Below are 72,089 nucleotides of genomic sequence, written 5' to 3'. Positions count from 1 at the left end.
TTATATTCATCATTTACTTTGTCACCAGATCGACAAATAATACAGTTTACGTGGATTTGCTGCAACAGATTAAACTTTTACCACAAAGATCTGTCACAGGACTCTGAGGTCGAGTATCTGTGTGTCTGCAGGGCTGCAAACAGTGGAATTATTGTCACATGATTACTGGTATACAGACATCAGGTTAAGGCTCTATATTTAGGAGATCCTATGGGATATATCACAGGCATGCTGTACATCAGGGTGTAGCGTCATGTAATGTATGTACAATATGTATTTATGGTGGACATGCCGTTACATGATCTGTTCCTGCTCCAAAGACTAATAACAGCAATCACGTTTTCAGTCTCCGAGGAGGGAACGCGGTTCTGTTTACAGCTTCGCTAGCTTGTTGCGCTACATGTAGCATAAGACGCTTGAATTTAAAGTGAAGCTCTGTGAGAAATTTAAAGTTTTTAAAGTTGTGATATGCAGCACAACAAGGTGGCGAAGCTATAAACAGAACAGTGTTCCTGCACATGCTCAGTAGCGTCTGCCGTACACAGAACTACTCTCTGGAGACTGAAAACATGATGCTGTTATTAGTCTTTGGAGCCGTTTCTAAACAAACTAACGTGACCAAACTCTTCATGATGAAGGAACATGTCACCCAGTGCAGCGGTGTGACTCACTGACGTGTTTTTAATATTTTTTCGACAACTTGTTAGTAGATCAGTTCATTGTTGGTTTGTCTACTACATGACATTTGTTGACAAGAAGAAAAACATAGAAAGTCACCAGTCTTATGCTTTAAAACTCAAACTGGTCTTCACAAAGACAGACGTACAGTATAAGAACACAGAGACAGAATTTACCCCCATGATCTTGCTCCTCTGCTCTACATCCTCCCACATGGAGTGGACGATGTAACGGCACATGTACTTCCCTTCTCTGCCCTCCTGACGCATCCGCACCAAACACATCCTAACAGAGGAAAAAGACAATTAAAAGACAATATGACCCATTACAGGCGCAAAAAACAGCCACTGTGTGTGTGTGTGTGTGTGTGTGTGTGTGTAACTCACCATACATGCAGCTGTGCTACCAAGAACCAGGAGTTGAGTGTGTCGGGGAGGGTGCATTCTGAAATAAAACCACAGCGTTAACGAGCGTTAATACACCTGTTCTTACACACCTGACGTTTACATCACTGTCTCCTATAAAAACACTCTGATATGAAGCAGCTTCAACCTTTGTCTTAACTAATTCATTTGTTTTTATTTTTTACTTTTAAAACTCAGCTACAACCATTATCACGTCTTTGTAATAGTTGTAATTAGTACTTTTATGTTGCGCTCCTGCACTAACTCTGGAGAGTTCACACTAGTAAACACACACACACATATATATATATATATACATATATATACATATATTCTAGTGCTGTAACTGTGCTCCTCTACTGTCCAGTGTGATCGACTCTCCAGCTGACAGATCTGTTAGCAGCCGAGCAGAAGAGACTCTCTGTGCTGTGCTATTTTATAGCTGAACTAATGTCAGGACACACAGTTTTTATTTCTCTGACTGAGTATAAATCTGATGTCTTCACATCACAGATGATGAACAACGGCGTTAAAACTCGAGTCTTACAGGTAAAACATGAGGCTCGTGTTATATGAGGTCAGTATGAGGCAGCTGGATCGTACTGGAACCAGAAGCTGTGAATATATTATATATTGTAATTGCAGGTAAAGTGTTTTGAAGAAAAAAACATCAGTGTGTGTAAAAATGAGAAATATTTATAGGTAAGAAAAAGCTTGAATCACAAGCACATGCTCGCCAGGTTGATGAATCAGACCGACTCTGAAAATCCTGATTCTGGTTCACTAGAGTCCTGATATGACAGTTACAGCCATATGTTATGAACCAGGATCAGGCTCCTTTTACTAAATTCAGATTTCAGAGTTAAAGTGAAAAGAAACCAACGAATGTCAAACACGACTTTATAAAGTGAGTACAAGCGATGGGACAACGTGCAGGATTTCAGACCCAGCAGACTCGGACCAGGTCTGGACCCGTCAGGAGACAGAGTGAACACACATGAGCTGTGGTAGCAGCTTTAACAGGTGTGTGTGTGTGTGTGTGGATGTGAGTAATATGAGTGAGGAGAGTGTGTGTTTGTGTTTGTCTCTGTGTGCCAGGTAGTAAAGTGTCAAATAAATGTGTCAGACAGGCAGTGACAGCGACGCGGAGGACTACCAACGCCACGACGGTCAGCGTTCAGAGCAGAACTACTGCTGAAGTGTGTGTGTGTGTGTGTGTGTGTGTGTGTGTGTGTGTCATTTTGAACCAGTGATTTTCCAGCTTTTCTCTCTGTGTGTTTATATAAAGTATTTTTTTTTTTTTAAAGATGCAGCAACATTCATCATACTTTGAAAGATGTTATCATCTACTGGATGTAAATCTGCTCTGCTGGCAGTAAATGCTGCTCATCAGCGTTCATGATGAACACTTTCAGAACTTCCTCCAGATTATTTATTGATCTCTTTAACGTCTCCAAACTGCAAGAAAAAAAAAAACAGCTGCTGATACAGCTGTTAATCTAATCAGATCCTTTCAAAATAAACTCATCTGCAGTTAAGAGAAAAGTTAAAATCCAAAGATTCCTTAAGGTGTTTTATATATAAAATAGCATCATAAATAAATAAAACATCTTTAAAAGGGGCATTCCACTAATTTTACACACTAAGTTCTATTTACTCATCGTTGTTAGTTCTACTGTTGTATAATTTCTTCTGTGGTTTTTTTTTTTTTTGTAGCGTTTGAAAGATGTGGGAATTTACCAGGAAAGATGCTTTTAGTTGCATGATGGGAAATGTAGGATGCAGCGTTATTGGAGCTGGACTCATACTAGGCAGGAAAAAACATTTTTTTTAAAACTCTTATTTTTAAAACTCTTGCAAACCAGGAAGTACAAAACTAAACTGCAGAAGGACGACTAGTTTATTCTCATCACAGCCTGAACTACCCAAACTCTTTCTTTCCAAAACCTTTTGGAAAAGGGCGGCACTTTCCAAAAATACTTGGCAGGTGATTGGATGAACCGTCTGTTTATCACCGTCTTACTTCTTACAGGCAGCTGGACTCACAAGATCACCTGAGAATCCTCACAGGAAGCTGATTGGTCCGAACCACCTGTGACTCAAACCAATAACCTGAAGCCCGACAAGACGGATTCTCACGTGATCTCGTAATGTCGTGAATCCAGCTGGTGTTTAACATCATGACACGTTTCTACAGAAACGTTTTGGGCTGATGAGAGACATTTTTAGAACCAGATGACACAACTGAACATCACAGACGACCACTAACGAACCACAACTGTTTATCGTCATCTTACTGTAGCTGTAGGTGAGAACAGGCCTTAATACTGACAGCGTTAAACTTACTTTCAAAGAACTCGTCGTAATTGATTCTCTCTACGCAGCACGTGTACATGCGCAAGGCGGCAATCTTGATTTTCTGTGGAGACAAAAAACAAAAAAAACTTGTTAAAACATTTTATTTATACACTGAAAATTAATTGCAGTGTTTAAATTTAAGACATTTTTAAGAGAAACTGATACCAGCAGCTGTATTTCCACGCAGGCTAATCTGTCCTTTTACATTAAAACATCCGCACACATAACCTGAACTTTCCTACAAGGCGTCATTTACTTCTAACTGTCTTTCTTCAACCGACTGATGTCATTACGCAGATTATTTCCAGGATCTGAGGACTTTTCTGAGCTGCTGTTTCGGGGGTCTGTAAGGTATCCCCCGGTTCACTATAGAGGAAATAAAAATCCTGAAGGCGACACAAAAGCTCTGAGCAGAAACAGGACATGAGGTCAGAGACGTGTAACCGCCGCTCGTACCCAACGTTTGCCAAGCCGGCCGTTTAGCCCGACACTTTCCTAGATGACAACAACATTCCTGTGCACATTCGCCACATCTGTAAGTCTTTATCCCCAAAAAAAACCCTCCCGCATAACCAAACCATGTAAATGTTTATGCTTTAATGTGTCAGAGCAGGGCTGTGCTGCAACATCATGGATACAAAGCTGCAGTGATTAGTCAATTAATTGATTGACAAGCTGGTTTCAGCTTCTCAAATGTGGTTATTTCATTATTTTCTTTGTCATACAACAGATTATCTTTGGAGCCAGACTTCTATCTGACTCTGGGAAACTATAACAGGCATTTTACACAATTTTCAAACAAGCTAAACTCAATTTATGGTGCAGCAGCTTCGTAAAAAACAAAATAACATGAATGTAGCTTCTGTCCAACATCCACAGTCTGGGAATAAAAGTCCTGTGTTGAGATAAATCCATAAACTTTCATTAAAAATCTGAAACATGTGATACTGTAAAGCTTGTAGGAAACCAGAAGGAGAGACGTTGGGTGGCGGCTCACCATCTGTAGGCAGAGCGCTCCGTCTTTAGCGTTCCCTGCTCGCTAAGAATGTGATCTGATGAGGATTTAATAGAGATTTATGGAAGTCGAACAGATTTCCCGGAGCAGAGACTTGAGGCTTTTTTACTTTCCGTTTCTCTAAGTGTCAGTTTGTTGTCGGGAGAATTTGATAAAAGACACAGAACAGAAAAAGAAAGTCTTTGCTGTCTGTTGAAACTGGGCTGAACGTCACTGTAAAGTTGATTTTTTTTATTGCATTTGATGATATTTTCAACATTCAACCCACTTTTACAGGATCTCATGGACAGATTTCTTGGCAAAAGTGCACAAAAAGTGAAATCCTTTTTATATTCGTTACAATAAATGCAGTAATGGCGGCTTGTTTGATTCATCTGTGTACATTTAAACAGCAGTGAGAGTTTTCAGGGTGTGTTCCAGTGTTCACACGCTGGGAGGAATATTCCTGGCTGACAGCCCATAATTTAAAAGACACTGCTGGGACACACAGAGAGACAGAGACAGAGGAGTCATGTAACTGTCCTCTACACAAAGAAAAAGTCCAACAGCAGCAGTCGTGTTTATTAAACTTGAACGGTAGTAAACAACCACCGTGTGTTGTTGGAGTGTTAAATTACGTTTATTTCTGGTCATCACCTACAAAACCTTTCACCAACTGCCCCCCCGCCCCCCCATATCTCACTGATCTCCTGTACCCCGACCAACCCTGTCGGTCCCTCTGCTGGCCTCTCCACCCCCCCCCCCCCCAAGTCCAACATTCACAGTTTCGGGGACAGATGCTGCGTCTCAAATCACACACTTCTGTACTTACATGTAACATTTTGAGTGCATCAGTGCGTTCACACTGAGAAATATGGGAAATGCAGTGTGAGTACCCGGATGCTGCACTCATAACGGTCAAAAAGTTGAGTGTGGAACTATGGACGCTTCTCGCCCTCGATGGTCGCCATCTTGGCTACGTAGCGGAAGGGGAGGGACCGCTTTTCAAGCAGGGAATGGCGGCCGAGTACGTTGTAACCATGGTGAACATCGCCACATTATACAAATATATAACTCCCAGTTCTCGCAGATTTACCACAAACAGAGCACATAAAACATTGCACTGTATTGCGAACATCTTTTGGCCAAAATAATCACAAAAAACTCTTAAATAAATATCTGCACCTGAAACCTGGACTGTACCAACCTCCTGCAACAGGACGGGGGGGTTTGGAGAGAGAGAGCCTGTCGTTTGTGTATTTTGCAGTTCATTTTTTAAGTCTCATTTAGAGTTACTGTGGTTAGATTTTGCTTAATTAATATTAAAGTTATAGGCAAACTGTCTATGTGTTTATTTGTCGTTAATTGAGTTATTGTCTTCTGGTTTGGTCGGCTGGTATAAACTGAATGTTCCCTTCATCTGTCATTAGTGACGTCAGTCTGTTGACATCAGTTCAGTTTGTTGATTGCTTTGTTCTTTTTGCATTTTTTGGGTAAATAAAAAAAAATCAACCTTTTGAAACCACAAAAACCTGCGTCCTCCTGTCCCTTACTGTTCTGTCCCTAACGGGGAGCTTTTCCTTTTCCAAACTGAAGGATTGAGGACGTCACATGTTCTTCTCTCCATCACTCACCCATTTGTTGTATTTGAGAGGTCCTGTGAAGCCCATGGCCTCGATGAGCTTTGTGAAGGCCCCGACTTCTTCCTCTGTGTGCTGCGGCGTCTCCTTCACGTTACGGAGCTGACGGACGGGACGACAAACAGAAAAAAAACAGCGAAGAAGAGAGAGCGTGAGATGTAACCACGGCAACTAAATGTCAGCGTGAGACAGAAGAAAGGAGGGAAGACAGATGGAGGTGTAACATTCTCTGTGTATAAACTGTATAACCTTCATTAAATCAACAGCACACACACACCTGGAGAACATGGCCTTTACTGGCCGCCTGCAGCTGTTGACTAAATTAATATACTGACCTATTCTGAGCTGCATGTTGTCTTCATGCCTCGACGGTTTTATTACTGTTACCGTGACCCCAGTTACCCCAGTTACCCCCCCATCTCATAGTTCTGCTTCAAAATGACAATAAAAAGGTTTCGATCAAAGTTTGTTCCATCTGTGTTTGTCAGATCTGCTCAATATTCAGTAAAGTGACACTGTTCATTCAGTTTATTAGAGATAGATTAGTCAATTTATCAATTAATCAACAGAAAATAATCAGCAACTAGTATTATAAACCAAGTACATTTACTCAAGTACTGTACTTAAGTACAACTTTGAGGTACTTGTACTTTACTTGAGTATTTCCATGTGATGCTACTTTCTACATTTCAGAGGGAAATATTGTACTTTCTACTCCACTACATTTATTTGACAGCTTTAGTTACTTTTCAGATGAAGATTTGACACAATGGATAATATAACAAGCTTTTAAAATACAACACATTGTTAAAGATGAAACCAGTGGTTTCCAACCTTTTTGGCTTTTGACGTCTTACAAAAAGCAGTGTGTAGTCGGGGTCACATTTCACATGTCTATGAGTTGTTAACAGCTCCACCAAATAGTGATTTTTCCCTCTAAACTTCTCACATGCTTTCATTTCAATAAATGTTCAAATGATCCAATATTTCAGCAAAAATCAAAGATTAGAGAAAAAGTACAAAAACTGAAAACAGATTTGTGTATCAGAACTTTGTTTTTTCTTCTTTCCTCTCCCATTAATCATCTCACCACCCCTCAGATTTATCTGCTGACCCTTTGGAGGGGCCCGACCCCTAGGTTGGGAACCACTGGACTAAACTAGCTAACTGTATATAAAGTAGTGTAAACTAGCTCCACCTCCAGCAGCTACAACAGTAACATGCTGCTCTAACACTGATGCTTCACTATTAATAATGTCCATCAACTAATCGTTGCAACTCTTTGTACTTTATTAAATATATCTAACATATCAGGTGCAGTAGCTGATTATCTGCTAAACAAGAATTCTTGTTTTTAATCCTTTATGTACATTAAGCTGACATTCATTAATTAAATGCAGGAGTTGTATTTTTCCATTGTGATATTACTACTATAATACTTCTTGCACCACTGACGACACCTGAATGAGCGTTTCCATCATGGTGTGCGTGTCTGGTTACCTGTGTGGTGACGTGCAGCGTCCGACATGGTGTTAGACAAGGAGACGACTCTGTGGCCAGTTGGCAAGCTGCTAAAGCTCTGACGAAACAGGCTTCTTGGTCTAAAACCTGCAAGAGACACACAGAGAGAGACAAGAAGGACAAAGAGAAAGAACGAGATAATTAAATATATAATGTAACATGAAGGCTGTTGACACTGAAATGACATGATGAATAAGTAGATATGTGTAGACAGAAGCACAGCGGTTCTACTGTTATCATAGTTATTTCATACTATCAAACTTGATAGTTGGATCACTGTTAAAATCAATTCAATGCTATCAACCAGAGATCTAGAATTACTGATCAATACTCTCATTTTTTCTTCTACAACTACTCTTTTCATCTGTCTAAGCCAAGCAGACGTGTCCCGCCAGACAGCTGACCAAAACCAACCGTAGATCCTCACATCGCACCAACCCTCACATCCCTTCATGGCTCCCCATAAAGTATAAAATAGATTTGAAGATGCTGCTTGTCACTAACGAGGCCTTACATGGTCTTTCCCTTCATACATTTCCAGAATTTTGCGTCCTCTAGGCCACCTTTAAAAGGTGCTTTATCGATAAAATCTTACTAATTGATATACAGATTATTTTCTCACCACCTTTGTATTTTAACCTCTAGTGTCTGATTGACAAAGCATCACTACTTGAAAGACCTCAAATCCTGCCTCTTCCTGTTCCTCCTCTCCTGAAAGCTTTCTAAGGAAGCTGAATCAAAATGTATTTATTATTTATAGTTATTATTCTAAGTACATATTCTTAAGAATTCATCCGATTTAATTCTACTTTATATTTCTATTAAACTGCAATTGAGAGAGAAATAATTTTCTTTTTAGCGCCACTAAATTAACTTGACAGCACTGGTTACTAGTTCTGTTAGTGGGCATGTAGGCCACCAATCACACGAGAGCTCCCGGCTAATTAACAACACGGTTTAGCGCTGCAACCGGTGATAACTAATCGATTAATCTGTCAGTTATTTTCTCGACAAACTGATTAGTTTTTTGGTCGATAAAACATCCAAAAATGTTGATCACTCATCCCAAACCCCGAGGTGACGTCCTCAACCAACATTATGACTCTCTGTATGACCTAATTTAATCATATTGATATGTTTGATAAATTCACAATGTCCATCTGCAGCTCAAAGTGATTTCATTAACCAAGTGTTGGAAAAATGGAGCTGAGAGCAGCTGCAGGTGACAACAAGCTGCTACGGAAACAAGTAAAAAGTTTATCTGAAGCTAATATGAAGCTTCAGCGTCCAAATGAGTCAAATCAAGTAGATATCTTTCAACGTTACAGTCTTTTTAGTGTCAAAGTTCCTCTTTTTGTTACTATACTTCCACCTGCAGCTCAACAGGGAAACACTGTCCGAGGAAACACAAAGAGGGAATTTGATGCTAAACAGACTGTAAATGTGTCAGATATCCACTTGATATGACTAACTCAGACTGCTGAAGCTGAATATAAGCTTCACACAGACTTTTAAATGACTGTGTGGACACACTGTGGATTTTGGCCTCCATCACTTCCATTGAAAACACATTTGAAGGATCTTTTCATATCCAGTATGAACAGGAGGAATGATTACAGCGAGGAAAACCTCTTTCACTGCTCATAGAGACACCTGACTGCTGGTTTAAGCCACACTTGAGAAATGGTGAATCCGTCCTTTAAGGTTTGACACACATATGAGTTTATAAAATGTTTTATTAAAGATCAAATAAGAGTCTGTTTACAGAATCAGACTGTAGTTGTGTCTCGTCGTCAGTTGTTAGATGTTCAAGGAGACGTTGTCCCTCTAAACTTCCAGATGATTTAGTTTAAATAACATTTAGGAGCCCAGAAAGGGAAACAAATCTTCAATATTTCACTAAAAGAGTAAAGATTAGAGATTTTTTATTTCCTGTTGTTATTTAATGAACCTGCACGTTCAAGTTCACCTACAGAAACCAGCTGACAACCTGCACAGGTAATAATCTTATTACACTAACCGCTCGGTGACACACACACACACACACACACACACACACACACACACACACACACACACACACACACACACACACACACACACACACACTAATAATCGATGTATCGATCCTTCACGTCTCATATTGACCTGACTCATCACCTCCGGCCTCTGAGTGTCCAGCTCAGCTGTTCATGACCTGCTCATCTTATTTACCTGTTCTCCGTCTGTGACGCGGCGGGTTATATTAAACCCTATTAGCCCGCTGAGCTAACGTTAGCCGCAGGTATTTATTTACCTGTCCGCGCGCGGTTCTGGACGCGTTGATGACGCTTCTGACGGTGGACTGCAGCGGCCGCCGGTACATGACTCCACGATCTCCCCGAACTGCAGCTGCACTGCGGCTCCAACAATAATAAACCTGCCGGTTTGGTAACAGTCCTGTTCCTCCTCCTCTGCAATGTCAACGGAATCTGCCCGCCTCCTAATCCTGTCCGGTCAGAAACAAGGATTCAGAGAAGAAACGGTCCGCTTTCAGTCCCTCCAGGATTTCACGGCGGTTTTTTTGTGATTTTTGAAAATGTTTGATTTTACAGCGGCTTTTATTAAAAACTGTGATACAATTTGCGATGTTTTATGTACTGTTTTTGCGTTAAAATTACTGGAATTGGGAAATATTACAAGCAAAGAAAAATAATGTAATTTTTTGAAAAACTACCAATTAATCACTTCCTTCAATAAAAAGCATTCTACTTATCACAGAAACAAGTGTACTCCAGTGATAGTTCTTTAATATATTTACTGGACATGAGGACCATGGGCTCAGTTATATAAAAAAGAAAATACTGTACCTGAGCTCCATTTATACAACACGTCTTTATTGAATAAACTTTCAGCTCAACATTAACACCAAATAAAATCAGTCAACATTGCCGTTGAATTAAACCACACATTACCTGCATAAAAGTATAGTTTCATTTCCAAAGTGTCCATTTTCATGTTGGAGGTAGATTATGTTAATCTTTGCTGTCTCAACAACATCAGCTTGTATTCTTCTAACTGAATCAAACCTCATTTGGGAACATTTGGGATTGTTTTGCTTGATTTATGGCATCATTTTTGTTGGCAGGTGAGATTTGTCCATCCTCCACCTGAATCCTTGTGAATGCTACAGTGACATAAGTTATCACGTCACCAAATGCACCAACTGTTTATTGATTCTGTTGATTTGGTCATTTACTGCAGAAAACTTGCGACAATTTGGCAAAATTGTGAACTCTCGCAGATATTTTGAAGATTTCTCGAATTTGAGTTAATTATTGTGATTGCAATTTCCTGGAGGGACTGATTATTACTATTATTACTCCTGGGTATTTCAATTGTGTTTTATTTATTTCATTTTGTGTATTTATTATTACTAACCCTAACCCAAGGTATTTACCAAGGTATTCAAATAATTTAAAACCAAGAACTACACTAACTGAGCACTTTATTAGGAACACTTGAGCAATCTGATGCAATCCAGTACAACAGCTCTGCATTAAATTCTACATTTACAAGGTTTATACATTTTCTGTTTTTGTTGATGTTGTCAGAAAGGTGATAATTCTACTTTATGTTTATTATTGAGGTGGTAGTTGGTGGTGGTGAACTGGAATGTGTTATTGTATTGAAAAGTGTTCCTAATATTTTGTCCACTGCATTAACATACATGAGGGGGTAAAATATTAGGAACACTTATCAATATAATTCACTCTAGTACACCACCACCTACTACCACCTCAATATAAATTGCACAGGTGTTCCTAATAAAGTGCTCGGTGCTTGTAAGTACAACATAATTATTATAGTTTTGTATCTGTCATTTATAGAAAAAATACCCTTTTTAAAAAATTGTATTTTTATAGTGTTTGGTAATTTTACAGCACAGATCATACACACAACCCACTTGCTGACCCTGCACAATAACAACAATATAAACACACTACTACTACTACTACTACTACTACTACTACTACTACTACTACTACTAATAATAATAATAATAATAATAATGGGAAAAAAGAAGGAGGACGGAGGAGGACAGAAAAGCTGCGACCTCCCAGCAGGGTCTTAAATTATGAGCTGCCAGCCAGAAATATTCCTCCCAGCATGTGAACACTGGAACACACCCTGAAAACTCTCACTGCTGTTAAATACATACAGATGAATCTGGGCTGCAGGAGGAGGTAAACAGGCCGCCATTACTGTTTCAGCATGTAAAAGGATCTCACTTTTTGAGCGCTTTTGCCAAGAAATGTGTCCATGAGATCCTGTGAACTTCTGACGGAGTAAACTGTCCCCTTAAGTATGATATTCACTCTCCTTTTAGCTCTGCTTTGGTCTCCACCAACTCCTGAGAAAAATATCTTGGTGTTTAGCTGCTGGATGCTCCACTCTCTTCGTCAGATAGTCGCTAACACTTTCTGTTTGTCATTCGGTGCCGGGCAGGTAGCGAACAATGAGGTTTATCAGAGCTTTTTCACTGAAAACAGCTGCACACATCGGTTGAAATGTGGCTCAGACTCAGCGCTGCAGTTAATGTTTAAAATCTAAAGCAGAAAGTGAACTAAAGGAGGCTGCAGAGTTGGCTTCTTCACTACAAATGACCTCTTCCACATGATTTAATACATTGTTGATACATAAAATACTGATTAATGAAGCTTTATTTAGTTTAAAGTGGAACAAAAAAGAAAAACGTTGTAACTTCTCCTCCCTTCTTTGTATTTTAAAACTATCGAATGAGGAGTCATCCTGAAGATTAACATTACAAAGCTTCAGTTACGGCACCCAAACATTCCTCCGCCAGTGCCCGGCAGGATGCAGATACTCCAGGGCCGCAGAGTAAGCAGAGCCATGCATGGCTGCCTCCACAGATTGTTCAAAGCCATCCAACTATTCAACTGCTTCCTGCTAAAGCCCCAGGCCAACAGTCACTGTATGTGATATATTTATGCATGAAAGATTTGAAGATTGTGTGTTAGTCCCATCCTCACGAAAGACAGAATTGCAACAATATGGGGACATATTTTCATTATCTGTGGTTGTGTCCGTTCATTAAAAGATACTGGAAGCATATAAGAAAGGAACTCTGCCATTTTCCATGTGGAGATTAAAATACAGCCAGGACTGTTTTTGCTCAGACTTCACTCCTGGGCAACACACACTGATAACAAAAGCTTCTTCTGTTAGCGAGACGGTGCATTTTGTTCCAGTGGATTAAAGAAAAGTCCCCAACTGTATTGCAGTCATACAAAGAATTATATAAGGAATGTTTCACTGCTGCTTTAAAGAGGACATATTCTGCACATTTCCAGGTGTATATTTATATTCTGGGGAAGGGTTAGGGTTAGGGGATATCTGGGGAATATCTTTTCATGATTTACAGTTAAAAACTCCTTATTTATCTTATACTGGTCCCTCAGTTCAGCCTCTGTCTGAAACAGGCCGTTTTAGCTCCTCTCTCTTTAGGGCCCCACTCCCGACAAATTGAATTTTCAACTTGCGTCATTAGCGTGAGTTTACCCACTCGACTTTTTGTGTTTATTCACCCAAAACAGCAAAAACACCAACAGTACATTAGCTGTAAGCTACCTAGCGATGGACTGACATCAGTTCAGCCTCCGACTCACCAGAAACTCTAATTTTCTCTATTATTCCCCTCCAGTCTCTCTCCTTTTTCTCATCTCGTCCATGAACATTTATGCAGCAGGGGCCAGTTTCAACAAATCTGCAACACGCCATCATTTCCTCTCGCATTATTTTTTAACACATTTAACTAAACAAAACAAACACTATACTTGTGACACATGAGCGGGCGTACGAGAGGACTGTAGGAAATTTATCTGCAATTTGAGAGTGACAATTATTTGTGAAACGGGACCAACTGTAGCACCATTTGCAGACATGTGAATATCTTGCGCAAATTGAAACATTTTCAGGTTGCAGATGCAGACGCGTCTTTCCTTTGACTCTGTATTTAATCATAACACATCAGTAGTTGTTGAGATATTTTAGTTTAGACTAAAGTGGTGGACTGATTGACCAACATTGCAATCCATAGATCCATACCGCTAACATGGCTAAAAACAGACCTCACAAATAATTTTTTCTTTGTTTTCTGCAGCTGTGGAAACACTTAAAGACTGTAAATCCACCCATCTGTCTAAAAAAATACAGCATTCTGCATGAGCAAATTCTATCTTTTCACATTGACATACAGTATAATAGCATTTCAGACATTGGATAATCAAAACAAGGTGTAAACACACACACACACACACACACACACACACACACTCACACACTTTACATCTTAAAGCAGTAACAGCAGTGGCAGGCTGCTTGTTGAAGAGGGGATGTTATTTTGGTTTAACAGAACAGGTGAGGTAATGTTTTAGTTGCCTCTGCATCACATTCAAACTCTCTGTTTTTAATGTGTCTCATTTGGAAAGTGTGTGTGTGTGTAAAGTTGACAGGTCCCCCCCCCCCCCCTTCAGTTTCTCTTATGTCACGGTCAGGAAGGTCACAATCATTAACGCTAACATACTGGTGTCACTTTCAACACACACGACAGGCGAGTATTACGGCATGCTTAGAGAATGAACCCTCGTGTTACATTGTCTAAATATTGTTTACGGGCAGTACGTGAATTTGTAGTTGTAGAAGAAGAAAAGACAAATGTGCAGCAACATTCGGGGAGCAGTTAATATATTCTGAGTTACTCTAATTCCTTTACTTTCCCTCATTTTCAAATTATGTCAAAATGAACTTTCCTGGCACGCATGACAGAAGACCCAGTTCAGGCAGCAGTAAACGTTCCTGTTATTATTTTTGTGTGTTTTTTTTTTTTTTTTAATTTTTGCCTGTGTAGCCCTTTGATTCCAGAGTAACAGCTTGTGGACACGATCAATCACTTTCTGATTTATGGAAACGAATAAATGACGATGTGTGTGTGAGAGGGAGAAGAGAATAAAGACAGAAAGGGCGTGAAAGGGAAAACTGAAAGGTCAAGTGGAGTTCTCCCTCAAACGTCTGAGTCCAAGGAAATGAAATCAGCGGCTTTAGATTGATGCCGAACGCTAACAGTTACAATAATACCTCAGCGGTGAGTTATGAGACGCGACTGAGTGGGGTAACGTCAGGTCTAGCCGCTGCTATTTCCTCGGCAGTCAGTCAGATGCTGTACTCCCTGCAGTGACCTCACCTGACACACGCACACACACACACATACACACACTAACACACACTATTTCCCATCTATGACCTTCATCCAGCAGTGAATAACACTCCCAGGAAGCTAAAGCCCCAGCAGTCTGCCTCTGTTTCAGTCTTCACATGTGCCAACTAGATTAAATCTCAGTAGTTTATTTATTTAACCTGCCAAACTTAAAATTCTAAGAGAACCCCAAACTCCTGGTTTGTTCATGGCATTAAAAGATACAGAAAATTAGAAGATTGTTAGCAAATATCAGGAACTATCACATGACACAGTGTGGTAGGATCAGGTACTATAACACCTGTGTGTCACATGGGCTTGCAGAGTGAATTACACCTCAGATATACCATTGTTGGTATCACGGGACTTAAAGGATATTTCTGACGGTCAGTCTCAAGAGAGTAGTTTCGTGTTCGGGCCCTAAAAATCATTGTATAAGAAATAAAACACTTACATGAGGCAGAATTTGTTGTTATTAATATCACCAGATATCATCAGACTTCTGACAGATACATGATACACTGAATAAGAATATAAAACCATAATAATGTAAAAGTTTGAGAAAATACAGCTGATGTGATCTCAAAGCAGTGCGATGGATCATATTCATCATATTTATCATCTGTTCCTTTAATAAGCTCCACAGGATATCAAGCTTACAGGATATCATCTGACACAAAGGAGAAAACAGGTTCTAACTGGTCAGCGTCGCTGGAAGGAGGCAGACAGACGGTAAGATTTACCTTCATTACAAAGCTGTGATTTAAACTGAGAGACGACAATTACAGCAGGAAGCACTGAAGACCTGAAGTAGTGAAAAAGTTCAACTTCAACCTGCTCCTGACTGGAAAAACATGAGACAAAGTGCAGGAAACACAACTGACTTCCTGTTTCAATGTCTTGCCTGCTGTGTTTTTCTTTTACATGAAACACACTCTGTGTTACATGTGAAGCAACAGCATTTATTAAAAGAGGTCTGACAAAGCTTCACCTCTCAGCTGAGTCACCTGAGACAAAGCAGGAAACAGTTTATTCTTCGTCTCTAAAGAGACACACAGACTGAAAAACAGACGATCAGATTCACCGTCAGACCAAACTAACAACTTCCTCTGAGTGAGTACAGCTACAGGAGAGAAAAGTGGAAAACTAGAACTCTGCTGCTTCAACCTGCTGACTCTCCACACACTGAATGTGAGTTTGACTAAAAACTGGAGTCAAAGTGAAAGTAAATGTCAGTGAAGTTAGTAGAGGAGGGAGGGGAGCCATGACTGACTGTACTAACTGTCTGTTGTGTTTTCAGCTTCACTCGGAGACAAAATGGCTTCCAGATCAGAGGAGGATCTCTGCTGTCCGGTCTGTCAGGACATCTTTAGAGATCCTGTTGTTCTGTCATGTAGCCACAGCTTCTGTAAAGACTGTCTGAAGAGCTGGTGGAGAGAGAAACCAACACATGAGTGTCCAGTTTGTAAGAGAAGATCTTCAAAGTCAGAACCACCTCGTAACCTGGTGTTAAAGAACCTGTGTGAGTCCTTCTTACAGGACAGAGATCAGGGAGCGTCAGAGGCTCTCTGCAGTCTGCACTCTGAGAAACTCAAACTCTTCTGTCTGGACCATCAGCAGCCAGTGTGTGTCGTCTGCAGAGATTCAGAACAACACACCAACCACAGATTCAGACCCATCAATGAAGCTGCACGACAACACAAGAAGGAACTTGAGGAAACTCTGAAGCTCTTAAAGAAGAAGTTAAAGGTTCTTGAACAAGTTAAAGTGAAGTTTGATCAACCAGCCGAACACATTAAGGTCCAGGCCGGACACACAGAGAGGCAGATTAAGGAGCAGTTTAAGAAGCTTCACCAGTTTCTAGAAGAGGAAGAGGAGGCCAGGATGGCTGCTCTGAGGGAGGAAGAGGAGCAGAAGAGTCAGATGATGAAGGAGAAGATGGAGGCTCTGAGCAGAGATATAGCAGCTCTTTCACACACAGTCAGAGCCACAGAGGAGGAGCTGAGAGCTGAAGACGTCTCATTCCTGCACAACTACAAGGCTGCAGTGGAAAGAGTCCAGCGCTGCCCCCTGCTGGATGATCCACAGCTGCTCTCAGGAGCTCTGATAGACCAGGCCAAACACCTGGGCAACCTGACCTTCAACATCTGGAACAAGATGAAGGAGATGGTCTCATACACTCCTGTCATTCTGGATCCAAACACTGTTTATCCAGAACTCATCCTGTCTGAAGATCTGACCAGTGTGAGACTAGGAGAGAAACAACAGCAGCTTCCTGCTAATCCAGAGAGGTTTGATCACTTCTGCTGTGTTCTGGGCTCTGAGGGCTTTAACTCAGGGACTCACAGCTGGGATGTCGAGGTTGGAAACAGTTCAAACTGGTCACTGGGTGTGTTATCAGAGTCTGTCCAGAGGAAGGGAATCATACTGTCTGGATTATGGACAATACGGTTCGATGAAGGTGAATACTCAGCATGGTCACCACCAGGTCTCCGCACTGATCTCCCAGTAAAGAAGAAGCTCCAGAGGATCAGAGTGAATCTGGACTGGACCAGAAGAAATCTGTTGTTCTCTGATCCTGATACTAACACACACATGCACACCTTCAAACACACTTTCACTGACAGACTGTTTCCATTCATTAGCACTGGGGATAAACTCCCACTGAAGATTTCTCCACTGAAGGTCTCTGTGACAGTGGAACAGAGCAGTTACAGACAAAAAGTATGGTTCTTATAATTATTGTCATTTATTTCTTAAAGGGAAAAGTCGCTGAATTTAACCCCTGAAGCTTCTGTCCTCCTGCTGTCTCATTATTCCAAAATATGTTCATGTTGTTTCACTTGTTGCTGTTTTTGTCAAACATAAAATGATTCAACTTATTTTCTGATCTTTATATTTGGTCTCTTCAGCCTTTAGTTTTTTATTGATACTGTTTTCAATTACTGCATGTTGAACTTTATTTTAAATTTCAGTTCAGATTATAAAGTTTACAAACATTAAATGTAATTCATTGTTTAATTCAATATACTGTATGCAAAACTCAATATGACATAATTCAAAATATCTGCACAACTTTTCATTTGATGTGATGAAATCAAAATAATTCTGTCTGTAAAAGCGTATTAATTCAGTTTACATCAGTTGAATTCTGTCATTTAATCAGAGGAGGAGTTTTATTTAAGGTGGATGTGAGGTTTAAGGTGGACATGTGAGTTTGGGTTCATGTTGGTGATTTAAGAGCTGAAATTTTCTCTGCTGTTTCTCTCTGAATGAGAAAACCTGCTAAATGTAGAAAATGTAAATGATTCCTGATGTTTGCTGGATGTTCATGTAACCTGTAACCTGCTATGATTCCTTTGAAAATACTGGAAAAAATTGTTGCTGAGCAGCTTCTCCAAGTTGTGGAAAGAAAAATTATCTTTGATAAATTTCAATCTGGTTTTCGTCAAAACCATAGTACTGAAACTGCTCTGTTACGAGTCATGAATGACATCCTCATGCAGGCTGATAAGGGGGAACTCTCCATCTTGGTCTTACCTGACTTGAGCTCTGCCTTTGACACCATTGATCACTCCATCCTCATTAATCGACTAAATACATGTGTTGGTATCTCAGGGAAAGCTCTAGAATGGTTTATGTCATATTTGTCAAATAGAAGTTTTTCTGTCTCCATGGGTAACTATGTATCCTCATCCACTCCGCTGCTGTATGGGGTGCCCCAGGGGTCAATACTCGGTCCAATTCTTTTCTCTTTGTATATTCTGCCCTTGGGCCAGATAATCAGTCGCTTTGGTTGTATATCCTATCATTGCTATGCAGATGACACTCAGCTATATTTTTCTGTAAAACCAGATGATTTTAGCAACCTAAACACTCTCCACAGCTGTTTAGCTGCGATAAAGGACTGGATGTCTGTCAACTTTCTTCAGTTAAATTCTGACAAAACTGAGCTTCTCATTTTTGGCCCTGAAAATACTGCTAAAGGCATCATTCAGCATATTGGCCCACTTGCCCCCTATGTCAAAACTAACGCCAGGAATCTTGATGTTATATTTGACCCGAAACTAAAATTTGAACACCATGTCAATAAAATGGTTCAATCCTACTTTTTTCAACTTAGGAACATTGTAAAAAATTAGACCATTACTGTCAGCCTCTGACCTAGAGCATGTCATTCATGCCTTCATTTTTTCCCTTCTCGATTACTCTAACTCCCTTTTCACTTGCCTTAGCCTTTGCCTTAGCTGACCTGTCACATCTTCAGCTTGTACAAAATGCAGCAGCGAGGCTATTAACCAGGACCGGCCACAGATCCCACATCACTCCTGTTTTAGCCTCACTGCATTGGCTGCCAGTGAAGTTCAGGATTGATTTCAAGATTCTCTTAATCACTTATAAGGCCTTACACGGTTTAGCTCCTGCATATATATCTGAGCTACTAAGCCCGTATATTACCATGCAGTCACGTGCCAAACTAAAAACCAAAGGCGACTGTGCTTTTGTGCCCTGTCACCCAGACTTTGGACTTTCAGCTGAATCTGTTGACTGTTTCAGAAAACACCTAAAAACCTACTTTTTTAGAATGGCTTTCTCATAACATTTCATAAATTCAAGTGTGTGCTCTGGGTGATGACTGTACGTCTGCTGTGTTCGTATGTGTGAGATGTCTGTATGTTCTTGAATGTGTCTTTCATGGTTTTTGTGTCCTTTTTTCTTTGTGTCCCAATGTCACTGTAAAAGCAGTTTGTAACCTGTGTTAAAAAAGGTGATATGTAAAAAAAGTTTTACTTACTTACTTACTTACTTACTTACTTTTCAAGTGAAAAACTTTGTGTGGAAACCAATAAAAAGCGGGAAATGTGTTCAGATTTATTGTCATCATGTTTTAGTTCTGACCTCCATTTTATCAAACGTAACAATACACACAGACTCTACAGGATCCATCATGTTTTTTAACTATTTGTCTCTTTTCTCTCAGTTTCTGTTAGTAAATTGTCTCCACAGGTAGCCTTCAAATCACACAAATCTCCTGCTGTCTATATGTTGTTAACTTATTAAAATAACCATATCTGTAATCATGGATCAAGTTTCTCCCTGACCTCTCTGGTTTCACTGCAGACATACAGAGCTACTGTTGCCGTGTACATAAAATCAATGGATCAATCAATAAAAACAAAGCAGTTTTCTACCTGTAAACTCCTCATACAGCTGACTGTAAAAAACTATTCATGTCCAGTATTTTGTGTTTAGTTCCTGTCTGAATCTATTTGTTAACATTAATTAGCTCAGTGCCTGGTTAGCTATGGAGGCGTCCCAACCGAGGACACAGGTTTGGTTTCAGAAGTCAGACTTTCTTCACCTAGAAAGTGCAGAAGATGTACAGGACTTTTTTCAGCCTTCAGTCATGTCTGCAGTTGTCCTCACAGGCAGACACACACACACACTCTAACACACACTATTTCCCATCTATGACCTTCATCCAGCAGTGAATAACACTCCCAGGAAGCTAAAGCCCCAGCAGTCTGCCTCTGTTTCAGTCTTCACATGTGCCAACTAGATTAAATCTCAGTAGTTTATTTATTTAACCTGCCAAACTTAAAATTCTAAGAGAACCCCAAACTCCTGGTTTGTTCATGGCATTAAAAGATACAGAAAATTAGAAGATTGTTAGCAAATATCAGGAACTATCACGTAGCACAGTGTGGTAGGATCAGGTACTATAACACCTGTGTGTCACATGGCCTTGCAGAGTGAATTACACCTCAGATATACCATTGTTGGTATCACGGGACTTAAAGGATATTTCTGACGATTTTCTATATTTTTCTTTATGTTTGGATCCAGACCAACAATGAACTGATCTACCAACAAGTATTGTGTGTGTATCAAAGCCTGATATATCTTATTCCTCTGTTGTTGTCCAGAAACTATTAAAAACACATCAGTGAGTCACACCGCTGCACTGGGTGACATGTTCCGTCATTATGAAGTTTGGTCATGTTAGTTTGTTTAGAAACGGCTCCAAAGACTAATAACAGCATCATGTTTTCAGTCTCAGGGGAGTAGTTTCGTGTTCGGGCACTAAAAATCATTGTATAAGAAATAAAACACTTACATGAGGCAGAATTTGTTGTTATTAATATCACCAGATATCATCAGACTTCTGACAGATACGTGATACACTGAATAAGAATATAAAACCATAATAATGTAAAAGTTTGAGAAAATACAGCTGATGTGATCTCAAAGCAGTGCGATGGATCATATTCATCATATTTATCATCTGTTCCTTTAATAAGCTCCACAGGATATCAAGCTTACAGGATATCATCTGACACAAAGGAGAAAACAGGTTCTAACTGGTCAGCGTCGCTGGAAGGAGGCAGACAGACGGTAAGATTTACCTTCATTACAAAGCTGTGATTTAAACTGAGAGACGACAATTACAGCAGGAAGCACTGAAGACCTGAAGTAGTGAAAAAGTTCAACTTCAACCTGCTCCTGACTGGAAAAACATGAGACAAAGTGCAGGAAACACAACTGACTTCCTGTTTCAATGTCTTGCCTGCTGTGTTTTTCTTTTACATGAAACACACTCTGTGTTACATGTGAAGCAACAGCATTTATTAAAAGAGGTCTGACAAAGCTTCACCTCTCAGCTGAGTCACCTGAGACAAAGCAGGAAACAGTTTATTCTTCGTCTCTAAAGAGACACACAGACTGAAAAACAGACGATCAGATTCACCTTCAGACCAAACTAACAACTTCCTCTGAGTGAGTACAGCTACAGGAGAGAAAAGTGGAAAACTAGAACTCTGCTGCTTCAACCTGCTGACTCTCCACACACTGAATGTGAGTTTGACTAAAAACTGGAGTCAAAGTGAAAGTAAATGTCAGTGAAGTTAGTAGAGGAGGGAGGGGAGCCATGACTGACTGTACTAACTGTCTGCTGTGTTTTCAGCTTCACTCGGAGACAAAATGGCTTCCAGATCAGAGGAGGATCTCTGCTGTTCGGTCTGTCATGACATCTTTAGAGATCCTGTTGTTCTGTCATGTAGCCACAGCTTCTGTAAAGACTGTCTGAAGAGCTGGTGGAGAGAGAAACCAACACATGAGTGTCCAATTTGTAAGAGAAGATCTTCAAAGTCAGAACCACCTCGTAACCTGGTGTTAAAGAACCTGTGTGAGTCCTTCTTACAGGATGGAGATCAGAGAGCTTCAGAGGCTCTCTGCAGTCTGCACTCTGAGAAACTCAAACTCTTCTGTCTGGACCATCAGCAGCCAGTGTGTCTCGTCTGCAGAGATTCAGAACAACACACCAACCACAGATTCAGACCCATCGATGAAGCTGCACGACAACACAAGAAGAAACTTGAAGAAACTCTGAAGCCCTTAAAGAAGAAGTTAAAGGTTTGTGAACAAGTTAAAGTGAAGTTTGATCAAACAGCAGAACACATTAAGGTCCAGGCCCGACACACAGAGAGGCAGATTAAGGAGCAGTTTAAGAAGCTTCACCAGTTTCTAAAAGAGGAAGAGGAGGTCAGGATGGCTGCCCTGAGGGAGGAAGAGGAGCAGAAGAGTCAGATGATGAAGGAGAAGATGGAGGCTCTGAGCAGAGAGATAGCAGCTCTTTCACACACAGTCAGAGCCACAGAGGAGGAGCTGAGAGCTGAAGACGTCTCATTCCTGCACAACTACAAGGCTGCAGTGGAAAGAGTCCAGCGCTGCCCCCTGCTGGATGATCCACAGCTGCTCTCAGGAGCTCTGATAGACCAGGCCAAACACCTGGGCAACCTGTCCTTCAACATCTGGAACAAGATGAAGGAGATGGTCTCATACACTCCTGTCATTCTGGATCCAAACACTGTTTATCCAGAACTCATCCTGTCTGAAGATCTGACCAGTGTGAGACTAGGAGAGAAACAACAGCAGCTTCCTGATAATCCAGAGAGGTTTGATCACTTCTGCTGTGTTCTGGGCTCTGAGGGCTTTAACTCAGGGACTCACAGCTGGGATGTCGAGGTTGGAAACAGTTCAAACTGGTCACTGGGTGTGTTATCAGAGTCTGTCCAGAGGAAGGGAATCATACTGTCTGGATTATGGACAATACGGTTCGATGAAGGTGAATACTCAGCATGGTCACCACCAGGTCTCCGCACTGATCTCCCAGTAAAGAAGAAGCTCCAGAGGATCAGAGTGAATCTGGACTGGAACAGAAGAAATCTGTTGTTCTCTGATCCTGATACTAACACACACATACACACCTTCAAACACACTTTCACTGACAGACTGTTTCCATTCATTAGCACTGGGGATAAACTCCCACTGAAGATTTCCCCACTGAAGCTCTCTGTGACAGTAGAACAGAGCAGTAACAGACAAAGTGTATGGTTCTTATAATTATTGTCATTTATTTCTTAAAGGGAAAAGTCGCTGAATTTAACCTCTGAAGCTTCTGTCCTCCTGCTGTCTCATTATTCCAAAATATGTTCATGTTATTTCACTTGTTGCTATTTTTGTCAAACATAAAATGATTCAACTTATTTTCTGATCTTTATATTTGGTCTCTTCAGCCTTTAGTTTTTTATTGATACTGTGTCATTTTAAATGGTTTTTAATGTTTTCTGATGTTGACTTTGTGTGGAGCCATGAAGACAAGCATCCAAGAATAAATTACTGCATGTTGAACTTTATTTTAAATTCTAGTTCAAATTATAAAATTTACACATATTAAATGTAATGCAATTTATTGTTCAATTAAATATACTGTATGTAAAACTGTACATGAAATAATTCAAAATATTTCTACAATTTTTCATCTGATGTGATGAAGTCAAAATAATTCTGTCTGTAAAAAAGTGTTTTTATTTAGTTTTCATCAGTTGAATTTTGTCATTTAATCAGAGGTGGAGTTTTATTTAAGGTGGACATGTGAGTTTTAAGGTGGACATGTGAGTTTGGGTTCATTTTGGTGATTTAAGAGCTGAAATTTTCTCTGCTGTTTCTCTCTGAAAAAGAAAACCTGCTAAATGTAGAAAATGTAAATGATTCCTGATGTTTGCTGGATGTTCATGCAACCTGTAACCTGCTGTGATTCTTTTCAATTGGAAAACTTTTTGTGGAAACCAATAAGAAGTGGGAAATTTGCTAAGATATATTGTCATCGTGTTTTAGTTCTGACCTCCATTTTATCAAACGTAACAATACATTTGTCTCTTTTCTCTCAGTTTCTGTTAGTAAATTGTCTCCACAGGTAGCCTTCAAATCACACAAATCTCTATCTATATCTATATGTGGTTAACTTATTAAAATAACCATATCTGTAATCATGGATCAAGTTTCTCCCTGACCTCTCTGGTTTCACTGCAGACATACGGAGCTACTGTTGCCGTGTACATAAAATCAATGGATCAATCAATAAAAACAAAGCAGTTTTCTACCTGTAAACTCCTAATACAGTTGACTATAAAAAACTATTCTTGTCCAGTATTTTGTGTTTAGTTCCTGTCTGAATCTATTTGTTAACATTAATTAGCTCAGTGCCTGGTTAGCTATGGAGGCGTCCCAACCGAGGACACAGGTTTGGTTTCAGAAGTCAGACTTTCTTCACCTAGAAAGTGCAGAAGATGTACGGGACTTTTTTCAGCCATGAGTCGTGTCTGCAGTTGTCCTCACAGGCAGACACACACACACACACACACACACACACACACAAACACACACACACACACACACTATTTCCCATCTATGACCTTCATACAGCAGTGAACAACACTCCCAGTAATATCATGTTACTGAAGAAAATCACAGTAACCATTATGTTACTATAGAAAATCACTGTAAGCATTATACTACTGTAGAAAATCACAGTAAGCATTATGTTACTGTAGAAAATCACAGTAACCATTATGATACTGTAGAAAATCACTGTAAGCATTATGATACTGTAGAAAATCACAGTAACCATTACATTACTATTGAAAAATCACAGTAATATCATGTTACTGTAGAAAATCACAGTAACCATTGTGTTACTATAGAAGATCACGGTAAGCATTATACTACTGTAGAAAATCACAGTAAGCATTATGTTACTGTAGAAAATCACTGTAAGCATTATGTTACTGTAGAAAATCACAGTAATATCATGTTACTGTAGAAAATCACAGTAAGCATTATGACACTGTAGAAAATCACAGTAACCATATGTTACTGTAAAAAAACAGTAACTATTACATTACTATAGAAAATCACAGTAAGCATTATGATACTGTAGAAAATCACAGTCACTATTATACTACAGTAAAAAATCACAGTAACCAAAAGTAACTATCATAGTACTGTATAAAATCACAGTAACCATCATGTTACTGTAGGAAATCACAGTAAGAATTATGATACTGTAGAAAATCACAGTAACTATTATAGCACTGTACAAAATCACAGTAACTATCATAGTACTGTATAAAATCACAGTAACTATGTTACTGTAAAACATCACAGTCACCATTATACTACTGTAGAAAATCACAGTAAGCATCATGTTACTGTAGAAAATGACAGTAACCATCATGTTACTGTAGGAAATCACAGTAAGAATTATGATACTGTAGAAAATCACAGTAACTATCATAGTACTGTTGAAAATGACAGTAACCATCATGTTACTGTAGGAAATCACAGTAAGAATTATGATACTGTAGAAAATCTCAGTAACTATCATAGTACTGTTGAAAATCTCAGTAACCATCATGTTACTGTAGAAAATCACAGTAACTATGTCACTGTAAAAAATCACAGTCACCATTATACTACTGTAGAAAATCACAGTAACCATTATGTTACTGTAGAAAATCACAGAAAGCATTATGTTACTGTAGAAAATTACTGTAAGCATTATGATACTGTAGAAAATCACTGTTACTATTATACTACAGTAGAAAATCACAGTAGCCATACCTTACTTTAAAAAAATCACAGTAACCATTGTGTTACTGTAGAAAATCACAGTAACTATCATAGTACAGTAAAAAATCACAGTAACCATACCTTACTGTAGAAAATCACAGTAACCATTGTTTTACTGTAGAAAATCACAGTAACTATCATAGTACAGTAAAAAATCACAGTAACCATACCTTACTGTAGAAAATCACAGTAACCATTGTGTTACTGTAGAAAATCACAGAAAGCATTATGATACTGTAGAAAATCACAGTAACCATCATGTTACTGTAGAAAATCACAGTAAGCATTATGATACTATAGAAAATCACTGTAAGCATTATACTACTGTAGAAAATCACAGTAAGCATTATGTTACTGTAGAAAATCACAGTAACCATTATGATACTGTAGAAAATCACTGTAAGCATTATGATACTGTAGAAAATCACAGTAACCATTACATTACTATTGAAAAATTACAGTAATATCATGTTACTGTAGAAAATCACAGTAACCATTGTGTTACTATAGAAGATCACGGTAAGCATTATACTACTGTAGAAAATCACAGTAAGCATTATGTTACTGTAGAAAATCACCGTAAGCATTATGTTACTGTAGAAAATCACAGTAATATCATGTTACTGTAGAAAATCACAGTAAGCATTATGACACTGTAGAAAATCACAGTAACCATATGTTACTGTAAAAAAACAGTAACTATTACGTTACTATAGAAAATCACAGTAAGCATTATGATACTGTAGAAAATCACAGTCACTATTATACTACAGTAAAAAATCACAGTAACCAAAAGTAACTATCATAGTACTGTATAAAATCACAGTAACCATCATGTTACTGTAGGAAATCACAGTAAGAATTATGATACTGTAGAAAATCACAGTAACTATTATAGCACTGTACAAAATCACAGTAACTATCATAGTACTGTATAAAATCACAGTAACTATGTTACTGTAAAAAATCACAGTCACCATTATACTACTGTAGAAAATCACAGTAAGCATCATGTTACTGTAGGAAATCACAGTAAGAATTATGATACTGTAGAAAATCACAGTAACTATCATAGTACTGTTGAAAATCTCAGTAACCATCATGTTACTGTAGAAAATCACAGTAACTATGTTACTGTAAAAAATCACAGTCACCATTATACTACTGTAGAAAATCACAATAACCATTATGTTACTGTAGAAAATCACAGAAAGCATTATGTTACTGTAGAAAATTACTGTAAGCATTATGATACTGTAGAAAATCACTGTTACTATTATACTACAGTAGAAAATCACAGTAACCATACCTTACTGTAAAAAAATCACAGTAACCATTGTGTTACTGTAGAAAATCACAGTAACTATCATAGTACAGTAAAAAATCACAGTAACCATACCTTACTGTAAAAAATCACAGTAACCATTGTGTTACTGTAGAAAATCACAGAAAGCATTATGATACTGTAGAAAATCACAGTAACCATCATGTTACTGTAGAAAATCACAGTAAGCATTATGATACTGTAGAAAATCACAGTAACTTTCATAGTACTGTAGAAAATCACAGTAACCACACGTTGCTGTAAAAAATCACAGTCACCATTATACTACTGTAGAAAATCACAGTCACCATTATACTACTGTAGAAAATCACAGTAACCATCATGTTACTGTAGAAAATCACAGAAAGCATTATGATACTGTAGAAAATCACAGCAACCATCATATTACTGTAGAAAATCACAGTAACCATTATGACACTGTAGAAAATCACAGTAACCATCATGTTACTGTAGAAAATCACAGTAAGCATTATGATACTGTAGAAAATTACTGTAAGCATTATGATACTGTAGAAAATCACTGTTACTATTATACTACAGTAGAAAATCACAGTAACCATTATGTTACTGTAGAAAATCACAGTAACTATCATAGTACAGTAAAAAATCACAGTAACCATGCCTTACTGTAAAAAATCACAGTAACCATTATGTCACTGTAGAAAATCACAGTAACCATCATATTACTGTAGAAAATCACAGTAAGAATTATGATACTGTAGAAAATCACAGTAACTATCATAGTACTGTTGAAAATCTCAGTAACCATCATGTTATTGTAGAAAATCACAGTAAGAATTATGATATTGTAGAAAATCACAATAACCATTATGTTGCTGTAGAAATTCACAGTAACTATTATGTTACTGTAGAAAATCACAGTAACCATCATGTTACTGTAGAAAATCACAGTAAGAATTATGATACTGTAGAAAGTCACAATAACCATTATGTTGCTGTAGAAATTCACAGTAACCATTATGTTACTGTGGAAAATCACAGTAATATTCATATTACTGCAGACACCATTATGTTACTAATAATTACTTATTTAAGGTCGCAGCTTTCCCTTTTGTAAAGAAAATCACTAATTTGAAGGTTATTTTGTAATACCTTCAAATAAAATCCTCAAATTCATGGTGCAGATTAAATAATTTAAACATAAGTTTGAAATAATTATTCTTTTCATATGAATTGAAATACTTCAAGATGAGACCTTGTTTGTTGATGCTTCTGCAGGCTCTTACTTTCAGTTTTTAAATTTGTCTCAATGTTTATCAGGTCATGACAGGCTGTCAGTGAAGTCATGAGATGATTGGTTGAGCCAAAGAAAAACATCATGTGAATAGTGTCACTGAGTCAATCTGGGCGCTGAAGGAATTTACTTCACTGCAGCCGGTTTGGGATTTAACAGCTCTTTGGATTACTACATTATCTTTTTTTACTTTAAAGGATTTTTTTTTTAAGAGTACTCATGTTCTTGTCCGTTTTTGTTCAGCGTAAGATTGTCATACGGTATCATAGATGGATAATGTGGACTTTCTGACCTCCTACAGCTTGTTAACTTCACCAACTAACATTTAATTGCAGAGTACTCTGAAATAAAGGACGCAACAAACTTGGAACATTCATAAATGCCGCTTCATGTCACAAATATAACTTGTCATCATGCCTTAATGTTAAAGATGTTAGCTTTATGTATTTTGCCTTCATAGCACATGTGAGAGCACTGTAATGTGTGTTAAGCCTGTGTCACTCCCTGGCTAACTCAACACTGTTAGACTAGTTCAACTGTGAAAACATCACCCTCTGTTTTTCATCCCTGTAACTTAATAGTTAATTATTTTAACATTAGGTCTGATAGAGAAGGCAAAATGGTCTGCTGTGTGTGAATTTACTGTGTTCCAAGATGTATATGTATTTATGTATGTTTGTGTGTGTGTGTGTGTGCATATGTATGTATATGTAAAGGACTATTAATTAAAAAGCAAACACCCTGAGTAAAAATAATGTTTTCCAAAGTGATGCACGGCTCTTAATCCTGATGCCTTTCTTCATCTTATTTCTACTCCTCACAGCTGATGACCACTCCTGCTGATGCCAGAGACCAGTCTCTCCATCATCCCAGGTCTCACTGTGCAAGGTAAGATTTAAAATCCACAGACAAAGCCAAATTAGTAAGCGCTTGTGGCAGCTGTGCTTGTTATACTATGTGCCTGTTTTTAGATATTTTATATTTATATTTTATATTTATTTTGGCTTAACCACAAGCATCTCAGCAGTCATCTGCTTAGATCTGTTCTCATGTACTAAATGATATTGTCTCTGTTGTATAAGCTTCTTAGTTTTCACAGAGAAAACAGTAAAAAACAGTAAAAACTTTATGGTAATAGAACTGTTGTTAATTCAGTGCTTGATTATTATTCATCAGGAGAACCTGAACCTGAGATCCCGTGTATGACTAAATGGATGCTGCTGATGAAGACCTGACTTCACCACCACCTTGGCTACCATCTTCACATCTTGCTAAAGGTTCACAGTTGAATATCAGGAGGAAACAATGACATTGCTGGAGCCCGTTCAAAAGCCCGTGCCCGTGCATTTTCCCTGTGATTGTTAATCTTGCTGTTAAGATGTATTTAAATGTTTGTTACAATAGGTAATTAAAATCTTGTTAGGTGTAGCCTATTCTACAAAAGCTTACTTTGAGAGTCTTAAAAACATGTATTTTGATCATAGGTTGGCTATTACACTGACAGTAATGGTAAAACATTTTTGTTTTTTGTCATCTACAGTAGCTGTCATCCAATTTGCTGAAGAACACGAAGCAGCAGTGGAGGATCAAAGTGAAATCACCCAGCGGTTCCTGACCTGCATCCAAAGCCTATTGGCCTAGTGGACTTGTGATGTAAAGTGGACTGAGGTGGGCTGTTGGACTCTTTACAGACAAGTACGCATCCACAAACATAATTTTAAAGACTCTATGGACACCTGAATACCTGGTGACATCTCCCACAGTTGAATATCCATGTTTAGATTACCTGAGAGTGTTTTGTTTCAAGGAAATAACAGTGTCTATTGTCAGTGTCTATATCAAATATATATATATATATATATATATGTATATGTATATGTATATGTATATGTATATATATATATATATATATATATATATATATATATATATATATATATATATATATATATACACACACACATACATACATACATACATACATATATATATATATCAAGTTCAGTGATTTGATTTTGTTTTTTGTTTTTTTTTAACTTGTGGTGGGCTTATTAAATGGCATCTGTATTATTTTTTTCATGATGATTTGTTTAACTGTGGTTACAGATTTAAACAAGCTTTTTACATATTGTATTTTTAACGTTGTCATTGTAATATTTGCTAATGTTTGTAATATACACATTTGAAAACTTTGTTACAGAATGATATTTAGAGGACAGAACGTTGCATATGGTCCCTGCTTCTTTTATGGCAAATATTGAAAAGAAAACATTTATTTACTTCATTTTTATTTACTATATTCTCATTTACTGTGTTTAATTAAGCTGTGTTAAATAAGCCCATGCAGTCAGAATATTTCCTGCTGTTGCTACTTCATATTAAAAGCTTCTCACTGGTGAACCACTGTGTGGCTTTTATTATGAAGCATGCACAGGAAATGTAAAACAGACTGCAGTATTGGTCAGTAAACATTGGTCTATGCAAAATGGGTTTGTGCCATTTGGTCAGCAGATCAGTTTTATATATTGCAAAGGAGAATTGGTAAAAGAGGAATCAGCTGCAGTGAGCTGGTAGACGTAGAACTGCAGGCAACAGGCTCTTTTACGTCATTAATGGTAAACAACTTATTTTGTTCTGCTGTCCTGTCTGAGGGAAAACCATTTGCATTGTGCATCACAGATTTAATTGCAGCGGTTCACTATTCTATGTGGGTATTTCTGCCATATGGAAGAAGGCCATTAGATTTCTGTAAACATGGTGCACAATCCCTGTGCACCATATGGAAGAAGGCCATTAGATTTCTGTAAACATGGTGCACAATCCCTGTGCACAGTGAAAATAAGTAATAAGTAAAATGTAGTAGTTTCTGTTCAACAGTTAACAATGAATAATTGTCATTTAAAGAGTTAGTTCTGTACTCATTTATTGAAATTTAAATGTGGTTTGAAAGTTTACAGCATTATATGAATAACTGTAATCTAATTTACTGCAAAATGTCTGGCACTGTAATCCATTACACAGTAGCATAAGATTACTGTACTTTATTTTACAGTTACGTACAGCTACTGTAACAGTAGATACAGTACCATTAAATTACTGTTTCATTTTATAGTTGCTACTGTAAATAAAAACACAGTACACTTACTGTAATTTATTTTACAGTAAGTGTACTGTGTTTATATTTACAGTAATTAACTGTCAGCAATTGACAGGTAACTTACTGTGAAATGAATTACAGTAAGTTTTTTACAGTGTAGTTTATTTTTTTAACCTGCCATGCCAAACTTAAAATTCTGGGAGAACCCCAAACTCCTGGTTTGTTCATGGCATTAAAAGATATAGAAAATTAGAAGATTGTTAGCAAATATCAGGAACTATCACATGACACAGTGTGGTAGAATCAGGTACTATAGCACCTGTGTGTCACATGGCTTTGCAGAGTGAATGACACCTCAGATATACCATTGTTGGTATCACAGGACTTAAAGGATATTTCTGGCAATTTCTATATTTTTCTTCTTGTCAACAAATCTCATTTTTGGATCCAAACCAACAATGAATTGATCTACTAACAAGTATTGTGTGTGTATCAAAGCCTAATATATCTTATTCTTCCGTTGTTGTCCAGAAACTATTAAAAACACGTTAGTGAGTCACACTGCTGCACTGGGTGACATGTTCCTTCATCATGAAGCGTTTGGTCATGTTAGTTTGTTTAGAAACGGCTCCAAAGACTAATAACAGCATCATGTTTTCAGTCTCAGGGGAGTAGTTTCGTGCTTAGGCACTAAAAATCATTGTATAAGAAATAAAACACTTACATGAGGCAGAATTTGTTGTTATTAATATCACCAGATATCATCAGACATCTGATAGATACATGATACACTGAATAAGAATATACAACTATAAGAATGTAAAGTTTGAGAAAAAATCAGCTGCAAAGTTTCTCTCAGTTTACTTTTTTAAAATGATCTGAAACCCATTAGATAATTTTCAGAGAAATTTAATTAAAATATCCAAAACATATTAGTGATTTTTATTGACTTTATTTATTGATGTTGGCTTTCTTGTTTATTTGTATTTCACTTTCACTGTTTTTGTTAGTGGTGCTACAGTTATGTTGGTACTAGTGTTGTCATGTCTCTTTAACTCCATGAAAAACAAACCAAAGTAAAAACCAGTAGAATAACAGTGGAGATGAGTTTGGTTTCTTGTGTATTTTTCCATTTGAGATGCAGACAGCTGACAGAGCTTCATCACATCATCATCTTCTCTTTGTGCTCTTCCCATGAAAGTTATGGTGACATTATGATGTGATCTCAAAGCAGTGCGACGGATCATATTCATCATATTTATCATCTGTTCCTTAAATAAGCTCCACCTCTAACAGGGCATCATCTGACACAAAGCAGGAAACAGGTTCTTACTGTTCAGCTTCACTGAAAGGAGGCAGACAGACGGTAAGATTTACCTTCATTACAAAGCTGTGATTTAAACTGAGAGACGACAATTACAGCAGGAAGCACTGAAGACCTGAAGTAGTGAAATAGTTAAACTTCAACCTGCTGCTGACTGAAAAAACACGAGTCAAAGTGAAAGTAACTGAGACACTTTCTACAGCAGGAAACACAACTGACTTCCTGTTTTAATGTCTTGTCTGCTGTGTTTTTCTTTTCAATGAAATACTTTCTGTGTTAAATGTGAAGCAACAGCATTTATTAGAGGAGGTCTGACAAAGCTTCACCCCTCAGCTGACTCACCTGAGACGAAGCAGGATGTTCTCTAAAGAGACACACAGACTGAAAAACAGACAGATGTGAGTTTGACTAGAAACTGGAGTCAAAGTGAAAGTAAATGTCAGTGAAGTTAGTAGAGTAGGGAGGGGAGCCATGACTGACTGTACTTTCTGTCTTCTGTGTTTTCAGCTTCACTTGGAGACAAAATGTCTTTCAGATCAGAGGAGGATCTCTGCTGTCCGATCTGTCATGACATCTTTAGAGATCCTGTTGTTCTGTCATGTAGCCACAGCTTCTGTAAAGACTGTCTGAAGAGCTGGTGGGGAGAGAAACCAACACATGAGTGTCCAGTTTGTAAGAGAATATCTTCCAGGGAAGAACCACCTGTTAGTCTGGTGTTAAAGAACCTGTGTGAGTCCTTCTTACAGGACAGAGATCAGAGAGCTTCAGAGGCTCTCTGCAGTCTGCACTCTGAGAAACTCAAACTCTTCTGTCTGGACCATCAGCAGCCAGTGTGTGTCGTCTGCAGAGATTCAGAACAACACACCAACCACAGATTCAGACCCATCGATGAAGCTGCACGACAACACAAGAAGATGCTTGAGGAAACTTTGGAGCCCTTAAAAGACAAGTTAAAGGTTTGTGAACAAGTTAAAGTGAAGTTTGATCAAACAGCAAAACACATTAAGGTCCAGGCTCGACACACAGAGAGGCAGATTAAGGAGCAGTTTAAGAAGCTTCACCAGTTTCTAGAAGAGGAAGAGGAGGCCAGGATGGCTGCTCTGAGGGAGGAAGAGGAGCAGAAGAGTCAGATGATGAAGGAGAAGATGGAGGCTCTGAGCAGAGAGATAGCAGCTCTTTCACACACAGTCAGAGCCACAGAGGAGGAGCTGAGAGCTGAAGACGTCTCATTCCTGCACAACTACAAGGCTGCAGTGGAAAGAGTCCAGCGCTGCCTCCTGCTGGATGATCCACAGCTGCTCTCAGGAGCTCTGATAGACCAGGCCAAACACCTGGGCAACCTGACCTTCAACATCTGGAATAACATGAAGGACATGGTCTCCTACACTCCTGTCATTCTGGATCTAAACACTGTTTATCCAAGACTCATTCTGTCTGAAGATCTGACCAGTGCGAGATATGGAGAGAAACAGCAGCAGCTTCCTGATAATCCAGAGAGGTTTGATTATTATGTCTCTGTCCTGGGCTCTGAGGGCTTTAACTCAGGGACTCACAGCTGGGATGTCGAGGTTGGAGAAAATATATACTGGAGACTGGGTGTGTTATCAGAGTCTGTCCAGAGGAAGGGAATCATACAGTCTGGATTATGGACAATAGAGTTCTATAATGATAAATACTCAGCATGGTCACCACCAGCTCTCTCCACTGTTCTACCAGTGACGAAGAAGTTTCAGAGGATCAGAGTGAATCTGGACTGGAACAGAGGAAATCTGTCGTTCTCTGATCCTGATACTAACACACACATACACACCTTCACACACACTTTCACTGACAGACTGTTTCCATACATTAACACTGTGAATAAACTCCAACTGAAGATTTCCCCATTGAAGGTCTCTGTGACAGTGGAACAGAGCAGTTAGAGATGATGATGATGATGGTTCTTTTAATTACTCTCATTTATTTGATAATTTAATTAAATATACTGTATGTGAAACTCTATATGAAATAATTCAAAATATTTCTACAATTGTTCATTTGATGTGATGAAGTCAAAATAATTCTATCTGTAAATGTGTTTTTATTTAGTTTTCATTAGTTGAATTCTGTCATTTAATCAGAGGAGGGTTTTTATTTAAGATGGACATGTGAGTTTTAAAGTGGATGTGAATTTGGGTTCATGTTGGTGATTTAAGAGCTGAAGTTTTCTCTGCTGTTTCTCTCTGAATAAGAAAACCTGCTAAATGTAGAAAATGTAAATGATTCCTGATGTTTGCTGGATGTTCATGTAACCTGTAACCTGCTGTGATTCTTTTCAACTGGAAAACTTTGTGTGGAAACCAATAAAAAGTGAAGCGGGAAACGTGTTCAGATTTATTGTCATCATGTTTTAGTTCTGACCTCCATTTTATCAAACGTAACAATATACACAGACTCTACAGGATCCATCACGTTTCTTAACCATTCATCTCTTTTCTCTCAGTTTCTGTTAGTAAATTGTCTCTACAGGTAGCCTTCAAATCACACAAATCTCCTGCTGTCTATATGTTGTTAACCTATTAAAATAACCGTATCTATAATGATGGATCAAGTTTCTCTGTGAGCTCTCTGGTTTCACTGCGGACATACAGAGCTACTGTGGCCGTGTACATAAAATCAACAGATCAATCAATAAAAACAAAGCAGTTTTCTACCAATTCAAAGAGATTCCTCTTTGAGCTGTCCTCCAAGAACTCAAGATATTCTAAAGACATGTCTTTAATTTGTTCTTCAACTAAATATATCCTATTTAATCTTGTATTGCAACAAGTTAATTTGTTTTTGTAACATTATTTAGACAGAATTAGTAACATTAAGTCTCGTATTTCCATGTATAGTCATTTAATTTTGAAGTAAACACGTACAGCATATTATTTTGAAGTAGACACCGCTGAAGACTTGAGCGTAGTCAGACTAAACGTTACAACACTCATCTTAAGTTAATACAAGCCAACTAAAGCCTGAATCCGCAACTTAAGCTCAAGAAGAAGAAGAAAAAGAAGAAAAAGAAGAAGAAGAAGAAGAATGTTTGAAACTGAACCTCTACCTGCCGTCTGAGAGCAATACTGCGAACTAGAAGTGAAGCCTGCATAAAGACTCTTTCGGAGCAGTCTGAAATGACTTGATTCTTTACCGGCATTCAACGCCTCTGCATCTACTGAGATGCGCCACAGCCCACAGCTGATCTGGGCTCTTTCACTGCCACACCTCTGGAGATGCTGCACCAACAACGCTGGACCTGCCAAGATGACGCCTCTACCACGACAACACACTTCAACAGTAAGGCATAACATGGCTTTGTGATCAAGGGTTGATGTTGAATAACGCTAAAATAAAGAATTTATTTAGAGAAGTTGAATTAGCTTTCCCCTTAGCATTCCCCAATGCAATACGTTAAGCCTCGAGTCATGCACTTCGAGACACTCTTGCTAATTTTCTTTATTAATTTTATTATCATTCAATGACCTTATTTATCCGTTTATTTATTTTACTGTCTTTTTATTTATTATTTTCTGTATATTAACTTATGCCTTATCATGTATCCTCAAGACATTTATCTATTAATAAATGTCTTCATTTAATCCTAAAACTGTTTGGTTGAGTCTTTGAGCTGCAGTAAACAGAGGTCCCTGTTTGGGACAAGAATTTAGGATTATGAGGCTGATTCATTGATTAAATTGAACAAGGGTTAGTGCTCCCTCCTGGCACTAAAAAATCCTAACCAAAAAGGAGGTGGTGCCCCCAATAATGAGGTAATTCATTGATAAAGTATTAATACTCCTACATTATGGTGCCCCGTGGGAGGCCAAACAAACCAACTGTCCCCTGCTGCTCAAAGGTAAACAAACAACGTTAGCTTTAATGATAGCTGCTTAACATTGCTAGAAACTCATCAGAAGTCCAGGAAATCATTTGAAGGCCAGTCAAGGTTTGCTTGTATTTACTGTGAGATAGTGATGAAAATAATAATCCCAGTTGTGATTTGCAATCTTTGTTTTAACAGACTTTAGCTGTTAGCGCTAGCATTAGTCTTTTGCCTGCTAGCATGAACTTATTAGCTATTATAGCTGAACTGGTTGTTTCACGTGTTGGCTGCTGTTTGTGGTGATAACATGAATATAATTTGGCTGCCGTAATGCTTGGTGACACATATATCTGTTTGTTTAAACTTGTCAATTGATCTCTGTGTAAACTGTTAGAATGAAGTTGGTGTTAGTGGCGCCCAGTTATTGTTCTACGCTGCCATGCGCAATTGAAAGGACACTATAATAATAATGATAATAGCGCTATTTGTATAGCACCTTTCATACAAAAATAATAATCGCAATAATGATAATAATGCAGCTCAAAGTGCTTGCAACAAGAGAAATAACATGCACCAAGTGCTGCAAATCAAAAAAGACATACATTTGACAAATTATGTAAATGTATATCAGAAGGAAAATAAAAACATGGTGATAATGTAAATAAACATAAGATAAAATAAAGTGAAAACATAGAATGCGTAGAATGTATACAATGAAGTAAAATTCAACATTATTAAAAGAAGTGCAGCTGCGTAAGTGCATAAGTGCGAAGCAGACTGAGACAAAAACTAGTTAAAGGCTAAGGTGAAGATATAAGACAAAACCCTGTGTGGATTAACGTTAATTAATGAACCCACTGCTGCGAGACTCCAGAGCGGATGATAATAATTGTGAACAAGTTAAGTGCAACTTTTTGAATTGAAGTACTAATGGTGCCCGAATTACTGAACGTGATTGCGAGATTTCAGCACGTATGAACTTATTGCATACATATAATTGAAAGACCTTAAGGCTAGCCTGACTGCCGCGAAGTTCCGTAGTCACCCCTGCCTAGGTTAGCAGCAAGTGTACATCAGTGGGAGAAACCAAAGTATCCGCATTTACAACTTCCAGGACACCCTTATCTGCTATTTACAGAGGTACAATAAGCTACAGCACCCTATTTGGATTTAATTAACTGAATTTGGCATGTGAACTTCTTTTTAAAACATTTACAGGCTGTTGTGTGAGTCAAATGAGAACTCTAACAATTTGAACCAGAACAAATTATTTGAATGTTAATGCTATGAATTTTGATACTTTAGCTTCTGTACTGAAATTGTTGTCTGACTATCCACATCAATTGTGGAATCAATATTAGACTAACTTAAAATAGTTGACCTTAATGACTAAAATCCACTGTACTCAAACTATAGTATACTATTCGAAATTTGCCATTAGTTCTCACTATTCATACCATTAATTAATTAGTTTGAGATTAAATTTCACACCTGGATTACAAGAAAAAAAATCATAATAAATAAGTAAATAAAATAAGATTATCTTTCTCTTTCCTCTGACATCCTAATACTACACTAAGTGAACGTTGAAAGTAATTATCCAGAACCACTGTGGGGTTTACCAGTTTTAGCTTTTTCTGATTCTCTCATCAGTTTCACTGCCTCTGGATGCCTGTCTTTCTAAATCCACATTGCTGCAGCTGTGGATTGTGAAACAGGGTGTCACAGGACTGTACGGCAGAAATTATAGTTTCAGAGTTGGCTTCTTTGGTGACTGTCACAGTGGGGGAACCTTTGATAACTGACTTAACTTCATTAAACAATAAGTAACCCAGACTGTTACTTACATAGAATTCATCCTATTCCTAACACTCATAGAATAGAATAAAGATAAACTTGTGAAACTTTAATTCAAACATTTTCGAACATTTTAGAAAACAAACAAATTAAAATCTATAAGCAAGAAGCAATGAATTACAAATGTATAGGCAAGAGCATCAAAACAAAATATTCAAACAAGAACAAATCAATCAGGTTGGAAACAAACAAAATGTTACAAGTTCCTCTTAGGTCATCTTTACTTCCTATGAGTTGAAACAAGCCTTGGATACTGTTAGGTAATTGTTGAGTTTTGTCTGTACATGATTTGGGCAGTTTTGAAGTCGACCAAATCTTTGAATTTTAGTGCTTTTAATTTAATAAAGAATGGATTTGCTGGTTCTCTATAAGTAGTGTTGTTCATATGGCTTTATCTTTTTACGGATGAAGATTGGTTTAGTGTTTGTCTATATGTATTTCTCCAATCTTCTACAGTGAGTTAGTATGTATGGGACTATAAAGGAACAGTGTAAAGTGTATAATGAAGCTCGATTTAGAAAATCTTTGGCTTTATATAGTATTGCAATTTATTTTGATATTTTACATTAATATAATTTATATATAGCTTCCAGCACAATTTATTATCTATTGTCACTCCAAGAAATTTGATTTCAGTCACTCTTTCGATTTCTACATCATTTATCATGAGTTTCTTATTTGAGTTTTTGAATGATTACCAAAGATTATAAATTTCATTTTACTTAAATTCAGTATAGTTTATTTGCATCAAAATCACTCTTTAGCTTTTACAATTCCTCTTCAAAGGTTGGTCCAAGTTGTCCCAACAACAGAGGAAACTTGTATTATCTGTAAATAGAACACTTCACATATGTATTTATATACAAAATAAACAACAGTGGTCCCAACACTGAGCCTTGGGAACCGCACAAGTAACCTTCAGTAATTGTGATTTAAAATATTGTATCTGAACATACTGGTATCCCTTCTTGAAGTAGCGGGTAAGTCAGGAGAGTACTATCCCTCTACTTCCATATCTCTGTAATTTTGTCATCATTAGACATGGTCCACCGTGCCAAATGTTTCTTTTGAGATCCAGAAATACCCTATTACATATTTATTTTCTATTGCTGTAGTTATCTCATCTACCAATTCTATAAGTGCAAACAAAGTGTCCTATTAGTTCTAAATCAATATTGCTGTTCACACAGTACATTATGTTTTGTGATGCAACCATCTAGTCTTGTACAAAATTCTTTTATTATTATATTATTTATATGACTTTAGAAATGATAGAATCATATTTATTTGACACAGTAACTCACAAAGAAATTGAAAATTGCACACCTTTTAGTAGTTTCTTTGAAATGAACAATTCTGATTTTGATACGAGGAAACAAATTCAATAACCAAATTACTTTTTTTTACCTAAATTGTACAAAATCAGACATGGCAAATCCAGCCAAGTCTGTAATCTCAGAGCAGAGAAATTCTTTGAAAGATTTAGGATGAATGATTGGAAAGCATGAATCGTGAACAGTAAAGTGTCATGGCTTGACCACGTACCCTAATCAGCTGACAACTGCGTAAACTGAGCACAGTAGGATCTGCGAAAATGAAAAGGCAACCACATATGTACTCAAGTGTATCAGATGTTAGTAACCAAAGCCATAAAACTAACCCACATTCCTGAGGACTTTGTGAAGCCTCCCTGCAAATCTGAGGCAAACCTGAAATTCATCTAAATTAAATGTCTAATCATTAGGCAACTTATATCATGTTATTTGTCATGTAAACACAAGAAGAATGGTATAACTTTCATGGGTGTATGACTGTCTACTTAAGAGATATAGGACTTAGATTGTATTAACCTTTGTAGTACAGTTAACCATACCGCCCTCTATTGACAAGAGTTAAATTCCCTTATGTGAAGAGTTAATGAATGTTTGATAACCATATATTTGTATTGTAAAATCATCCAAGTATTTAATTCATGATCTATTAACCTCATAGACAATCATTTTAATAGTTAAATTAGACGAGCAGGTGTGTTGAAAGAATGAAGTTTCTGAAGTATTAGGTATGTAAAGATATAATGTTTGAAGGATTTGAGTTTAAAGTTTTCTTTTATTGTTAAACAATAGTCACGTTGAATACTTTTTATTATGAAGTAAGAGTTATGTTCAATTTATATTTAAATATGTTTCTGAAAGTAATCTAATCACATAAGTGTTGCCTAACTTTAGTTCCTTTCACTATAGTATTAAAGTTTATTTCAGTAGATGGTTTAAGATGTGTAAATAGTTTGAGAAAGTTGAACCAATGAAGGTTGTATGCTTAGACATCATGAAGTGTTAATATGAAGGTTAATGTTTGTTATTAGAAGAACTGACTTTTTATGAAGCATATGTAAACTGCTTAACCGTTATCAATCAGAAAATATCATGAAATGCTTGGACATTATGAAAAGAATGTATTTACAGCTTTAATGTGAAATTTTAGGCCCCGGTGACTCTGAAGTGTGATTTTTTGTGTGTAAAACTCAGAATTAGACTTCAGGAGATGCAGACTGCAAAGCACCAGCCACACCTAAAGCCCCAAAAGAATATAATATTCATCAATAATTCAGTGCGAAATCCTCGAGAACACACCCAAACTCCTCCCGTTTTATCCTAACTTACAAAAACAGCCTCAAAGAGATTCCTCTTTGAGCTTATATGAGCCAGAATTTGTTGTTATTAATATCACCAGATATCATCAGACTTCTGAATAAGAATATAAAACCATAACAATGTAAAGTTTGAGAAAAATCAGCTGCAAAGTTTTTCTCAGTTTACTTTTTGAAATGATCTGAAAACCATTAGATAATTTTCAGAGAAATTTAGTTAAAATATCCAAAATATATTAGTGGAAAAAAAACCTTTGACTGGGCTTTTTATTGACCTTATTTATTGTTGTTGGCTTTCTTTGTATTTTATATTTATATTTATTATTTGTATTTTACTTTCATTCACTGTTTTTATCTTTGAGTAGCTTTTGTTTAGCAGGGTAATATATAGCTGATGTCATGTTACTGTGAGTTTTTATTAGTGGTGCTACAGTTGTGTTGGTACTAGTGTTGTCATGTTTTTCATGTCTCTTTAACTCCATGAAAAACAAACCAAAGTAAAAACCAGTAGAATAACAGTGGAGATGAGTTTGGTTTCTTGTGTGTTTTTCCATTTGAGATGCAGACAGCTGACAGAGCTTCATCACATCATCATCTTCTCTTTGTGCTCTTCCCATGAAAGTTATGTTGATATTATGATGTGATCTCAAAGCAGTGCAATGGATCGTATTCATCATATTTATCATCTGTTCCTTTAATAAGCTCCACCTCTAACAGGGCATCATCTGACACAAAGCAGGAAACAGGTTCTTACTGTTCAGCTTCACTGGAAGGAGGCAGACAGACGGTAAGATTTACCTTCATTACAAAGCTGTGATTTAAACTGAGAGGACAGTTACAGCAGGAAGCACTGAAGACCTGAAGTAGTGAAATAGTTCAACTTCAACCTGCTGCTGACTGAGAAAACACGAGTCAAAGTGAAAGTAACTGAGACACTTTCTACAGCAGGAAACACAACTGACTCCCTCTTTTAATGTCTTGTCTGCTGTGTTTTGCTCATTTTTCAGTTTGTCTGTTTGTTCTTTTTTCTTCTTCTAACTTTTCATAAGTTGGTTCTGGAAAAAGATAGTCCACCCAAAATATACTTTCTGCCTACACTATTGCTATGTGAACCTGAACTTCCTGCACAATAAAAGATCCATTACAACAGAACCACGGAGCCTCTGAATGACAGTTTATTTTCTAAGCTTCATAAAGGTCATGAAGTTCTGTACTGTACAGATAAAATCAGATAAAATATGTTAGTCTGTGACCTGTAGATATGATGGCAGGTGTGTTTTTGAACACCGGAATGAAACACACTGTGTTACATGTGAAGCAGCAGCATTTATTAGAGGAGGTCTGACAAAGCTCCACCCCTCACCTGACTCACGTGAGACAAAGCAGGAAACAGTTTGTTCTTTGTTCTCTGAGGAGACACACAGACTGAAAAACAGACGATCAGATTCAGATTCAGACCAAACTAACAACTTCCTCTGAGTGAGTACAGCTACAGGAGAGAAAAGTGGAAAACTAGAACTCTGCTGCTTCAACCTGCTGACTCTCCACACACTGAATGTGAGTTTGACTAAAAACTGGAGTCAAAGTGAAAGTAAATGTCAGTGAGGTTAGTAGAGGAGGGAGGGGAGCCATGACTTACTGTACTTTCTGTCTGTTGTGTTTTCAGCTTCACTCGGAGACAAAATGTTTTCCAGATCAGAGGAGGATCTCCGCTGTCCGGTCTGTCAGGACGTTTTTAGAGATCCTGTTGTTCTGTCATGTAGCCACAGCTTCTGTAAAGACTGTCTGAAGAGCTGGTGGAGAGAGAAACAAACACGTGAGTGTCCAGTTTGTAGGAAAAGATCTTCCAGGGAAGAACCACCTGTTAGTCTGGTGTTAAAGAACCTGTGTGAGTCCTTCTTACAGGACAGAGATCAGAGAGCGTCAGAGGCTTTCTGCAGTCTGCACTCTGAGAAACTCAAACTCTTCTGTCTGGACCATCAGCAGCCAGTGTGTGTCGTCTGCAGAGATTCAGAACAACACACCAACCACAGATTCAGACCCATCAATGAAGCTGCACGACAACACAAGAAGGAACTTGAAGAAACTCTGAAGCCCTTAAAGGAGAAGTTAAAGGTTTGTGAACAAGTTAAAGTGAAGTTTGATCAAACAGCAGAACACATTAAGGTCCAGGCCGGACACACAGAGAGACAGATTAAGGAGCAGTTTAAGAAGCTTCACCAGTTTCTAGAAGAGGAAGAGGAGGCCAGGATGGCTGCTCTGAGGGAGGAAGAGGAGCAGAAGAGTCAGATGATGAAGGAGAAGATGGAGGCTCTGAGCAGAGAGATAGCAGTTCTTTCACACACAGTCAGAGCCACAGAGGAGGAGCTGAGAGCTGAAGACGTCTCATTCCTGCACAACTACAAGGCTGCAGTGGAAAGAGTCCAGCGCTGCCCCCTGCTGGATGATCCACAGCTGCTCTCAGGAGCTCTGATAGACCAGGCCAAACACCTGGGCAACCTGGCCTTCAACATCTGGAACAACATGAAGGAGATGGTCTCCTACACTCCTGTCATTCTGGATCCAAACACTGCTTATCCGCAACTCATCTTGTCTGAAGATCTGACCAGTGTGAGACTAGGAGAGAGACAGCAGCTTCCTGATAATCCAGAGAGGTTTAACTTCTACTCTGTTCTGGGCTCTGAGGGCTTTAATTCAGGGTCTCACAGCTGGGATGTCGAGGTTGGAAACAATAAACACTGGAGACTGGGTGTGTTATCTGAGTCTGTCCAGAGGAAGGGAGGCATACGGTCTGGATTATGGAGAATAGGGTTCCATGATGATAAATACTCAGCATGGTCACCACCAGCTACATCCACTGATCTCCCAGTGAAGAAGAAGCTCCAGAGGATCAGAGTAAATCTGGACTGGAACAGAAGAAATCTGTCATTCTCTGATCCTGATACTAACACACACATACACACCTTCACACACATTTTCACTGACAGACTGTTTCCATACATTAACACTGTGAATGAACTGAAGATTTCCCCACAGAAGGTCTCTGTGACAGTGGAACAGAGCAGTTAGAGACGATGATGATGGTTCTTATAATTACTCTCATTTAATTCTTAAAGGGTAAAGTCGCTGAATTTAACCTCTGAAGCTTCTGTCCTCCTGCTGTCTCATTATTCCAAAATATGTTCATGTTGTTTCACTTGTTGCTGTTTTTGTCAAACATAAAATGATTCAACTTATTTTCTGATCTTTATATTTGGTCTCTTCAGCCTTTAGTTTTTTATTGATACTGTGTCATTTTAAATGGTTGTTAATGTTTTCTGATGTTGACTTTGTGAGGAGCCATGAAGACCAGCATCCAAGAATCAATTACTGCATGTTGAACTTTATTTTAAATCACAGTTCAAATTTTAAAGTTCACAAACATTAAATGTAATTCATTGTTTAATTAAATATACTGTATGTAAAACTGTATATGAAATAATTCAAAATATTTCTACAATTTTTCATCTGATGTGATGAAGTCAAAATAATTCTGTCTGTAAAAGTGTTTTTATTCAGTTTTCATCAGTCTGTCATTTAATCAGAGGAGGAGTTTTATTTAAGGTGGACATGTGAGTTTGGGTTCATGTTGGTGATTTAAGAGCTGAAGTTTTCTCTGTTGTTTCTCTCTGAATAAGAAAACCTGCTAAATGTAGAAAATGTAAATGATTCCTGATGTTTGCTGGATGTTCATGTAACCTGTAACCTGCTGTGATTCTTTTCAACTGGAAAACTTTGTGTGGAAACCAAAAAAAAGTGAAGCAGGAAACGTGTTCAGATTTATTGTCATCATGCTTTAGTTCTGACTTCCATTTTATCAAACGTAACAATACACACAGACTCTACATGATCCATCATGTTTTCTAACTATTTGTCTCTTTTCTTAGTTTTTGTTAGTAAATTGTCTCCACAGGAAGCCTTCAAATCACACAAATCTCCTGCTGTCTATATATTGTTAACTTATTAAAATAACTGTATCTATAATGATGGATCAAGTTTCTCTGTGAGCTCTCTGGTTTCACTGCAGACATACAGAGCTACTGTGGCCGTGTACATAACACCATATCAATTATAGCAGTCTTACATGAACTGTAGATTTTTGTAAATATAAACCTAATTATCTGTGTTAGTAAGGTGTTTGCTAAAGCTTTGTGAAGCTAAATCCAATTTGTTGTTGGAGGATATATCCTTGTTTTATATTACATAGCCATCAAATTTGCATGATTAATGTAAAAAATACTTAAAAACTCCTCAAATTACACTTCATATCACTTGAAATTAACAATATAATGTTGTAAGTATAAATGTGATTATCTGTATTACAGCAACATAATGACATTATTTCTTAAAGTAAAGCAAATGTTTTAGCAGGAGTAGATTTTTTTAATTTTTTTTTTTAAAGTATCCATTAATTAAGTTAAAAAATTATATTTTTATGAGATAGTTATTCTGACATCAGGTTAAACATTGTAAGTTTTATCTGAGTTTTTAATATTTTAAATTGAGTTTCTTTTATTGTTTGATTCTATTTTATATTTGTGTATTTGACACAGTGCATATTTACAGTTGCGAAAATTTTGAGCTTATTATCAACTACGCCGATAGTCTGCTAGTTATCTTGACTAATCAGCTAACTAGCAGACGAGGGTAGGCCACACATGTCTGTTTATTTATTAAACTATACCTCCCAGGCTAATAAGCTAAGTGTTTTAGCATCCATTCACTAACATGATATGGTTAGCATTAGCTTTGCAATGCTTCATTTTTTAACTACTTATCAACTCCGTGATTAATACAGATTTGAGTGGTGTACCCCTTTCTGCTAGTTCGCTTAACACAGTAGCTTTCAAACCATGTCAGGCTAATTTGAATTCTCAATCTAGCTAAAAGAAAAGAAAAATGCAGTGCACTGTTTTCTCATGGGTGATATGATAGGAAGTGTTGTGAAGTCAGCTTGACTGGATAGCCACATCAATTATCTTTCTCCTAAATATGATTGGGCAGGTATTTATTGCGTAATTAATAACCTTGATTAGCCCTGCCTAACTGCAACCCAGTAACAAGGGAAGGGAGAGAAACTTTCTAAGGAATTAGATAGTTATTTCAAAGGTTATGTTCTCATACTTTTTAGGTGTTTACTACATGCACATTAGATCCAAAATTACATTATTAATAGCCAATCATGGATTTGTCTTTACAGGAGCTTTAACATTTAAATCTGAGAACTCATAGTAACAGACATGTAATCAGATTTTTTCTGTCCGTTACTGAAATCATAAAGTTTTTGAATCGTTTGTCTCAACTCTGTGACATTTTTCTTTCTTTCTTTTCTAAAGTTGGGCACTGATTGCATGAGTGAGGAAGAGCCGGTTTGACTGCTGTTCGTTTAATGACATCATCTCAATGGTTTAATGACATCTGACTGTTTAATTCAACAACTAGATATTCGCTTAACAGCAGTGGATGGAAATGCACATGAAACTGAATTTTCTTTTGCTGATTTTCTGGGAAGTAGGTTAAAATTTGCACTACATTCAAATGGAAACATTTTTTTTTCTGTGTGTATTATTGTGCCAGTGTGTGTGATATTGTCTGTATCCTCCATGCATACCTGACATGCATAAGTGTGTCTATTTTTTGCATGTATGCGTATTTGTGTATGTGTAATTGTCTGGTCTGCATCTGTGTCTACAATTTGTGCATTTGTGTGTGCATGTGTGTATGTGTGTTTGTATTAATAAAGAGTGATAAATGACGGGCTCAGAGGAAATGTTGGATTCCTGCTCGGCTCCTGTTCCTGTGAGAAACCTCGCTAAAGAAAGCAGACATAAATAACAGCTGCCACCCCGCCATCCTGCCCGCAATACTACACTGTGTGTGTGAATATATGTGTGTGTATGTTAGTCCACTCTTAACAGTATCCCATTGGAGAAAAAGTGCAAAGAAAACAAAGGTCAAGGATGTATTTATATTCACGCACACACACACACGGACATATTCACACAGACACACACACACACGTAAGTGAGTGATGGCGCTGCCTCTCCTCAAAGACACATAGTAAAGTGTATGTGGTGTGTGTCAGGGCAAAAAGTCAGTGAACGTCTCACCAAAGTGTGTTAGCTTCTTGTTTCCACATGGCCCCCGGTTTGAAAGAGTTGTTTCTGAAGGGACGGGGCTATTAAGGAGCAACGTTATTAGCACTAAAGTACAGGAGCTATTAAATCGACCTGTAACAGATGATTGCAGCTTTAGATCAGATTCAGAGGTGATTTACTTCATAATGAAAACGGCTGCATTAACCACATGCTGCTTGTACAGTAATGGGGTCTTGAAAAGAATAAAAGGGAGCTCAGATTAGATTCAAAGTTCATAAATGGAGACAGATGGGAGTCGTCCTGGTGGGTCAGTGTGCTGAAGCTGTTGCACACAACATCTCTTCAAACTGTTCTTTCTTTTTCTGTTATTCTTTCTCCCTGATATTGATAGTTGTCTAAAGACCATTGCAGTTATTGGGTCGCTTATAATTTGGGAGGCAAAACAGATCTTAAAAGTGTAATTTCCACTTTTCAAAATCTTATTTTTGTCCCCCAGACTTACAGTTTCAGCCTGAAGTTAAGACATTTCAGACATTTCTTAAGCTGAAAAAAGTGCTTCCACCTGTTCTGCATGTTTTACCATGTTTTTATTTATTTTCTTCATATTTGTAAACACTATCTATCATAAAGGTTTACATACCAATTTAATCAAAATTTGTCACTTGCTACATTAATTTGAACGCATATGATATATATGAAACATAGCTATGCTATTGCTATATCTTACATACATATACTGTATGTGTCAGCATATATATATAATCACTGTTTGTCATGTTATATTATTTTGCGTAATGCTTTTCTATGTTTTTGTACTGCACTGAATTTGTTGGGAGGAGGTCGGGGTGGATGGTTGACACCAGAGACTAAGCTTCACATCCTGAGTCCTGTGTGTGTTCAGGTTCAGGCAACAAAAGCACTTTAGTTAATGAAAGATGGTGGTTTCACTAAACGTTAATAAACACGTGTTTCATGCTTCAAGTCACTGCAGACTTGCTCTGTATCACACCAAGACCATGATCTTTCTCTAACCGTAACCAAGTGCTGCCAGAGTCTAAACATAACCATAAAAAAGATCAATAATGCTGCAGTTGCTACCAGTGGACATTGTATTGCAAGATCAAATATTGTAGGAAAATGAATTAAACACTTTGTTAGTGAACATTTAGCGGGGGGGACTTCCAGTTCGTCAAGGAGGTAGGACATGTCTCCCCATGCTCTGAGAAGACTTGACTTAAATTTACCTATTTTTACTGTTTAGCATTTGTTGGACAATTTTTAGACTGAGGTGCATTAATACTTTGGTTGGCTTTACCGATAAAAGGCAATCGACGTGCAAAACAGACTCTGGGAGAGCAGGCTGCAAACAGGCACCACAACCTGACCCTGCCCCACCTCTGAAGGAGGGGGATGGGGGCTTTGGATGCTACGCTATTACATTCCATGATGGAGATGGAGTTACTTAACATTTTTGGTAAAATCGACTAATCATCCTCCACGCAGAGATGTCTTCCATTAAAGAGTTCAATTGACTCAATACAACGGAAGATCGATTCCCATACAAAAGCTAGAACAAGCATCCACTGACCACAGTGTCTGTTACTGAGCTGGAATCTGCAGTGGCTATGCTGACTACGCAACTCTAATGCGACCGGACAACAAGTGCGAGGACCTGGTAGCCAGATCTAGGAAGAACAACATCCGTGTGACAGGCATCCCAGAGGGCCCTCGTCTGGTTGACTTTATGGCCCAATTTTTGCAAAAACTACTCAGTCTGCAGGACAAGCCCATACTCGATAATGTCCATTGCTCCCTACGCATAGTGCCCAAAGATGGCAAACCACTTTGTTCATTTATAGTCAGAGTTCACTACTTTTAGGTCCAAAACCAGATTCTACAACTAGCCAGAGAGGCTGGTCCTCTCACACACAACGTTAAGAGGATCTCTGTTTTCCTTGATTATACGATGTCTGTTTCCATGAAGCGGGTGGCATTCAGGCAAGTCAAATGCCAGCAACGTTCCTTTTCTAAACTCAAATGGGGACGTCTCTACCTGGCAACACTGAGGATCACCCTGCCAAACAGGATCTCACACAATTTTTCGGAACCAACTTGCCATTAAGCCTCTCCCCATTACACCTCGCTCCCATGCAGGCGTCTCTGGTATTAGGAGGAATGATGTAGAGCAGAGGGTGTCCTTGTATGCAGATGACCTTCTGCTGTGTGGCTCCAATCTTCTGGCATCCACTTCTCTTATCCCTACAACCCTGGAGTGTTTTGCTCTCATGTCTGGCTATAAGCTAAACTTTGTTAAGAGTGAACTATTCCCCTTAAATAAGGCAACATGCACCTATGCAAAATGCAATTCACCATTTAAGATCTCTGAACGTAGTTTCATTCATTTTGGGGTTAATGTCACAGATAGATTTGTATAACGCTAATTTTCCCCGCTTCTTGGTAATTTATCTAGGGATAAATCTAACTTTGGCTGCAAGAGTTAATTCAGTGAAGTGACTACTCTTCTGAAATTCCTGTGCTTGTTTCAATGCCTCCCTCAAAATTAGACACTTTATTTTATGAATTCATCTGGAATTTTAAAAAAAAACTCCAAGACTGCGCAGAAAAATCTTACAAAGGCCTAAACCACTAGGTGGACTGTCCGTTTAGACCCTCCCCAATTTCAGGTACTATTATTGGTCTGCCAATCTTACAACCATACAATATTAGTTACAACAAGATACACTGAGCTTCCTCTCTTCCTGGCTTGTAATAGAATCAATGTCTTCCAAGCCAGTGTCACTTGCAGCTCTGGTCCACTCCCATATTTCACACCCTTCTTCTCCATATACAAAGAATATAATAGTTAAAACCTCTTTGAAAATCTGGAACCAATTCAGATGCCGTTTTGGCTTTCAAACATATTCATCCTCTGCTCCATTAACAGCAAACCATGCCTTTCCTCCGTCCTTGACTGACGGTGCATTTAAAATATGGTTCAATCTTGGTATCCAAACATTCCAGGACCCCTGCCTTGATAACACTTTAGCATCCTTGCAGCAGTTATAAGTGAAGTATAGTCTCCCTAAACATCACCTCTTTAGATATCTACAAATTTGCAGTTTTATCATCAATAAATCCCCTTAGTTCCCTTACCAGCCTGAGACTATGCCTTTGGATAACTTTCTCACATCTATCACTAAGTTGAAAGGCATGTTGTCTTATCTTTATGGTGAGAAACACTCGCTACGTCTGGCTCCTCTAGACTCTGTAGGAACCCTATGGGAGAGTGATCTTTGGGAGGAAGAGCTCTGGAAAAAAGCTCTTAACAGAGTGCACACATAGTCTATCTGTGCCAAACATGGGCTCATACAGTGCAAAAATATTCACCGCCCTCAATATACTTATACTAAGGTCTGACTTGTGTAGATATAGACCTAATCTAGCTCCAGCTACATATACACGTTTTAATAATGATAATAATAATAATAATAATAATAATAATAATAATAATAATACATGTTATTTATAGAGGGCTTTTCAGGGTACTCAAAGACACTTTACATAAGTTAAATGATTATAGAAAACAACACAAAAAAAATTATTAACACACAACATTAATCACACATTCAAAGCAGTTCTGAAAAGGTGAGTTTTGATTAGTGATCTGAACATGGACAGAGCTCTGTCACCCCAGGTCTGATGCTTGGTCCTGAGTGGTGGAGACAGGATGTTGGCATCAGAGGAGCAGAGGCTGTGGTGGTGGAGCAGGTCAGTGAGGTAGGAGGGGGGCTGGTTATGGAGAGCTTTGTGAGTGAGAAGACGGACTGGTCCTGACCATCTTTACAAACCGTCTGGTCTGAGCGTTTTGAGACATTGTCGGGAACGGTTGGGAAGCTGATTGCCCCACCGCTATTATCACTCAATTCAATAAAATGTGGGGCCTGTTCTTGTTTAAGGGGTTCAGTTTCCCAGCTGCTCCTGAGTGAATCACATAAGGGCTCCCTCCCATTTTCTGTATTTATTTTTGCACTTGGAACTGTGATATAGAGTGTGAACTTATATGATTATACCTCACTTTATTTGTATGATGTATGGTGAATGACGTATAGTGTGACTGAAATCCCTTTTATATAGTTTTATATATATATGATGCACATTTTCTTTTGTTTGTTTCTTGTTTGTGAGTTTTTTCTGTGGGTGAGGGGTAGGGCTGGGTGATGTGGGAAAAATCAAATATCACAATATTTCTGACCAAATATCTCAATATCAATATTGTATTATAGGGATGACTATTGGTGCTTTCACAAAATATTTACACAATGAGATTTTATGATAAATAATCATCAGTAATATGGATATAATGACTAACTGTATTTGTAATTGTATATTTCCTTTGTTTAAAAATGTAATAAAAAATAAGTGAACCTTTTAATGATCACAACAATTGTGATTTGCGAGCTCTGCCTACACACAGATCACAAATAGTGCAATGCCCTGTCTCACTAATGTTTATCAAACTGCTGAAGAATTTGTGAGGGGTCGTAAGAATGGTGTTTCTTTTGATTAGTTAAACGTATCAAAATTAATGTGAGATGAAATTATCTCATGAGTACGGGTACGTTAATTAAAAACATCTCTTTACGTTGATAAAAAAACTTAATTCGGCCGGCAGGAGGCGTACAACAGAGAGGAGTAAACAGGAAACGGTGGCGGAGAGAGATTGTAGATGAATGAGAGGGAGGAATGAGTACAGGAGAAGATGGAAAATAAAGCAGCAGACATGCAACATCATTGGAAGAATAATGGATGCAACTTAATTAACAAGGTGACTGCAATGTTAACTTCTGCAGCCTGTGCAGAACATTTACTGACACATTCACACAGAACTCTATCCAGGCACCATCAGATCTGTCGCCCACAACTACATCTGCATATGTGAGCCGTGAGTAATAACATGGACCAAAGGAAATTCCCCGTGGTGATCATGGATGCCAAACCCGGTGTAACAGGATTAAAATGCAGCATGTCAGAATAAAAAATACCACGATGAAGCACTTTCCAGAAACTTGCATGACTCACCTTCAAACCAAGTAAAGACGGATACCCAATAAAACCACTAACCTGTCATCAACTGTTGTCATTACTGCTTTGGTTTTGTTCTGTTTGAGAGGAGGAGAGAAGGGAAAGGAAAAAACAGGAGTGATAAGAAGAAGAAATGAGAAAACACACAGAGGCGACGAGTGGATAAGAAAGATGATGCTAAGATAATTTGTGGAAATATAAGAAGATTTGAGGAAAAGGGTGCGATGACAGATCGGGCTCTCCTGCTAAGACAGCCTGATTTCCTGAGTGTTTAAATGGTGGGGCTAAAACAACAGCATGAAATGACACGTCTGAGGTTCGGGTTATGCTAACACTCCACCTCACTCCTTCTTTCTGTTTCTCTTTTACTCTCTCCGTTCTCCTGGCTCTTCCTTCCTTCGCTCCCCTGGCTAATGTTACCACTAACACCTACTGACGCAGGCCTGGGTACCAGCCTGCTGTACAAACTGATGATCTAACCCACACAGCTGCTCCGTGAGTGTTTTGGTCCAAACGTGTGAGTGAGTGTGAGAAAGAGGGAGTGTGTCCATGTCCTGTATGTGTGTGTCCGCATACACGCATGTTGTATGTGAGCGTGTGTTTATTCATGAAACATAATATACCCTCTGATCAATTAAACAGTGTCAATGATACTTTAATGTCTTTTTCTGAAGTGTGAGTTTCTGGTGACACTTTGTAAGGATTTTTTTTATGAAGCTTTTCTTCTTAATTTTCAATTTTCAATGGTTAAAACATGAAGTTCAGTACATGTACGAATGAATTTTTAAAGTGAACTGCTGAGTCGTTGTCAGAGACTGAATCAGTAACTTTAAGCAGTGGAGCTCCTCACTGGTGACTGAGCGTGCCGTGGTCATCTCAGCTATGATTCACAGTACGTTATGTCCTCATTAAAAGCTTATTAAAAGACAGCGAAAACCACAGAAAGAGTCATAATGTGATTACTGGTTGCAATGAGTGGTTGCTGAGCTGTAAATCTTAAAAACAGAGCTGTATAGTTCTGGTTTTGTACTGAACTGATCATAACAGCTTGAACCAGCAACAGACTGAGTAAGTCAGGATCTGTATGAACGGTGGTGCGTTCACTTACTGTTGTACACACTGAGGTACATTTAAACAGAGATGAGATATCTTAGTTTAGAAAAAAAGTGACAATGAATCTTATAAACTGAACTGTACAAAACAATCACTAAAATGATTTGTAATTCAGCCATGCCTGCTGCTCTGTGAGGCTCTGCTTTGGCATAGCAGCACTTTGAGCTACATGCTAACAAGCTGATGTTAAGAAGGTGTAATGTTTACCATGTTCACCATCTTAGTTGAGCTTGTTAGCATGCTAACATTTGATATTTAGCACTAAACAGAAAGTACAGTTGAGGCTGTTGGAGTGTCATTTGTTTTGCAGGAATGATAAACCAAAGTATTAGCAAAACACTCAATGAAAAGTCAGGATCACCAAAGTTACTACAATTCATCCTGAGAGGGGCATGAATGTGTGAACCAAATTTCATGGCAATCTATCCAATAGTTACTGAGACATTTGTTATGTTCTCGGTCTACGGGAAACCTTGTCATAACATATTAAGAGTCCCCACTCTTCCCAGTCCAGAATGGCCAGCTGTACATCAGTCGGAGTTCAAAAAGTAGCAGTTTTTTTTTTTTTTTTAAACAAAGCTTCAGATATGAACAATACCCAAAACCACAAACACAAGTTCACTTAGTCCAAACGCTAAACTTCTCTAAACACACACACACCGAGGAAGAGGAGGAGAGAGAGATCTGTTAGAAATCAGTTGACAAAGGATGATAACACATTTCAGTCTGGATCAAAGTGGTGGACCAACCAACACTGGTGCAACACTTCCTGACAAGTTTATAAGGGTTTATAAGCTGTAATTAATGGCTTTACTAATAATTTATACATAAACAAATGAACTAATAAGACATTAATAAGAACACGTTTTGGGTTGCCAGGTTGGGTAAAATCCTCCTCCAGCATCACATTTGCTTTGTCTTTTTAGTTCTTTAAATTATAACAAGGATGTCTCTGATGGACTGTCCAACCACTTACTGTTGTGTAAAGGCTGCAGGGCATGTTCACTAAAATAATACAGCTCCTAATTATTACAAAACTACTAATAAAGCTATAGTAAGTGACTATTAATCATTATTAAAGTAATTAATTACAGATTATAACCCTTTCAAAAACGTGCCTTATCAGCAAGTGGTACCTCACGCTTGTTACTGATCTATCTAGAGGCACTCTGGTGATCTAGTACCACATTTCCATAAAGTTGTGGGACTCACAAGAAACTGATTTTAAGAATAATAATCAAAAGTGAAGCAGTAGAAGCTGAGATATGATGACTTTTAGTGCTTAGTTTGGGTCAGGCTCTAAAAATACTAAATCCTACATTTCCCACAATGCAACCAACAATAGCCTCTTCATGTTCGACCCTCCAGACCCCTGGTAGGAAAAGCTTACGTCATAAAAGTCAAACCTGTTAGATATAATTGTGATGATTGTTTTCATGGTCAAATCGGGGTTATAATCAGCTCTTTATATCATGTATTTCATAACCTTTCCACACACCCACACTCACAACCCCGGCTGCAGCTGCTCCGATATTTTATCCTTTGTGAGCACTTACTTAGGAAAACATCGACCTGAGGAAACACTAGAAGGTTCAGAGCAGCAGACAGGTAGAGACGGTAATGTGCCGACAGTGCGGTTTGGAAACACTTCCATCTGTTTAATGAGAGACAGAAACAGAGAGACAGACAAGCAGACAGACAGACAGAAACAGACAGACAGACAGTTGAGGTGAATGAATGACCTAGAGGAGTGAGAAAGCTAAGTTTCACTTAAGTGTTTCCTGGCAGTGTGTGTCAAACTCCCCCAAAATATTGAGACTACAGTATTTGTACTGTATTCCTCTGTGTGTGTGTGTGTGTGTGTGTGTGTGTGTGTCTGTGTTTGAGCTTACACATATAAAAATGTGATGTGTTTGCACGTCTGCATGTATTCCTAATTTTAGGGTGAAGACATGTAGAAGACTCATGTTCGACGGCTCACTCTCTGCCAGAATTTACAAGCAACCACAGCTCGGAGCGCCGTCACGTTACAAAGATCGAAGAGAACCGAAGTAAAACCGGAATCCTGCTCCAGAAGTAGGAAAAACTCATTAAAATGATCTGCTAATAAGTATAAATCCAGCCTTGGATCAGAACCTTTCTCAACAGGAAGTCCTGTGGTTTGTTTCATACGTTTAGATCGGGACGGGAGTTTTCTGAAAAAACATCTCGTATCGTTTTTTTAGTATTTACGTTTTTTAGCTGCCTTTAATGAACATCGTTTCTCATAACTTCTAGAGGTTTGAACGTCACGGCTCGTCAGAGGAGACGAGTCGGTGAGCGAGCGGAGGGGCAACGAGTTCAGACGTGTCTGTAACAACAGCAGGACAGAGAGGAGCGAACGCTGTACAAGTCTTTTACACAACACAGATTACAGCTACAAACAGAAACAATGACTGTAGAAGTGTTGGGGACAAAACAAAGTTACAGTGACGGAAGTACTCGCGCTGCTGCAACTTTGTTAAAATAACAAAGGTTTAACTGTCTGATAGCTGTAGTGAAGCTGAGATGATTTTTCATTTTTCAGAGAGACCAATGTACAAAACCTTGAATGACAGATTACACTGAGTTACAGACGCCAGGAGGCTAACTGGACGTGATGTCATGACTTTGTCTCTCTTAATTTAAAACCGACAAATAATGAATGCAAAATGCAACACTTTTAGATTAGGTAAATACATCTATGAGCACATATGTGATGACCAGTGTTGTTTTATTCCACCTCAAACAAGCAATAAATACAAGTTCACTGCTCAAAGCAACATTTTTTTGCATGTGGTTGCTCTTTAAATATAGTGGAAGCGAGGGTCCTGGCAGAATTTGAGGGTGCACTTACTCTTTACAACGTGGTTTTATGGTTAAGATAACTTTAGGTTAACGGTCTGGATCAGGCATGTGTTGGTTAAGGAGTCAGGAGGAGCTTTATGTCAGCGTGCATGCACTGTATATGTACAGCGTGGCATCAGATGCCTCTGGCTCGGACATACCTGAGTTTAAGCCAACGTACACTTTCATTTTTTTCATAACTGAAGTTTGGATGGTTGACCTCGATTTGATATTCAACGCAACGCCTCCCACATCTCAAAAGGGATCAGTCATGCAGGGATAAAGAAAACCAGAATCAGATTTTATCGTCCGCTTGTTTGCTCTCTACAAGCCTCCAGTGAACATTTTTTAGAATTAGAATACATTTCAGTAGTTTGTCTTGGCTTCGGGTTTGTTATAATATTTTATATATGTGAGAGACAATGCCAGCTGTTGATTACAGTAAAATAACAGAAATGGTAAAAACAGAGTGGGGAACTTGGACTTCCTGCTGGGCTGAGGTAAAAGTCATGTACAGAACTCAACTTTTTGTCATTTGACACTGCTTTTGGTCTTATTGGACAAAAACCTGAATACATTTGAGGCTTCAGTAGATTTAAGTTATTTAAAGCATGGTTTCTCACTCCATGATACAGTATGTCGCAGTAATTCATTACAACCTTCAAAACATCATGAAACTCATGTTGCTACTTATTGGTTTATTTTCTTTCTGCTGACATCACAGGTTGTTCTATCCAGCAGCTACAAACTTAAATGTAAATCTAAAACATTAAATATCTACAGCTTCTTTCTATGCTGTAATAAAAACATTAAAGGAGACATATTTAGCTTTTTGTGGTTTTCTGTTATTTATATCCTGTTCTGATGTCGGATGTTAAACATGAACGTCAATATTTCAAAACTTAAGGTGAACATATGTAGAAATGCTGCCTGCAAGTCAAAAGTCAGGGCTTCAAACTGCTCTGTGCTTCGTTTTTTCTACATTGAAGACAAGCTGACGTTGGATCATCACACATAAACAGCCATCTGCTCCGTAGCCTTGGTTGCTAAGGCCGTTGCTAAGGTGTTTCCACGTGTTGTTTGTGTTTCCACTCTCATATTTCGGATCTGATTTAAACGTTTGAGAAGTTGACATTTCAAGTAAAGAAGGAGAAAAAGTTGTGAAATACTTTATACTACTACTTTAGTTTGTTTAATGGTTTGTGGACCAGAGGTCGGCCGTGACACAGCTTCCTGAAGCTGACCAATCTGAACAGAGTGGGCTCATCAGGAGGCGGGGCCTTAAAGAGACAGGAGCTAAAATGGCCTGTTTCAGACAGAGGCTGAACTGAGGGGCTGCATAAAGGACCAGTATAAATCATACAAAGATATTCCAGTAGAGCCCCAGAATATAAATATGTCATTTATGCATATATATTTCCATCCACCCATTTTATGTATTTTTAATTTGCACATTAAAAAACCTGATTGAAAAAGCAGAAAATCTGAAAAAAATCTTGCAAAAAAGTTATTATGCTTGACCAAGGTGAAAAGTTGATGTATAGATAAATGACAAATGAAACAGATTTAGCAAATAAATGATGACGTAAATGAATCATGTGACTTAATCATCCACTGATGAGCTGAAAACAGCAGATCTGATCTGTGTGGAGCGACGAGGAGACTGTAACCTTCCTCAAATTAATACATGAAACAAACAGAAATGTTGCGTTTCCATCAGTTGTTTTTCACCGCTCTTTTAATGACGTCGTCTCTTTGCGTCCTCTTTTCTGCAACGGTTTAATGGCCTTGACTGGAAAAAAACATGACTCATCAAGTAGAGGCCATGTTCACAGCTCTGATGCACATACATGTACGTGTACGTTACTTACACACATACATACAATGTTTTTACATACTTTATACAAAAAACACAATTTCTTTCCTTTCCTGTCTTGCTCTCTGTCACACACACACGTTTACCTCGGTCACTTTTCGAGACTTACCCTAACAATAACCATAACCACCCTAAACTTAATCACTGACCCAAAATCAGCTTTTTACCAACTGGGGACACGGCTTTCGTCCCCAATTGCACAAGCCATCCCCAATTAACTGGTCTTAAGTCTGATGTGTCCCTGAAAGTAAGCTAAGTCATACCCCCCACCCACCCCAACCCCACACACACACACACACTCACACACACACACAAGCTTGGGCACAGTTGGTTTGTTCAGTGTTTCCTGGCTGAGGGCAGGTCATACCTAGGTGGAGAAACTGTGACATGTCAAAGACGCCCCTGATTATAGCCGCTACGGGAACACAGCCAAAACCAATACACACGCACACACACACTCAATATACACCACCAGTTGGCCTCTGGTGTGTCTGCCAGTGGTAAAAACTCCTAGTTTGGGGCTCAGCGACAAAGGAATCAGGGCAAATCTGGCCAACACACTTCCAATGAAGAAGGAAAACGAAATCTGTGATGACCTTAGTGTTAACTTAAACAAATGGAAAACTTCAGTTGGACTTGATGAACAAGTGACCATGTGTTTTGTCATGGTCACCCCGACAACCCAGATGCTGATGAGGGTTGCTGTAATGGATGTGTATGCTGCACTTTGCGAGATGAAAACATGGTGGAGAGCGGACAAAACGTTGGATTTGTAAATGTAGATTTGTAAGATTTAAAGTCACAACTTTACAACCACAACTATTGGATGGATTGCCATGACAATCATGGTCCTAGAGACTCTAGCGCCACCATCAGGTTAACATTTTTGTATTTTAGTGAAATATCTTGACAACAAATGGATGGATTCCCATTGAATATGAGACAGATATTCATGGTACAAAGGGGATACATTTGAATGACTTTGGTGACATCGTGACTTTTCCTGTAGCGTTACCAGCAGGTTTTCACTTATTTCTGAAAATTTTCAAAATCTACTGAATAAATTTGCACAAAATGTTGTGCATTCATTTTTGGTTCCCAGAGAGTGAAGTCAGATGTTGGTGGTCTCCTGACTTTTCCTCTAGTACCACCATCAGGTTGACATTTTTGGTTCAGAGTGAAATATTAGTGGTTTTACATGACATTTTGTACAGACATTCATGTTCCCCACCACATGATTCATAAGAACTGTGACTCTTAGTAATTGTCTAGCCAGTCAGTCACGCTCATGCCTGAGCATTTAGCTCAAAGCACCATTGTGTCTAGTACAGCCTAACAGAGCAGCCCTGCATTAAAACAGGGCAGGACGCTGCGTTGGTGGGATTGTAAAGTTACAGGAGAGACAATGTCGAGATCCAAGAGGTCCAGTTGGAGTAACAGATTTATGCGTTTAAACGCTCATCAGACGTCAAAACACCACACAGCTGTCCTCTTAAACAGGGTTTTACATCTCTGGAAAGTTATCGTCATGAGGATTGTGAGGTAAACAATAGAAAAACGCCGTTCGCATTACAAAGTAATCTACTGGGAATGCGTGTATGTGACAGGACAACGCAGCACTTTGCCAGATGACGTCTCGTTGCGTTGCAGCAAAAACTGAGTCTGGTTCAACTTTTTTGACAGAGCCTTCTGTGTCGCACCCCCCCTCTGCTGCGTTGACGGCCTGTTAAAAATTGTACTCCGTCTCAGAGTCAGTCAGTCAAATCTTTACTCACAGACATGAAACACATATTGATTTAATTTAGTGTCACTTACACTTCCCGAGGATATCATTATCTCTGATGTCCATCGCCAATAAACCTCCATAACTCAGCTTAGAAATCAGAGAAAAAAGATGCTGCAGAACTGGCCTGAGAATCATCACATTTTTAAGTTTTCTTCAGTATCAAAGTAATCCAGTGATAGTTGTTGTTGTTACACTGCAAACAGGAGCTGATTCAACAGACTTTTAATGAAGCCAACATGCCAAAGTGTAAATGTATTTAGGCTAAAAGTGGGGCTGAATAGAGAACAGCAACACCTACCTGTAGATGACATTACACCAGGACAGTGGATGAGTTTTTATGGGGTTTTGCTTTCCCGTTTATTTTTAGTCATCATATTGGTTCCTAAATGGGCCTGTATGTTGGTGTTAGCGTGTTTCCATCTGTCAGACTAGCAATAACATTTTTAGAAGGACAAGCAGCTCTTCTTCTCTAAAACTTCAGTTAAAAATACAATGACTTCACTCCAGGTAGGATTTAAATGACAGGGATTTAAATTCTGCTGAAAAACAGGTCAGCTGTAATTACTACTGGGGTGGGGGTGAAAAATGACCCACAGACACTGCGGACTGGATAATATCACGGACCAGGGCAAGCTCTCCTGGAGAACTGAATCCCATCCGAATGCAGCTTTAGTCTCTTTTTGCTCTGCCGTTCACAAACCAGGTCACACAGAGAATAAAGTTTTAATGGTTGGCATGATGTGTCATCACTCCAGTGATGATTCATGTCCCCAAAAGTGTTTAGAAATCTGTGGTTGATGTAATGAAATTTTATTAGGTGCTTTGACAACTGAAGACAGATCTCAAATTCATGCTGAAATGTCTCCTGTAAGTGAGTCACTAATATTATTAAATTATTATTACTGATGCATTATGTGTTAGCAGCATTTTAATGTTTTACTTGGTGGACATTTTATGTATTTTAAACAGCATTTGATCTGTAACATTGCATCTTATTTTATAACATTATCACATGTTTTATATGTAAAATCTTCATTTGTAAAAGCAACTCATAATAGTAGTGTTAGTGAGGGTGAAAAGTACAATATTTCCTCCTTAATTGCACTGGAATATGCATAAAATTTGCATGAAATGGAAAATACTCAAGTAAAGTACCTTAAATTTGTATTCCAATCAATGTAAATGTACTTTCCACCACTGCTTCCTATTACAAACATCACATCAACTTAATTCTAGCTACGCAGGTGATTGAACGACTGGCAGCTTTGGTTGCCTAGTGACAGCAATGCAAAGATGCAACTTTATATTTAATGCTGTTCTTGTTTCCTCAAAATAACCACAGCATGGTTACCTGGAAGATGACCAGCAAGCAACAAAAGATAAAACAGCAAGAGGAAGGAGTGCTTTCTATTCTGTTAATTCTGCATCTTCCTGTCATCGCTCCTCCAGCCAGTGACCCAGAGACTGATCGAGGTCTGCAATCATCACGGATGTTTCAATCACTCAGATGTGTAAATGTTCATTTCATGTCACACTGTGCAAGATAATAACTCTGATAAAATCTTTGTATCAATGTGTCAGACTGCACGATATCTGTTTGAGGCTGTCAGATTGTGAGATGAACATGTGGTGAATCGTAGCGCTACGATGTATGTAGGATTTAGTGGCATCTAGTGGTGAGGTTGCAGATTACAACCAACTGAATACCCGTCCCCTCGCCCCTCCCTTTCAAAGTGTGTAGGAGACCCTACGACGGTGGCTGCGAAACTCATGTAAAACGTGAAAGGTCCTCCCTAGCATAAACATACAGTACATACATAGACACCACATTGGCACTATCAAACGAAGAGAAATGTCCTCCCCTCGTCCTAAACTGGTCCTAAATTGACAGTAGAGTTGGCGTCCTTGTTTTATGAATGAAGCAGTCACGCTGGGTGTTTGACCAATCAGTCAATAACCCCCCCCCCCCCCCTTTTGGGGGGCAAAACAATTTCCCTGGAACTTAATTTAGACCCTCGTCCCTCTGGTGGAAACACAGGTAGAAGAACTGAGTTCCTCAAAAGGTTCTTAGTACCTTGAAACGTGACTTTAGGTTGCCAAAGCTCCAAATTGGTCGTCAGTGGACGATTCTCTCACAATTGTCAACTTTCATCCAAAATCACACAGTGTCAAGGAGCCTTTGGAAAGAAGAAGCACGGGTGTATCGTACCTGGAAGTTTTATACTGGCTAGCAACCCCGCTTCGATCTGAATCTGTTTATTGATCAGTCAGCTGATCTGATTGGACAGTAAGAGGGAGCAGTCTGGCAGTGATGGAAACAGCTTCACGGTAACATAAAACTTGTTGTATGATTATAATGTTGTACAGTAATCAAACTGCTTGTGGAAACAGGAACCACAGCTCCAACCACAACTCTGAAGTTATTCAGATGTATTCATAAAATAAAAAATATTATACGTGTCTAGAATATGAACCATGAATGAATCATAAAAACACTCAACTTTGTCTACTTTTTCTTCATCAACTGACATACTTTTCTTTTTCCTCTACTTTCTTCTTTTCAGTTCCAAGTGTGTTTTGGCTCATTCAGGAGAACTACACAGTAAAACTTACTGGGTCCAAATTTTACCTAGTTTGGGTCAATATAGCACCATCACAATACTGGGTTAACGTTACCCAGAAAGCCAGTCAAGACAAAGGGCTGTTTTAAACCAGTTTTAGCATCATTTTGTATTTTATTGTTGGGTTATTTACACAAACTAAATCTCTCTAATCTGTTCTACTCTTTTTTAACTGACATGTCACCGTTTGTTATTGATTGTTAATAACTTGTGTATCTTTTGAATGTAATATGCACATCGTTTTGTACAAGAAACAATAAATTTGTGGCAGTTTTTAGCTAAACCCAATGTTGTATTGGTGCTATATTGACCCAAACTTGGTAAAATATTAACCCAGTGATTTTTAGTGTGTATACAGCTGCAGTCACAGTTATTATTACTCTAATAACATCATCATGAGCCTGAAAAGGATGCCAGACTTACTGTAGCTGAACTCTTTCACAAACTAATTAACCTATAGACTTTATTTGGAACATTTATAGCTGTTTTATTACTCCCTCACAACTGTTCTGTTCTTTTAGTTAAAAGATAGTAAAATAATTTAAATTGTTTATTTGTGTCACATGCTGTGATGCCCTGATACTGCAATAGATCCATAATCAGTATTGGCATCAGGTGTTCTTCTTTTATACTGTTACAGTTAATTATTTCTGCACATTTCTTTCCTCAAAATGACACTGCAGTGAGTGTGGACCTCTCTCTCACATCCTCGCTGTGAGGAGGTAAAAAGGCGCGGAGCAACGTTAGCTGAGTGGAAACCATCCAATGAGATGAGGGAGGGAGGGAGGGAGGGAGCCAGTGACAAGCCAACAGGTTGACCAGTCCAGCCAGCCCAGTGTTGGTGTTGGCAACACATGTCAGTACACTGTCACACTCACACACACACACACACACACACACACACACACACACACACATATCCAGTAGAGTGACCTCACTTCTGTAAAGTTTGTGCTAACATATAATCACCCACTGAATGGCCAGAGCTTTCTTTATAGACTCCTGAGACTCAGGAATTGAACACACACACATGGATACACACATACAAATATGCATGTACACAAATACACACTCTCAAAACACATATGAGCCACACATGTACACACTCACACCCTGGGGTCGGACACTTACTCACCTCTAACAGCTCACTGTAACTGCCCACTTAATGCTTAAAACCACAAAACAAGCCAAACCGCAGTATTAACCTCAGACACAACCACAGAAGAAGAATAACAAGAGCCTGCAGCCATGCTAGTAGCTCAGTGAGGCAGTGAGTGCTTTCAGCTAAATGCTAACATGCTCACAATGACAATGTAAATGTGTTGATGTTGAGCAGGTACAGAGTTGTGAGGTGGGAGGAGCTATTTCAGACGTAAAAGTCAAATAAAATTCCCATTTTTTCCCATGGACAGTGTTACATGACTCACAGTTTTCTCTCTTCTACTGTTTGGATCAACATGAAACTCTCCTGGTTGAATCATCACAACAAATGATGAACAACTGTGTTGGAAAATATCTGAAAATATCTTTGATAAAAAGTCAAAGGTTTCTGAGGCACTTTTGAGGGAATTCAGTGACTATGGCGCTGCGTTTTCATTACAACTGCAACAACTAAATGTTTTTAATTCATCACCACTGTTTTATCTCTGACTGGCTTCTTCTCCATAGCAACAGCAGCTGAGGCTCTTGGGTATTGTAAAAATAGCACAAAAAGTAAGGAATTTGTGTTTGGTAGATTATTTCTTTGTTGTAACAATGCCTCTTGGCAATAAATCTTATACCGTTTGAAAGCCTGTTTATTTCCCTTTTAAATGGTGCCACATTTGTAAGGAACATGCATTTGTGGGATGAGCAGCAGAACTGAGTATGTGGGTTGCGCCCATGAAAAATATGCCAAATCTTCTCTGCCAGTGCCAAACAGCTTATTCTGCCATTGACTCGTTTGGTGTTTGGTGGATTGGATGATTGAAGTTTGAAGAAACAAGACATATTGGCAATTTAACAATTTATTCATTTAACAAACAGGAGCCTCAGTAGCGTGTGGAAGAACCATACACAGCCACAACAGCCTGGCACCTCTTCCTCATGCTGGTCACCAGCCTGGTCACACACTGCTGTGGGATGGCATCCCATTCTTCAACCAGCATTTGTCGGTTTGTGGGGTTTATCAGAGACTACCTCCAGAATTTGGGAGTGGAGAGGATGGAATGGCCTGCCAGCAGTCCTGACCTCAACCCCATTGAACACTTGTGGGATCAGCTTGGGCGTGCTGTTCGTGCCAGAGTGACCAACACAACCATGTTGGCTGACTTGCAACAAATGCTGGTTGTTAAATGAATAAATTGTTAAATTGCCAATATGTCTTGTTTCTTCAAACTTCAATCATCCAATCGACCAAACGCAAAACAAGAATAAGCAGAATAAGCTGTTTGGCATTGGCAGAGAAGATTTGGCAAATTTTTCATGAGCGCAACCCACATACTCAGCTCTGCTGCTCATCCCACAAATGCATGTTCCTTACAAATGTGGCACCATTTAAAAGGGAAATAAACAGGCTTTCCAACAGTATAAGATTTATTGCTGAGAACCATTGTTACAACAAAGAAATAATCTACCAAATACAGATTTCTTGACTTTTTGTGCTATGTTTAGTATTCTCAGCCATCTGCCAAAATGATGTCAAAATGTGATTTCTCGTAAACAAAGTTGACATAATTGAAACTGGTGTTCATAATATAAACCTATTGCAGTCCCTCCAGGAAACTGTGATTTTGCAGTCGTAATAATTAACGCAAATTCAAGAAATCTCCACAATATTTGAGAGAACTGCAATTTCTGCAGTACCGTGACTTTTCTGCGGTAAATGGCGTAGTCAGAAGAATACAAGTTAATGTTCAGACAGCAAAGATGGACATAATCTACCTCAAACATAAAAAATGGGAACTTTGGAAATTACTATATTACTATATTACTATAATATACTATATTTTTATGTTAATGGATTCATTCATTAATAGCATATTGAAATATTGACTGATTTTATTTGTTAATGTTGAGCTGGAAGTTTATTTAATAAAGGGTTATAAATGGAACTCAAGTACAGTGTTTTCTTTTTCATATAACTTTGAGTCCATGGTCCTCATGTTCAGAGAATACATTAAAAATTATCACTGAAATATAGTTGTTTCTGTGACATGCAGTATGCTTTTTATCCAAGGAAGTGATTACATATGACTCTTTATTGGTAGTTTTTTAAAAAATCACATTATTTTCCTTTGCTTGCAATTTTGCCCAGTTCCCATAATTTTACCACAAAAATAGCACATAAAACATCACAATCACAATTTCTGAGAAAAGCTCCTGCAAAATCAAACATTTTTGGCTGTAAAGATAACAAAAAAACCTCTGTGTGTACATTACATTATCCAGGAGAGTCCTGAGTTTCTATGTTCAGTTATATTGAGGAGACTGTTTAAGGAAAAATCTGAAATGGGAATGCAGAATGAGGAAAAACACTTCCAAAACCTGCCACTTCTCTTTGTAACTTTACTGTGATCACCGTGTTAGTGTAGCTTGTTAGCACAAAATAGCACGTTAGTGCTAAATTAATTAGCACTAAAAACAAAGTACAGCTGATTCTGATGGGAATGTCACCACTTTTATAAGTTTTTCCTCATAAAGCAAAGCACTGGACAAAGTCTGAGCTGATGGTGGCACTAGATAAAAAGTCAGAGGAACATGAAAGTTGGTGTGATTTATCCTCTGGGGAACATGGACGTCTGCGTAAACTCTGATCACAGTCCAACCAATAGTTGTTGACATATTTGAGTCTGACCCAAAGTGGTGGACCCTCCATAAAAAAAAACTAGAATACTAGTTTCTGTGGAAACAACAAATTAATGAATTAATTCGCATCCATCTCATCCTCAAGGCGACCACATCAGAGAAAATAATATTTATTAGTTTGACTATTTCCGCTTCATCAGATACTGTGTAGACATGTGAACAATGAGGTCTGTGACGCAGCACAGCAAAAATTATTTATGTTCTGATATCACGTTCATATCATGTTGACATTTAAATGTTCCTGACTGGACATCAGGTAGTTCAAATCACTTGGAGCAATGTTCAAGCATGTGTGTGCCTCATATCAGTGTGGTCATGTAAGATGTTTTGCTGTGTTTGGCTGAGAACAGCGAGGGGAGCTGTTTCCTCATTTCCTTCCTGCTCTGTTCAGATTGGCTCAGACACATTCTTCTTCTTCTTTACTTATTCAGCTGTCAGCCTCCAAAACTCTGTCAATCAGCTTTATCTGTAGCGTGTCAAAGTGTGACATATCATCTTGGCTCCAAGACAACGTGTCCGGCCTTTCTGTTGTCAATGCTGCCACCTGAAGACAATGGTGACTCTGAACACACACACACGCACACACTTGCACAACGTGAAGACAATGGTGTTGTTTTAGTTTTTATTGTTAAGTTGGGAGTAGTGTGGTGTGTGTGTGTGTGTGTGTGTGTGTGTGTATGTGCAGCTTGTAGGGGGTCATGGCTGTGCTGAGTGGCTCGTTGTTTGGTTGGCATTTTATTGCTGCAGCCTGGTTTTCATTGACAGTCCCATCAGACTCTTTACACTTCAGCAGCTTTATGTTGGTACACATGCAGGTCTCACTGCTGAGAGTTTTGGGAGGATTAACACTCGCAGGAACACCAGCTCCAACTAAAGCTGTGCAGCCACCGGGAGCCTCTCACACTCTGAGGAGGAGGGAGGAACTGTTGTGTTCATGACTGAAAGACCTCTCAGGTTTTAAAGGACCAGTGTGTAAGATTCAGGGGGATATATTGGCAGAAATATTGGCAGAAATGGAACATAATATTCATAACTTTGTTTTAATTAGTGTATAATTCCATGAAAATAAGAATCGTGTTTTCGTTACCTTAGAATGAGCCCTTTATATCTACATAGGGAGTTGGTCCTCTTCCACGGAGGCTGCCATGTTGCACCACCATGTTTCTACAATAGCCCAGAATGGACAAACCAAACACTGGTTCTAGAGAGGGCCTTTAGCGTTTTTGCAAGTTTCACAGCTGCTGTAGGTTCTCCTACTTGCTTTAAAGGGGAGGGTGAGAGGAGTATTCAGTTGGTTGCAATCTGCTTACATGTTTACAACATCCTTTTTTTGAATGTAGAGAATACCTACAGAGAGTGTTGCATTTCGGGTTGTTTGTAGCATTAATGTTGCAAACAAGTTCCTACTATTAGTGCTAAACTATAGTTAAATTACTTCACACCATGATCACCTTGGATTTTATTCACTGAACAGTGGTCTGTACAGTATCTTGCAGTTTTGTTTGACTCAGCATAAAAAATAACATCAAAAACAGTTAAATACTGTGTGAATGTTATCTGCTGTAAGTTAACAGTTAAAGGTTCTACATGTAGGAATGAGAAATTCCTTCTCATTAGTTACACCTGTGGCCGTATAAGCTGTAGTCAACATCCTGGTGATCATCCTGCAGCAACGAGCTGTGGTTGGGTGGCAACACGTTGTGGTTGGGGAGCAATGAGCTGTGGTCGTGCAGCAATGAGCTGTGGTCGGGGAACAATGAACTGTCGTCGGGCAGCAACATGCTTTGGTTGGGGAGCAATGAGCTGTGGTCATGCAGCAGTGAGCTGTGGTCGGGGAGCAATGAGCTGTGGTTGTGCAGCAATGAGCTGTGGTCGGGCAGCAACACGCTGTGGTTGGGGAGCAATGAGCTGTGGTTGTGCAGCAATGAGCTGTGGTCAGGGAGCAATGAGCTGTGGTCGTGCAGCAATGAGCTGTGGTCATGCAGCAATGAGCTGTGGTCGGGCAGCAATGTGCTGTGGTTGGGTGGCAATGTGCTGTGGCCAGGGAGCAATGCGCTGTGGCCGGGAAGCTATGTGTTGTGGCCGGGCAGCAACACACTGTGGTTGGGCAGCAACAAGCTATGGTAGGACAGCAACATGCTGTGGTAGGGGAGCAATGTGCTGTGGTCGAGGAGCAAAGTGCTGTGGCTGGGGAGCAATGCGCTGTGGTTGGGGAGCAATGTGCTGCATTTTGTGGTGAAATGTGTGCTTATTACAATTTTTGGACTACCAACTGGAAAATCAAAAGGGGTAAGCTATGTTCTGCTGTTGCTCTGGAGCTTGTTTTCTGCTCCTTTGTTGAGGAAAGAATGTTCTTTTAGCTGTGTGTGCTTGAGTGGGCGACTTGTCTTTGCGGGGGTGTTTTGTTGTGAAATGTGTAGTGGTTGACGGAGGCAGCTAGCTGTTTCATTAGCTGGAGAGCTAATATCTGCAGGGTGTTTCTGAAGGCTTGTGTAACATGTTTTTCATGACGAATGAAAACGAGTCAAAAGTGTCTTCTGACATCTTTACTGCAGAAATGGACCACAGCCTGAATCTGTCAAACTGTCAATTACCACTGTCAGAGATGATGATGATGAGGAGCTCAAAAAGACAGTCTGAAAAATGCTAACTGCTGGAGAAAATAATCTGAACTGCTTCCAAGAGCCTTGCAGAGAGTGTGTGAGTGTGTGACTATACTGTGATGAATCTTCAGAAAGCCTTCAAAAAAGTATAAAAGATTCTTAGTACTTATTGAAAAAAAACTGGCCTTTTATTTCAGACAGAAGAAGACAAAGCAGGCAAGGCCGCTTTTGAAATGACAACTGTCGCTGGCAGATTTTAGCTAGCTAATTAAGCTGAAGATAGTTCCATGAGATGTCCATCTGGCTTTTTAATGTTTCCATCTGATTCATGTTAAACCAAGAATCTCCTCAAAAATTACTTGATGGCTACAGGAAATCATACTAACAGACTGAAGCTCCAAGGCAAAAAGATGATGATCCATGAGGAAGATGTGGAATTAAAGAAGCAGCTTTCTTGTATTGCAGTTTGGAGCTATTTCATCTTAACATACTCTTGTTTGGTAGCTTAGCAGCTTAGTTTACATACTTGTTAATATTTTCAGATTTTTTCTTTGAGGATGATGCCACACAAGGGGAAAAACAATTCACTAACTGACTTATTGGAGGGGTCTGCGCTTTACACTCAATGACATGACCTTGCAGTGATAATAATAAAGCCTGCTAGCACTGAAGTGGAAACCAATAACCTGATGCTGTATTGATAAGTAATCAAATAGAAAACCCTGTTAGCTGCTTAAAGTAAGAAGACAAGCAGATGATAACTAGACCTGTTTGGTGCTGCAACTGAGTGAACCTTGGCTAGCTGTGTTTAGCTCTGTAGTGGAAAATATTAACAGCGATTGGTCATAGCGTGTGAATAATCTGTATTCAGCAAAACATGAGCAGAGTGTAAAAGTGTGTGTGTGAGTGTGTGTGTGTGTTTATTTGTGTGTGTAAGTGCATCATCATACATTGTCAGTCATCTGCAGGGTTCATATTTTCCACCGGTTGCAGTTGTGGAGCAAATAACCTGTTAAAACACACACACACACACACACACACACACACAGAGTTGATTTACAGGTGGTGTTAAGTATGACTAATGGCGTCGTTTGTTTTGCTGTCATGTTATTTCCCCGCAGTGCTGTGGAAATAGCTGGCATGCACCTATTAGAGCTGATAATGACTTCATCCCAGTGTGTGTGTGTATGTGTGTGTGTGTGTTGAGGGAGAGGATGAGAGGGGGAGAAAGAGAGTTTGTGTGACAGAAAAAATATAGTAAGGTGTAAAAGAGAAACAGAGAGACAGAGAGGGAAAGACGCAAAAAGTTAGAGGAAAGACTGAAGAGAGGGATGAGAACACTGATGATGAAATAATAGTTGTTTTAATCAAATTTCCAGAGAATCAGCTGAAGAGAAAATGTGAATTTGTTTCCATCCACTGAATATTAGGAGATAAACAGCTGGTGGTGCTAATTCTCCAGTCGGTGCCATTAAACTGTTGCAGAAGAAGAGGACACAATGAGATGACATCATTAAAAGAGCGGCAGTCAAAGCTCAAACGATGGAAAACCATGTGGAAAACGTGATGGAAATATGACATTTCTGTTTGTTTCATATTACAGTCTCCTCATTGCTCCACACAGATCTGATGTTTTCAGTTCTTCAGTGACGTGCAAGTCACATGATTCATGAGCGTGTTCATTCACTGAGTCTGTTTACATTTGCTTTTTATCCACACGACTGCTTTTACCCCTCAGACAACAAGAAACACTTTTTAAAGATATTTTGAGATTTTTCAAATTTCTTGGGTCTTTTGAAGCTCAAATTGAAAAGGTGCATAAAAACAGTTTGATAGAAATACACCTCATAGCTTAGATCTGAAACAGTCAAACTTCAGATAGATGTCTGAATTCATTCGTTGCACAAAATTGTCTAGTTCATGACTAACCAGGAATAATTTGCATAAATTTGGGGTAAATTCAGACTATTTTCAAACTAAAAAACATGGCTGACTGAGCAACCACGTCAGAAAATGTTTCCCCTCGGGGAGAATTCAACAGTTAAAAGACATTTAACCCTGAAAATACAGCAAAAAAATTGACAAAAAGCGACATGGAAACACTGGTCAGCAGGTGTCACTGACTGTCGCCATGGAAACACTGGTCACCAGGTGTCACTGTCGCCATGGACACACTGGTCAGCAGGTGTCACTGACTGTCGCCATGGAAATACTGGTCAGCATGTGTCACTGACTGTCATCATGGAGACAATGGTCAGCAGGTGTCATTGACTGTTACCATGGAAACACTGGTATGCAGACATAACTTTTAGCTCTGAGTTAGCATGGTGTTTTTGAGGTTTAAAATAAGTCGTCTTTATTTTTGTGGTAACATCGTCATGCTAACATGCTGATGTTTAGCGTGTTCACCAGAGTATTTTAGCATGTTAGCATGCTAACACTAATTAGCACTAAACACATAGTACAGCTGAGACTGAAGGTCATTTGTTTTGCAGGTTTTTGGTCATAAACCTGATGATGGCACTAGATGGAAAATCAAAGTCAGTAGGATTTATCATCTGACGAACGTGAATATTTGTACCAAATTTCATGGCAATCCATCCAATAGTTGTCAAGATATATCACTCAATCCTAATTGTCAACCTGCAGGTGGTGCTAGATGGAAAGTCAGCAGGATTCGTCATCTGGTGACTATGAATATTTGTACAACACAGCAATCCATCCAATAGTTATTGAGATATTTCAGTCTGGACCACAGTAGACAGATCAACAGATTTGACATCTTAGCGCTGTCCCATTTGTTTGCTTTCTAACAGAAAATCAATGCTTCTTAAGTGTTAAAATCCATCAGAAACAGACATCAAACTGCATTTCAACAGTTGCAGCTGCACAGAAAAAGCTGCTGCAGTCAAACTGATGGATGGGTAACTTCCAGGCCAATAGTTGTGTCACTTTGCAAGCAGCTTGAGC

At 38.6% G+C, this 72,089-nt stretch overlaps 5 protein-coding genes across 8 annotated transcripts in view; 4 read left to right on the top strand and 1 right to left on the bottom strand.

The window, feature by feature from the left end:
- The window catches only part of uqcc1 (ubiquinol-cytochrome c reductase complex assembly factor 1), a 21,604-nt gene extending 11,510 nt beyond the window's left edge, over nt 1-10,094 (bottom strand). Inside the window, exons 1-6 of the mRNA XM_067586173.1 lie at nt 9,892-10,094; nt 7,575-7,682; nt 6,069-6,176; nt 3,429-3,501; nt 1,065-1,122; nt 855-963 (exon numbers count right to left, since the gene is read on the bottom strand). Coding sequence (XP_067442274.1) covers nt 855-963; nt 1,065-1,122; nt 3,429-3,501; nt 6,069-6,176; nt 7,575-7,682; nt 9,892-9,960 — 525 coding nt within the window. The 5' untranslated portion in view covers nt 9,961-10,094. The remainder of the gene's footprint in view (nt 1-854; nt 964-1,064; nt 1,123-3,428; nt 3,502-6,068; nt 6,177-7,574; nt 7,683-9,891) is intronic.
- Nucleotides 10,095-15,505: 5,411 nt separating this feature from the next.
- LOC137180895 (nuclear factor 7, brain-like) lies at nt 15,506-20,231 on the top strand. 2 transcript variants are annotated; one of them, XM_067586171.1, is made up of 2 exons: nt 15,506-15,582; nt 16,151-20,231. In XM_067586171.1, the coding sequence occupies exon 2, from the start codon at nt 16,168-16,170 to the stop codon at nt 17,587-17,589; it is 1,422 nt and encodes a 473-aa protein (XP_067442272.1). In that variant the 5' UTR covers nt 15,506-15,582; nt 16,151-16,167; the 3' UTR covers nt 17,590-20,231. The 2 variants fall into 2 exon arrangements, with proteins under 2 accessions (XP_067442272.1, XP_067442273.1); XM_067586172.1 differs by lacking the exon at nt 15,506-15,582 and adding an exon at nt 15,589-16,041.
- An 877-nt stretch (nt 20,232-21,108) lies between these two features.
- LOC137180893 (nuclear factor 7, brain-like) lies at nt 21,109-24,239 on the top strand. 2 transcript variants are annotated; one of them, XM_067586169.1, is made up of 2 exons: nt 21,109-21,246; nt 21,815-24,239. In XM_067586169.1, exon 2 carries the CDS (start codon nt 21,832-21,834, stop codon nt 23,251-23,253), a length of 1,422 nt encoding a protein of 473 aa, XP_067442270.1. In that variant the 5' UTR covers nt 21,109-21,246; nt 21,815-21,831; the 3' UTR covers nt 23,254-24,239. The 2 variants fall into 2 exon arrangements, with proteins under 2 accessions (XP_067442270.1, XP_067442271.1); XM_067586170.1 differs by having other exon boundaries at nt 21,109-21,705.
- An 8,396-nt stretch (nt 24,240-32,635) lies between these two features.
- LOC137180892 (nuclear factor 7, ovary-like) lies at nt 32,636-35,421 on the top strand. Its single transcript, XM_067586168.1, has 2 exons — nt 32,636-32,884; nt 33,350-35,421. The coding sequence occupies exon 2, from the start codon at nt 33,367-33,369 to the stop codon at nt 34,762-34,764; it is 1,398 nt and encodes a 465-aa protein (XP_067442269.1). The 5' UTR covers nt 32,636-32,884; nt 33,350-33,366; the 3' UTR covers nt 34,765-35,421.
- Nucleotides 35,422-41,836: 6,415 nt separating this feature from the next.
- On the top strand, nt 41,837-47,646 carry LOC137180891 (nuclear factor 7, brain-like). Of its 2 annotated transcripts, none has more exons than XM_067586166.1 (2): nt 41,837-41,977; nt 42,857-47,646. In XM_067586166.1, exon 2 carries the CDS (start codon nt 42,874-42,876, stop codon nt 44,257-44,259), a length of 1,386 nt encoding a protein of 461 aa, XP_067442267.1. In that variant the 5' UTR covers nt 41,837-41,977; nt 42,857-42,873; the 3' UTR covers nt 44,260-47,646. The 2 variants fall into 2 exon arrangements, with proteins under 2 accessions (XP_067442267.1, XP_067442268.1); XM_067586167.1 differs by lacking the exon at nt 41,837-41,977 and adding an exon at nt 41,990-42,747.
- Nucleotides 47,647-72,089: the final 24,443 nt, after the last annotated feature.

This window comes from Thunnus thynnus, chromosome 4 (genome assembly GCF_963924715.1).
Source record: "Thunnus thynnus chromosome 4, fThuThy2.1, whole genome shotgun sequence".
In the NCBI taxonomy this organism is placed as follows: Eukaryota; Metazoa; Chordata; class Actinopteri; order Scombriformes; family Scombridae; genus Thunnus; species Thunnus thynnus.
The sequence above is the reverse complement of the archived record's forward strand: the minus strand, read 5'-3'. Positions and strand labels throughout refer to the sequence as shown.

Coding starts and splice junctions, on each gene's coding strand:
- LOC137180895 (XM_067586171.1), top strand. CDS start 16,168: ATGGCTTCCAGATCAGAGGAGGATCTCTGCTGTCCGGTCTGTCAGGAC.
- LOC137180893 (XM_067586169.1), top strand. CDS start 21,832: ATGGCTTCCAGATCAGAGGAGGATCTCTGCTGTTCGGTCTGTCATGAC.
- LOC137180892 (XM_067586168.1), top strand. CDS start 33,367: ATGTCTTTCAGATCAGAGGAGGATCTCTGCTGTCCGATCTGTCATGAC.
- LOC137180891 (XM_067586166.1), top strand. CDS start 42,874: ATGTTTTCCAGATCAGAGGAGGATCTCCGCTGTCCGGTCTGTCAGGAC.